General features: G+C 42.7%; 1 protein-coding gene and 1 long non-coding RNA gene across 4 annotated transcripts; one reads left to right on the forward strand and one right to left on the reverse strand.

Annotated features, from left to right (window-relative positions):
- Positions 1-796: 796 nt before the first annotated feature.
- Positions 797-23,445, reverse strand: KBTBD8 (kelch repeat and BTB domain containing 8). 3 transcript variants are annotated; one of them, XM_033141258.1, is made up of 4 exons: positions 23,404-23,445; positions 16,109-16,319; positions 11,268-12,382; positions 797-5,441 (listed from the first exon to the last, which is right to left on the reverse strand). In XM_033141258.1, exons 1-4 carry the CDS (start codon positions 23,417-23,419, stop codon positions 4,978-4,980), a joined length of 1,806 nt encoding a protein of 601 aa, XP_032997149.1. In that variant the 5' UTR covers positions 23,420-23,445; the 3' UTR covers positions 797-4,977. The 3 variants fall into 3 exon arrangements, with proteins under 3 accessions (XP_032997149.1, XP_032997151.1, XP_032997150.1); XM_033141260.1 differs by lacking the exon at positions 23,404-23,445 and adding an exon at positions 23,245-23,304; XM_033141259.1 differs by lacking the exon at positions 23,404-23,445 and adding an exon at positions 22,457-22,548.
- A 484-nt stretch (positions 23,446-23,929) lies between these two features.
- On the forward strand, positions 23,930-33,874 carry LOC117041926. Its single transcript, XR_004426036.1, has 3 exons — positions 23,930-23,969; positions 28,368-28,460; positions 33,788-33,874. It is a non-coding gene; the product is annotated as an uncharacterized LOC117041926 (long non-coding RNA).
- Positions 33,875-65,510: the final 31,636 nt, after the last annotated feature.

A 65,510-nucleotide genomic window follows, 5' to 3' on the forward strand; every position in this document is an offset into this window, starting at 1 on the left:
CGCTGTGGACTAAACCACAGAGCCTAGGCCTAGGGCTTGCCGATCAGAGGGTCAGCGGTTCAAATCCCCGTGACGGGGGTGAGCTTCCGTTGCTCGGTCCCAGCTCTTGCCCATCTAGCAGTTCGAAAGCACGTCAAGTGCAAGTAAATAGGTACCGCTCCGGTGAGAAGGTAAACAGCGATTCCGTGCGCTGCTCTGGTTTGCCAGAAGCAGCTTAGTCATGCTGGCCACATGACCCGGAAGCTGTACGCTGGTTCCCTCGGCCAGTAAAGCAAGATGAATGCCACAACCCCAGAGCCGTCCACTACTGGACCTAACGGTCAGGGTCCCTTTACCTTTTTACCTGGCTGCAAAATGGAATTACCTCTCCTTGTCCTCCACCCTTGGGCTCCAGTGTGTTGGGGAACCCCCAGAACAAATTTAGGGGGCACAGGGAATCTGTGTTGCACAGCCATTGTGCTAACACAGGGGTGCCCAAACTTGTTTCAAAGAGGGCCAGATTTGATGAAGTGAACATGTTTGAGCGGTGACCAAACTGAGTTGTTTTTTTTTTTTTTTAGGATTTTACCCCAGGACATATACAGCCACAGGGGGCAGATTAAATCTACCGGCGGGCTGGATTACGCCTCCGAAACAGACTTTGGACGTACCTGTGCTAACAGAACTACTTTGTTGGGTACCACCCACATGTGAATGCTCAGTTTTAATACCAGACCACAGCCTTCCAGAAATGTGCTATGAACTTAAGACAATATTCATGCAAAACAATAAAAACAAAACAAAACACCGGAACCGATCATATTTGAACAGGTTTATTATAAGAAAAATTAACATGACATTAAGTAAAAATGCAAAAATTGTGCAATTATGGCAAAATGTTTAAAAAATCCACACATTTGCCCTCAGAGGACTACAGTACTTCTTACTAACATACCTGAGCACTGAACTTCTGATGCCAATTCTAAACAGGATTTGGAACACAAGGAGTTTTGATATTATGCAAACTACATGCACTGCACACACAACAAAGCCAGCTGTAGTTGGGTAGGGGAGCAGCCCATCAGGCACTACCACCACACAGCACCGCTTTTATTTCTGTGAGGCAAAGCAGTGGAGAATGCACTTGGTGGAGTGTTTCTTCAAATCAAAAAGTTTTGGAATAAAACTTGGATCGTTTTTTTCCAGCCTGTTTCCAAAATAAAAAAACATTTTAAATGGAAAAGTAATGTCTCAAGAAGTTAAGCTAGAAGAACATAAAAAGGGCAGATAGATCAAACATAGTCCTGCAGAGTTCAGCACAATTACAGTTTTGCCGTCTGTTCTCATGCTGTGCAGGGTTCATTTTAAAATCAGATTTTTAAAAAGAAAGTTTTATACTGGCAATTTTTACTAGATAATTTAGAAGCATGTAAACAACTAAAATGTCTTGGTTAATATTAACTGCTTAAATTATTCATGCATAAGACTCAGTGTATTTCACCCCCATGGCAAAAAAATTCAAGAGTTAGCTTTCAAGCACGCTACGACCAACCCCCCACCCCAGTGTGAATGGTTAGACAAAAAAAGATCTTTGTATTTAGTGCAGATAAAAATGAAAATTAAGAACAAACCTACTGTAGAATTAACCAGAGCATATTCTACACATCACATGACAGGGTCATTTGCTAACTTAATTTTTTTAAAAAAAAAATTTCAAGTCAGATTGACGTTTCTACTAAATAAATACAGGAGATTGTCAAAAAGCAGCAACAAGTCTTGTAAAGATTTTCAACAGAACTTTTTTTTTTGAAAGACACATAACACCTTCTTTGTAAAAAATAAAATACTAACAACTTTTATGGGAGGGTGCTTCAGAAAGTTTGCAGCTAAGAGGCTTACAACAACGCAAATATAGCCAACTAAGAATTAAGAAAAGTTAAATATATGAAAGCAACAGGATATGTTGTGAACAGTATCGCCACCATTAACTTATTTCAGAATTTAGTCACAGCAACTATGCTTAAGACATCGAAGCCTTAGCCTTTTAGAGAAGGACTTGAACTCGCATCTAAGGCGTTACAGATGGACTGCACCTTACCATATGAAGCACTGGGTTCATCTTAAACTATCAAGGGAACATTTCACTGTCCTTCATTCTTTTTCCATCGCTATTTCTTAACAGCATGGGCACACCTTGTCGTGTTGAATGGAAACTGCTGAGCCATTCAGACACACTGCAGCACCAATTCACATCTCCAGTTGGCTACACAGAGGCTAAGGTGCAGATTAGATGCTGTAGGCTTACAGACTATTTTGCATGTGCAATTCTGCAGCACTGCTACTCCACAGATTAAGCATCATTGTGGCAATGTAGAGTTATGGACTTTTGCGAAGAAAAGTGAAGAAAAGCATTAGTTTTGTAGTTACCCAGCCTATATTGTTTACTAGCCTGACATCTCAATGCTGTTAAGAGAGACAACAATGAGGAAAAATATATAAAGATATCATGACAGATGCACACATTTTGTCTCTTATGTTCAGGTCACTGTACCTCGAGCACGGTACATAAAGAAACCCAAAGACAAAAGGCTTCTTGCTGAATCTCTGGAAGATGAGGTATGTAACAGAACGAGGCTTTATTGTCCTTTCAGTTTCACAGTTGTGTTCAATATATTGTGCAAGATTTAAAACATACAAACTCAAGTGGGATCATGTAAGCACAAACGTGCTGGGGATTACAAGTTGATATTTACTGAATATTCTAAATGTAATCTCTTTAAACCACAGTTTCACTGACATGAGTATCTAAAGTCAGAAGTAGTTATCATCCTTGGGTGTAAGGCCGGTCACCATCTTTCAAAGTGGAACTTAAATTGAATCAAGATGAAAGCAGGGCATGTTTCATTCTTGAGCAACCATGCTCCTCAACCTGTTCTCCCTGGCAAGGTATCACCAGTAAGAGACCTACTATTAATGCTTAGATCCTAAAGAGATGTTAACAAATCCTTAGTCACTCCAAATGAAAAGCTAGAAAGTCTTCTTACACCTGGTCTGTACTTGACATTAAACCAGTAAAAGAAAAATATCAACCATGGCTTAACATAAATGAGCAGCATGCCTGTACATGGAGCTAATGCAGTGCTTTTTTAATTCTTCCCCCATTTCTACGGTGCTGCTGGTAAGCAACCTAGAGTTATTATAACAACTGAACACAGGCTTGTTTTCTTTCTTCCAAAATAAAGCAGGAGTAGCAAGCCAGTAACAAAATGCTGGCTTCCAATTATTGTTTGTTTAGAGAGCAACAGACCACCAGCCCAGGTTTAGACATGACAAACTTGCCTCTCAGCAGCACTGCAGGAGCTCACCAAGTGAAACGGCACAGTGCTCGTTCGCGTTAAGCCAGAGTTTATTTTTAACTGTGGTTTAAAACACCAGGGCTTTTTCAGAATGTACTGGATTCTTACTCTGTTCCAAAAGCTTTTATGTCTGGACTTCCTAAAGTGGCTACCCTTGGAGCACAAAGAAAGCTCAGTAGTGCAAACTTTCACATTATTCCACAAGTAAGTGGAGTGCTTAAAATCAGGCAACAGTTAGAAGGATCCAATGGTACTGGCAAAAGCCAGAACTGCTTCTACATTAAGCTGACTGGGGGAAACCATTGTTTCATGAGAATTTGTCAGCTGCAAAGAGAAGCACATGCCAAAACGGCAACAGAAGGAAACATTAAGGTGATGAGTTAATATGCCGTATTTTTGAAGGATGACTCAGTATTATTTTCCCAACAGCCAGCTCTCACACAATACAATCTTACGCATGTTTACGTGGAATTAAGTTATTCCATGTTCAATGGAGTTTACTCCCAGGAAAGTGGGAAAATAAGTACAGCCTAACTCAACTTCTTATGGTTGACAAGGAGTGTCACAAACTACACTGTTAAAATTTTTATTGGAGGATAGACAAAAAAGTGCATTCAGCGCATAACCTTCTAAAAGCTGGAACAACTCTCCCCAAACTAACATACATTAATACTTTGCCTATCCTTATTCTATGCAAGAACAAATTTCACAAGAAAAAGTCAAAATAAAATAAGAGGCTCATATAGAAAGCACTAAGATACATGCTTAAGACTAGAGACATTAATACTAATGGAGTGCTTTCAATTAGCAGTCCCATTTGACCCATTTCAAACTTACAAGTATTTAAAATGTGCTAGCACCATTGGGTTTAAGCCCTTTATGGAGTGACCAACATGTTCAACTGCTTTTGAAGCTATACATTTAATTGGCAGAAAATGGTTCTTCTGATGCCACTGGAAGTTCAAGAGTAGACAATCACAGACACTAAAACTCACAGAAAAGGAGTGATGCAGTCACCTAAAGCAGGCGTTTTTCAAGGTGGTAGCTCATGTTCTGCTGCAAATTTTGATATTTCTGCAGTAGCTACCATAATTTATAAACATAAATATTTCAGTACCTTTATACATATGGAAGAGGTAAAAGGACCAGGAACTTGTCTATTTAGTGTCACTGAATCTAAAACAGCAAACTAGTGATATTGCCTCGGATTTTACCCGTATTTTAAATAAGTCACTTCAAACTTGCTCTCTTCACTTCAGCTATTCATGTTAGATTTTGCTCTCTGCGTTACCCCAATCCACCTACTCTTGCTTTTAGTCAAACTGTCACTCTGAAACATGATCAAATGACTCTAGCAAAGAAAATGCTGATAATTGCACTTCGTAACCCACACCTTTCACTGCAGGAAAACATCCATTAGGAAACTAAACTACTAATTCCCTTCTCCCCACTGCAACCTTTAAAGAGCACCCATCCCCATGTAAAAAACCAAAAAACAAACCACCAACCATTTCAGCTCACATTAAATACTGACAGAATTGAATTGGTTTTTTTCTTTAAAAACAGATTTTTCTGCTACCATTAAATACCAAAGTACTAAGGCCTTTTACCAATGAAAGGAGGAGTGGTGTGGGGACAGAAGTCAAATAACTTTCTGAAGACACTGTGGATACAATTTAGCAACAGCACATTCAAAATGACGTCCAAGATCCCACAGCTTATCTGGGGTCTCATACACCTTCTGCCACTGATCAGTAACTTCATCGTACTGATAAAGAGAATTCTTCCTGCTGGTTCTGAAGACGTGTTCTTCAACAGTGACTTGAGTAGCTCGGACAAACAAATGAAGTTTATTTTTGAGGATGACGAGTTTAATGTATGGATTGATGGACTGGTCACACGGGAAATCCCTCTTTCGAGTCCACTTGTTCAACTCAATGTCATAGGCCTCTACGGTAAACATACGCTGATGGTTTCCACAGGTTCCAGCAATATAGTAGATGGAGTTGTTGTAGACAGCTGCCAAACCCTGGATCCTAGGCACAGTCATGGGAGTTAAGAAACCCCAGTAATCTTTTCGAGGATCATAACAGAGAAAAAATTCTCCTAGGGAGAGAAAGGAAGAGAGACAAAAGCATAAGAACTTACAGTTTGCTCTAAGATGACAGTGGGCAAAGTCCAGAATAAGAGATTTCCCTTTCTGGCTTTCCAAAGGACATCTCATCACAATGTTACCCTAACTTAAGAGTCTCAAACTTTTAATGCATTTTAAAAATACAATTATTATAGGACTTGTGTATGGTTACTCCGCAAGAAATGCTGCTTTTATGTTAGATATCCAAATATATACCTAATGCAACCCAACAACAGAGGGCCACAACCTTCAACATCCCCAACTATCAGCCATGCTGCCAAGGCCTGATGAGAGTTTGGACTCTAACCACATTAGGAGGGCTACAGGTTCCACAGTATTGCTTCATACAGTGATTAAAAAAAACCCCATCCAATTTCCTAGACTATCTAGGACAGGCTTCCTCAACCTCGGCCCTCCAGGTGTTTTGAGACTACAATTCCCATCATCCCTGACCACTGGTCCTGCTAGCTAGTGATCATTGGTGTTGTAGGCAAAAAACATCTGGAGGGCCGAGGTTGGGGAAGCCTGATCTAGGAAGTTGGACAAAACTGAAGTTAAATCACTAAAATAGTAATTGTTATGCTTTCCTTTAATATGGTGAAAACTCATTTATCCCAATTTAAGAGGTAAGTTGCCTTAACTTAGGTGACAATCTTAAATGGGCTACCTAAATACCACTGAATTCCATGAACACTGCTGTTCATTAAAACCAGTTAGCAGCTTTGTCCACTACAGAGAGCTGTCCATAGCAAACCTATCTGAGTGGTGTGTACTGCCATACTTCACCATGAAGAACTTTATTAGGTAGAAAGCAGTTAAGATTTCCTACATCAATTCATTTTCAGACATGTGACTCCTGGAACAGCCATACATTTTGCTGAAACTCGCAGGAATATCATCATCATCATTTGGGATAGCTTAGTCGGTAGAGCATGAGACTCTTAATCTCAGGGTCATGGGCTTGAGTCCCATGTTGGGCAAAAGATTCCTGCATTGCAGGGGGTTGGACTAGATGACTCTCGTGGTCCCTTCCAACTCTACAGTTCTATGATTCTATGATCATCATAATCATACCTTTTATCTTAAAGTCCCAGGACAGATTGCAACGAGTACAGTATTAAAAACAGTTTAAAACAATTTCAATCACAGAAATAATACCAGTGCAATACCAGTTTGGGTACTGACAAGATAAACTATGGTTTCTAGAGACATTCACATCAACCTTTTGCACTCACATCAACCTTTTTACTTTTTATTCTGTTCTACATCTACTTTTGAGCATCAGTGTTGAAATAAGTATCTTTGTGCTGTTTTACTGCAGACTTAACGGAGACTGATAATAGCTACTTTCCTACTTGCCTAGGAAAGTTCAAAATACTCCAGGTTAACAGGTGCTGACACAGAATCTCTAATTTGGAGCACCTCTACAGCAAGGTCTAACCTCTTTATATAAAAATTAGACAAATTAGCTTTCAGTACACATGTAGATTATCTAGCTCAGGCATAGGCAAACTCCGGCCCTCCAGATGTTTGGGACTACAATTCCCACCATCCCTAGCTAACAGGACCAGTGGTCAGGGATGATGGGAATTTTAGTACCAAACATCTGGAGGGCCAGAGTTTGCCTATGCCTGATCTAGCTGTACTTTTCTTTGTCAGAAACTTTCCAATTTGTTTTGCAAACCACATTTCCAAGTGTTTCCTACCATTGGTAGATGTCCTTTGAATGTTTCCCTATTGAAGTGAGCCCTTTATCTCATTTAATTTCTTGACTCCTGCTAACCTGAGGTTCCCCTATTGGCAAAGCCCAGCTACTAATGGGGATAAGTTGTGTGGCATTTAAGTAGAGCACAGGCAGAGAGAAAAGACTGAATAGTATTATTTCGCTTGTAGGTTTTCAAGAGTCTGATTAGAGGTTTTCTTTTCTGCACCTTTTTTGCATGAGTGTGAATATTCAGCAGGAAAGGTACTTTTCTTAGGCTCAGAGGCCCTCTAGAGTCTAAACCATTACTTGACATGTTCTTAGGCAGAGCTGCAGCAATAAAACATTTAGTATTTTGAACAGGAAGGACATTTAAATGCAGCACCCTCCTATAAACAGTTCCTTTCTTGAAAATAGTTCCCATTAAGTTTTAAAATGGTTTAAGTTTAAAAACAGTTTGAGGGTCCTAGCAATGCTAGTCTTCTGGTATAAACTCTCTTGACTCTTTTTTGCAGTAGGGAGGGGAAGTTTGAAGTGAAATTTGCTCAAGATAGGAAAAAATGCCCAAGTATTATTTCCTTGTGCACAGCAGCCAAATTAGGCTCATTTGGAAAGTGGGAAACAGTGGGATTATATAAACTCAAAATCTTCTACATTTATCAAAAGCCCTCCACAGCTCCAGAAATAAATTTTATATTGGGATATATACCAGGTGGCTGGTTGGAGATATACATTATAAATCATCCAAATATAAGGATTCAAGCATTACACAGCTTAAATAGTTTTTAGCAACTACAACTCAACCCTCTGGGAAAGGGAATCAACTTCCAACTACCTGTATATAAAATTGACTACCCCTCTTCTCACTTCATGAAAACTAAAATGGGGAAGAGATTTTTGAGACTTAGAGCAGGGGTAGGCAACCTAAGGTCCGTGTGCCAGATGCAACCCAATCACCTTCTAAATCCGGCCCACGGACGGTCTGGGAATCATCGTGTTTTTACATGAGTAGAATGGGTACTTTTATTTAAAATGCATCTCTGGGTAATTTGTGGGGCCTGCCTGGTGTTTTTACATGAGTAGAATGTGTGCTTTTATTTAAAATGCATCTCTGGGTTATTTCTGGTGCATAGGAATTCATTCATATATATTTTTCAAAATATAGTCCGGCCCACTACATGGTCTGAGGGATGGTGGACCGGCCCACGGCTGAAAAAGGTTGCTGACCCCTGACTTATGAGAAACAACTCTGGGAACAAATTTGGAATAAGCTACCATTTGGATCCATCTTGAGAAAAGCACGTCGCTGGTACATGTGCCCAGACAGATTATATGGGCTTAATCTTAACTCCAATACTTTGGCCACCTCATGAGAAGAGAAAACTCCCTGGAAAAGACCCTGGTGTTGGGAAGGAATGAGGGCACAAGGAGAAGGGGACGAGAGGATGAGATAGTTGGACAGTGTTCAACTGTGTTGACGAAACTGCGGGAGGCAGTGAAAGACAGGAGTGCCTGGCGTGCTCTGGTCCATGGGGTCACAAAGAGTCGGACATGACTAAACGACTAAACAACAACAAAATCTTAACACATCCAACCTTTGCTGGCAAGAATGCAATTTACCTTGCTCTCTAGTACATATGGTGGTTTTGCCCCCCAAATTATTCCCTTTTGGGAAAAAGTTCTTCAAACAATCAGATGTTGGGACAAACACTGCAACCAAACCCAAAATTAGCCCTACTTTCTTATTTTACCCCCTAGATTAAGAACATAACCAATAAAGACCTCATCCTCCAATTATTAACTACAGCTAGATTACTTGATTTCGCAAGTATGGGGTATCATGCTTATGGATAAATTAACCATTTCACAAAAGGAATATTGATCTGGGACTCACACCTTCCACACAACATGGTATCCTTTTATTAACTTTGTTAAGACAATTGAACTTGGTTTTCACCCTCCATCTACTCATGGAACCTTTCATATTATTGCCTTTCTTGGAATGTCTAAAACTGCAACCATCAGCTGCTATTTTTTCTTTCTTTTCTGTACAACCGCTAAGCTCTGTTTTCCTTGTACGGGTATGTTTTATTATTTGAAATTAAAAACCAATTTATAAAAATGAAAGATGGGAAACCTTCAGCCTTCTGGAGGTTGTCTGCACTCCTAACTTTCATCATGGCGCATGGACAGATATGATGGGAGTGCTAATCCAACATCCAGAGGGCCACTGGTGCCCCACCCCTGACCAAGTATGAAGGCAACCTTGTTTAGGGATGTTTATAATATTTGATGTTTTATTCTGTTTTTAATTTGTTGGGAGCCACCCTGGGAAACCCAGCCAGATGGGTGGGGTATAAATAAATTATGATGATGATGATGATGCAGGGCAAGGAAGAATGAGAAGTATTAGTCTAAATGTATTTTGCCTAGTCCCAGGCAGCAGCCCCATTGTAATAGGAAAACAATTTCCCGGGAATTCTGCTTCTTTTTCAACCCTTTCCACCTCACTACAGACACTTTGCATAATGTTAAGAGTACAGAAGAGGTGGGACTGAACCAGATTTTAACAGTAATAGGGACTTCAAATGTTATGTGTTATGAATGCTCCAAGACAGAAAGGAAGCTACAATACATCTACCTGACCTTTTTCGCCTGCCCTGCTATTGTCTCTCTTTGAAGCAGCACAATAAAGCTAGGAAAAAAGGGAGAAACTGCTGGTGCCAAGTGTGGATCCATTTAGAAAGGAGCATCAAATCCAATAAAAATGTCAGATGCATGTTATTCTACTATTAATTTCAGCCATTTTCACCATCCAATTTCCACACACACTCTTATCTTGTTATATTATAGGTCTCCATGTATCTCCAGAACACTCCTACCAAATCCAGGGATTTCCTTGATTAACTAGGTTTGCTTCAATATCAATCACAAGGCTACTCTAAAAGCCATTTCTATAGAGGCAGTGATTTGAAACAGAGCAATTCTACTTAAGCCAAGGGTTTGGTGACTTGAGGAAGGCTGCTCTGTTGGTAGGGGCAGCACTGGGGTATATATGCATAAGAAGGATCGGATGAATGGATGGAAGATAGGCAAGCAAAGAGGATGACTGGTTTCTTCCTTCCCGTCCATAACTAATTATTGCTGGCTCCCCTTATTTATGAATGTGCATATGAACTTAGAAAAATGTGGCACAGATTAGAAAAAATACTTGGGGGGAGTGGGAGCAGAAATCACAGAATCATATTCAGAGGCATGTGCTGCATAGAAGATCCAGAATTTCCTTATACCCAGTGATGCAAGGTTTCTGAAAAAAATAAATCTCAATGCAAATTAGGCTAAATTGCATAAGATGACATGCACAGATAATTTTCTGAGGCCCTGAGAGTGACCTAATTTAGTGTGTTTTACTTGCATTTAACGAAGAAAACCACACTTGTATAATACAGTTCCACACTTGTATAATACAGTTGTACCTCGGAAGTCGAACAGAATCTGTTCCGGAAGTCTGTTCAACTTCCAAAGCACGGCTTCCAACTGGCTGCAGGAAGCTCCTGCAGCCAATTGGAAGCCCCATTGGAGGTTCGGCTTCCGAAAGAACATCCAAAAACCAGAACACTCACTTCCGGTTTTCGATCATTTGGGAGCTGGAATGTTCAACTCCCAAGGTGTTCGGCAGCCGAGGTACAACTGTATTGTATTTGCACCTGGCATCTGATCACTGTTACTAATGAACTTATGAAATGAACTATTTTCCAAGGAAAAATTAAGCACAAGAGAATTCTGACAAATTGTCCATTTTGGAAAATGTTCCACCCCACGTCACCGCTTATACCTAACCAGACTAGTCTTTTCCAGGTCTTCACAAAGTGACAGGTCTTTGCCAGCCTTGCTACCCGAACTCCTTTTCACTAAATCTAGGACCTTCCACATGCAAGCCATGTTTAGGTGGACGTAAGCAGAAACTTTCCTTTATACAAGCTATAACCCTCAATAAAGTTATTCAGAAGTCAAGGCCTGAATGAGAATTTTTCTGTGAAACGTTCCACTTATAGATGCTCCCACACATATACCACAGGGACACAAAGCATCTTACCCTGTAAAACATAGATATTGTCTTTATATTCCACAGCATTATGAAACTCCATTGCTACAGGCATTGGACAGACAGCTGTCCAGCAGTTCTCTCGGCCATCATAACACTCCACAGATTTCAGGGAGTTGCGCCCATCTCCTTCATACACCCGACCACCTATTGCATACAATTTACCACAGCAATGAACCAGTTTGCAGCCTATTCTGGCACGAAGCATTGGTGTCTTAGGGATCCATCTATTGCCTGAATGATCATACATCCAGAAGTCACTTTCTGCTCTGTGGTCTATGGAGACCTCACTGCTGCTTGGTCTGTACCCTCCAGCAATGTAAATGTCATTGTCGGGAGACACAAGAATCCCCACTTCACGCAAATCATTGGGTGGTTTGCATAGTTTGAACACTCTCCCTGTGACGGAATCTAAACAAGGCACTGTTTGCTTCTTTCCTGAGTGTTTGTGGGCAGCATCAAAGCAGATGATCATTTCTGAAGCAGTCATTCCAAGCCGTTGGGTATAGCCATTGGCACTACTTTCTCCTTTCTGTACACAGTTTTGGGCTATAGCCTGTGCAAACATGGGAGGAATTTTCTCTACGAATGCTTCATCCAACAGGGGCATGCGGATGCATTTGGCAAAAATTTCCGGCAAGTGGACTTCTCTTTTGTTGGGTTCATGTTCAAACCAACTTATAATGCTTTCATAGACATGCTCTTCCTTGTCAACGTTTAAATCATTGCTGTCCAGTATGCTTATGAGTTGGTCTTTCCTCAGCTGGAGAAACTCTTGTTCTTTGGTGACACTCAGGAACTTTTTACGAATGTAATATTGTGAGCTGACTTTCAGTTCCTGATGCCCATAGTGATCAGCAAAGATAAACACTCCAATGGAGTTCTGAGGATCCAAATGACTGATCATGTATTTAGCACACTGGTCCTGGATAGAAGGGATCTGGAAGATACTAGCTGCTGTGAACAAAGCTTGGACATTGGCCTCTGTCAGTGTTACTCTGGAGGTATATGCATAGTTCAGTACTAAATGCATGGACTCTGCTTCAACACCAACAATCCGAACTTCCTTCTGGGTACTCTCAGTAAGGCCACTAGTGAACATTGATCTACAAAACAAAATGTGCAGAGTTATTTATAAGGAACTACTGTTAATATGCCAACAGTAAGCTAAGCTTTGTATTAACAATTACATAATCAGTTTGGGGTTTTTTTGTAGAACACAAGACACATTTCTAATCTTAGATTGCTGGCTCAAACAATTTACTCAGACATATGAACAGACTTCTGACTTTTATTGAGCCACCATCCACATATATGCATGCTATTGCTCAGGGCAGGGATTGCAACACAAGGCAAGCAAGGTTTCTTTTGCAACCACTGCAGTGAATAGCTATATATTATATGCCACCTACATGTCTGTTCCCAGCAGTTCATGCTAAATAGTCAGACTCCTGTGGTAATGAATCAAATGTTCTGCTATAGTTGCATTTTGCAGCGATGCAACTTTGTGAAGCAGCATTAGCAGACTGCAACTACCGTACATACATGACCAGAGTAACTGCCTATCATAGACAGGCAGCCATACCCACACTGCCAAGCCTAGGTTCTGCACAGTGAATGACCCAACAGAAAAAGAGCCTCCCACCCCTGATTTAAACAATTAAGTTAATAAAGTTCTTAAGTGTAGAAGCAGTTTCTACTGTTCCAAGTTGGATTAGTTTTGATGCAATATAAAATGCTCATGGGGCATGAAAGCAACCAGTTTTGCCATTTTTCTTCCACTGAAGATACCCACAACTTCCTTGAGCTAGGAAGTGTAAGGAGGTAAAAATGGACCGAACTGATTTTCTGTGTAACAAACATTCTTGTAGAAGGAGCTAACAGGCATAATTCAGCTTTGTCAAAATTGCCTAAATAGAGATGTAGAATTTCCGGAAATTTTGAAGCTCAGAAAAAATGGAAATTTTTGGAAAAATTGAAAAAAAATACTACATTAGCACTTCTTTTTCCTTTTCCAGATTGAAAGTCATTATGTTACTTTAGAAACAAAAAATATAACTATGGACAATTTTAATGGGCATAAAATTATCACAACTAGCATATTAAAAATATCGTGTATCCAAACAATTACCTGGTATTACAAACAGAATTTACTTTTAAAATAATATTTATTTGTATTTGTAACAAATGGAGCAACAATCTCCTGACCTGTTTACTAGTTTATGTGGAACAAAAAAACCAAAACTCCACAAAACAATTTTAAAAAATCCAGAAGTAACAATTATTCATATTAAAAAAAACATTTTCATAAAAAGAACTGAAGAAGGAAGTGGGACTAAGTTTCAATGAATGGGCATGAAATTTAATCAGAATCATTTTCTGAGCTGTAATTAAGTATATACTTTCAGGCCCTTTTTGTTGCTCTATATTTTGTTGCAGTGCTTTGAGGCCTAGTGAAGAGGAACAGAACCAATGCATACCACACACATGCAAAAACAAAACTGAAACCTTTTTCTTTTCTTGTGACAACAGCACCACCTAAAGGAAGAAATGTATCTTGTTCTTGCATTGGAGAGTTCAGTTTGTAACCTAGGACTTGCTTGTCCTCACAGAAATTAGAATAATCTGATACCATACATATTTTTTAGAAATGATTTATAAAATATTTGAACCTCTTATCTTAAAATATTTTATTCATCAGGTTAAAATAAAACATTCCATAATCTATTTTTTATTTTTCCAATTATTCGGAAAAAACAAAAAAGGCTTCAGGAAGAAAACGGGGAAAAACGTTGGTTTTTTTGGATTTTTCCGGGGGTTTTCCGGGCCTTCACATCTCTATGCCTAAAGTCATCTTATTTTGAAACTGTTCACTTTAGTCTGTTTCAACATAATGGGCAAAAGGGGGAAGAAACAGAAAAGAGGCTTCCAGCTACATACCTCTTTATTATGGATCAAAAAGAAGAAGGGGGGAAAGGGAAGCTCTCAAAATAAAATTGGTACAGTAAACCTGACACACTTTCCCAGGCACAAAGAGCCAATGGTGCATATACCAAGTAGGAACTAGGGTGCAGTGGAAACAAAATAGAAAATTCTTTCCAGTAGCACCTTAGAGACCAACTGAGTTTGTTCTTGGTATGAACTTTCGTGTGCATGCACACTTCAGATACACTGAAACAGAAGTCACCAGATCCTTAAATATAGTGAGGGAGTGGGGAAGGGTATTACTCAGAAGGGTGGTGGGAATGGGTCATACCAAGAACAAACTCAGTTGGTTTCTAAGGTGCTACTGGAAAGAATTTTCTATTTTGTTTCGACTATGGCAGACCAACACGGCTACCCACCTGTAATAGGGTGCAGTGGGAGAGTTCTATTGTTTGTACTTTACTGACATGTCCCCATTTACTCAGTTGCCTCATTTCATCTCCTTTCCTTCATCAGCAATTTCAGACTGGACAGCAATAATGCATTCCTGTTTGTCTGCAGTTTCACACAGTGACAAACCCATGAAGGGATAGAGAGAAATGAGGTAGCACTGGTGCAGAACCTGAAACTGGCTAGAGATCTTAGGTCTGGTTTTTTTTTACACCGATAAAATAGGTACCGCTCCGGCAGGAAGGCAAACGGCGTTTCCGTGTGCTGCTCTGGTTCGCCAGAGGCGGCTCAGTCATGCTGGCCATATGACCCAGAAGCTGTCTGCGGACAAACGCCGGCTCCCTCAGCCAGTAAAGTGAGATGAGCGCCGCAACCCGAGTCGTCCATGACTGGGTCCCTTTACCCTTTATGCCTTCTCCAGACTTTTAGTGGTAGAACAGCTTGGTGGACAAAGGAGGAGGTCCTATTTTCCCTAGTGGAAAGCAGCCCTTGGCATACTTTGCTTGGTTTAAGTTTGTTGCTGTTCAGTCAGAAGCCTTGTTTTTTCATGTGCTATGCCTAACAAATTAGCACCATAAACAAAGCCTAGGCATGATTTCTGTCAACCAGGCAACTGTCTTTCCATTCTTCAGCATAACACAGCGGCATGCAAAGTTTGCTGGAATGCAAGCAAAGTATAGTTCCATTCTTCTAAGCATGTGCAATTTTTTTTTAAAAAAAATAGTGTATTTGTTCACCTTTGGGAAGAAGGGCAAGATATAAAATGAAAATAAATAAATAATAAGGTTATGTTCTGTTGCAACCTATCTGAAATCACATTACACCAGCAACCAATTATAATTGCCTGAGATTGAGAAACTCATTACTTTTAAGCAAAAACTGTCCATGATTTTTTTCTCTTTTCAATGTATTCATTACATAGTCAACACTAAATAACCCAACACAAGTACTGAATACCACCTCTTTTTTGCCAATTCCACACCTGTCAGATTCAACATTTAAGTTGTGATCACTATACATTTTCCTAGTGGCAAAACTAGACCTCTGGATATAGGGCAGTATATAAATTCAATTAATAATAATAACATTAATATTAATAGGGGCCTCACTCTGAGCATAATACAAGGCCGAATGTCCAAGGCTGTAAAGCACTCCTGCAAATTAGCAATACTTCATACATTTATAATACCACAGTCTACCTCATTTATTCAACTAGTTAGCAGAACATCTGCCTGGAGAGTAAGTTTGGTGAAAATGAATAAATCACATTTCATATTGATATGGAAACATGATTAATCAATCCAGAAGTTAGTAATGCACAAACCTCTACTGCCATTTTCCCTAAACCTAAACGAATGCCTGCACATTAATATTGAATGCAACAGCTAAAGGAACATGCATGGAACATCAACTATTACACACAATGCATTGCTCTCAAAATATTAGTCAATATGTACCTGAAGTAAGGACTGATTGCAGCAAGAACATTCCGATGACAAGAAAAAGTTTTCCCATGATCTACTTCCACCACAATATCTGTCAGCTGTCTTTCATCATACATTGCTTTGAGCTGCTGAAGAATGCTACAAGCATGGGAGGGATCCATCCCAACGCTGGCTGTGCTTGAAACAGGAGTTCCATTCAATATTTGTGAGAACTTGCTCGGTTCTGGTAAAACATTGAAATAAATAAAACTTAGCACAGAGTAAAAAGAGAAGACTCACAATCTTCTTGCATGTTTTCATGGATCAAGAAACAAGTCATATTTTATATGTTCTGAACACTAGTTCTTACACCTTGATGGAGACAAGGACAGATTATTAAGATGCCTTCCCAAGACTTCACACAAGCTACAACACATATTAGGCCTTACAGATTTCTTTTTTCATCAGTCACCTTGTGGTAGAATTCTATACATCTCTCAGGCAAGAGATTCAGTACACATTAAACCATGGTTTAACATCACATGGATGAGCATGAACAAGCCCAAGCAAAGCATCAGCCTTGCACACTCCCACCCACTCACATCCCTGATACAACAAGAACTGCAACTTTTGGAAGAGTTTCACTTTTCAGTGATCCCAGCTTAGTGCCACATTCGAACCACAGATTTTGTATTAAAGCAAACTCTGGTAAATTTAATAACATGCCAGCTTCTTAACCCATCAGCACTTCACTGATTTAGCAGCAATTCAAAGGTTGGCATACGGTTTCTTCAAAGTACTATTCTGTGAATTTTCTAAAATTAAATTCCTGTACTGAAAGAACTGAAACCATTGTGGACTTTCATTTCTTCTTAAATGTGGGCACCCCTTTCTTAATTTTTTTAAATCGCATTTGCATGATAGCAGTGCTACTTTTGCAACCCAACAGTTGGTCCTGATGAACTTAAGAAGGCTCAACTATTTTTGTACTTATCCCAGTGTATCTAAAACTGAAACACTCACAGACTTCCAATAACCACACCAACTGGAATTGAAAGCTGTTTTATATATTGAACATAGTGACACTTTCTCAAGAGAAGAAAGGGCTAGATGAATTTTCTACGACTTTTTAAGGACATGCCAGAGTTGCCTCACTGCATCTAACAATAGGATTGAGAGGGCTAAGCTTCCATTATTACAGAACGACCACAAAATAGGCGTTAAGAACATACTATGCCATGCAAAAAAATTAAAAGTGCTCTATAATAATGAAATTTCATTTTTGTTTTGAAAGCTACAATTTTAACCATCCACAAAAATTTCAGAGAGGAACGCTTCAAACATTTTCTTGATCCTGTCCCCACAGAACACCAGAGTTCTTAGGGTTCAGATTTAGACTGAATGAAACCAGGGTCCATTCTTCCCATATACAGTGGTACCTCTGGTTACGTACTTAATTCGTTCCGGAGGTCCGTTCTTAACCTGAAACTGTTCCTAACCTGAAGCACCACTTTAGCTAATGGGACCTCCCACTGCCGCTGCGCCGCCAGAGCACGATTTCTGTTCTTATCCTGAAGCAAAGTTCTTAACCTGAAGCGTTATTTCTGGGTTAGCGAAGTATGTAACCTGAAGCATATGTAACCTGAAGCGTATGTAACCCGAGGTACCACTGTATTCAGATACTATGAACCAGTAATCTTCAGCTGGTGAACAGGGCTATGCAATAAATCACAATACAGTATGTTGAATTGTATTGAAATAACATTGTGATAAGTGTTTCAACAAGGCAATATGCCATTGAACAGAAGCTGAAGAGTTAACAGCTTCCTGGGGGTAGCTCAGCTGAACCATACTTTGCAGATAATTTGCAGGCACTGTCTCCAGCATTTTTTCTTCTCTCCCTCCTAACCAATAAGAATGACAATAAGCCCTCACACAAACCAGCAAACTCTTTCAGCTTCACCAGTATCTTTCCACTTAGAGCTCAGCTAATCATGCAGAGCCTGCTAACAATTCCACAGCTAGACAATCAAAGAGGCAAAATAACCAAAGAACTGGAAAGCACTTCTTTCTTCCCTCACCAGTGAAAGAGAGAAGAAGAGTTTTTGTTTTTATTTTCTGGAGGTGTTTATGTTATTGGTTCCCCCTAAATAGCTTTCCTCCATTTTTAAGAAGGGTGCTTTTCTGAATGTAAAGGAGACTATCTTTTTGCTTGCTTGCCCTCCCTCCCTTTGATAAAAAGGGAGAATTGGTGGGATGGGGGCTTTTTGGGGAGCCTTCTTAGGGGGGGGGAGATGGAGGGAAGAAGATTTAACTGGCTGCCTTATGATGAAATGGGAGGTTGGGCACTGTGTGAGAATGATGAAGGTATATTTCAGTAAGCAGTGAAAGCAAATGTGTGTCTACTCACATGCAAGCCCTATTGAATTCAATGGGGCTTACTGCCAGGAAAGTAAAACTAAGTTTAGCTGAACTCAGTGAGACATGCATGCAGATTCCAATTAGACCTCTGAGTGAGGAAACAGATGCAACTTGACTAGTAAATCACTTAAACTACTCATAAATTAGTTGAAAATTTATTAAGTATAATATATAGAAGTTTATTTAATATTTTTATTAAATCTACTACTTCCTTACTAAGGCCTTTCACCGTCCCAGGGAGCCTCGTGAAGGCCCTCGGCTGCTGCAGGGAAGCGCGGTGCACACTCTGCGAGGAGGTACAGCGGGACCCTCTGCCACTGCGGGGAGGCACAGCAAAGCCCACTGCTGCTGCAGGTAAGCAGGGGGGACCCTCTGCCGCTGCAGGGAGGTATGGTGAGACCCTCTGCCGCCACATGGAGGCGTGGCAAGACCCCCCCCCACCACCACATGTATCGTGATATAGGCAAAAAGGTAAAGGAACCCTGGATGGTTAAGTCCAGTCAAAGGCAACTATGGGGTGTGGTGTTTGTCTCACTTCCAGGCCGAGGGAGCTGGCGTTTGTCCACAGACATCTTTCCAGGTCATGTGACCAGCATAACTAAACTGCTTCTTGCGCAACGGGAAACAGTGATGGAAACCAGAGTGCACGGAAACGCCGTTTACCTTCCCGCCACAGCGGTTCCTATTTATCTACTTGCACTGGCGTGCTTTCGAACTGCTAGGTTGGCAGGAGATACCATGAAATTTAGCTGGTGATATATTGTGATGTTGAAAACAAGCTATCACCCAGCCCTACTGGTGAAACAGGAACCAGTAACAAGTCACCTGACCTAAGATGGGTGCAAAAGTAGAGCTACCACAGCACAAATTTTATATAGAAAAGGTCCCCAAATGCATGTTTAGAATAAAGGTGGGTCCCAGGTCTGAAAAGGTTGAGAACTACAGTCCTAAACAATTTTTTTTTAAAAAAAAAAAACCCACTCCATAATTATTCTCAATCACTTTACACAAAGCAGTCAAACAAGAATCTCAACCCCTCTCATGCCTTCAGCTAAAATGAAGCTTGTACAATATATACTTGGGAATGAGAACATTATAAGACTCCACAACCATGTAGATCTACTGGATGTTTTCACTTCACTACGATTGCATTATTTTTCTGTGCCCATTTGCTGTTTACAATGCCAAAGTCATGAATATGTTTTCCTGTTTTCGTTTTTTAAAAAAAGAACTCCTTTTCTTCATAAACTGAAGAACGTAGAAGTTGTAACTAACAAAACTCCAGAAGATCTGCAGAATTAAACACCTGACAATGATAAACACAGAGAAGGTGCCTTATACAAAGTCAAAACAATGGTCTACCTAGCGTAGTATTGTCTACTGATTGGCAGCAGCTGGAACTCAGCTGATGCTTAAGGGCCTGTTCTCGCAAATAATCAATTTTGATGGAGGATGCGGCCAATTGCTTAATCTCCAAAAACCTTGCACTCTGTTGTACTCATACTCTGTCCTTGGACTTCCCAGTACAGTAGTATCTGAACAGCCACTGTTAAAAGTAGAATGCTGAAAAAAGAACCTTGGCCTTGACTTTTCTTACACTGTACTTAAAAGAATTACTAATTACTAGAAGTGCGCCGGAAATGATACTTGCGCATGAGCACAAGCTATTTCCGGCGCTCCGCTGACCTGGAGATGGGCAGCCGCACCGGTAAGAGTGGGTGACGGCGAGGGCCAGATAATTGGCTCGCTCGGGCTGTATCCGGCCTGTGGGCCTTAGTTTGGGGACCCCTGATCATGGCAAACTATGCATTTCTGTCAAAGCCAAAGACCACCACCCAATTGCCCCACCTGCAAATGCTAGCAAATTTCAAATTACACTCACCATGTTCCTTGCTCCTGCACTATTTTTTTTAAAAGGGGGGTTGTGGACAGGGATAAGATGTTAGTACAGAGCCAACTAATACTGAGGCAAGGGGATTGATGTAATGGTATCAGTCTATAATCCCCAAAATCAGGAATTTGTATTAAATGCAGCAGAAGGAATACATTTTTTAAACCCCAACAGGCCATAGTAAGACCTCCCCAGGCATTATGTTTGCTTGTCTTCCTCATACATTTATTGAAAACAGATAGCTCTCTCAGTGTATTGGCAGAGTTTCCAAATGCTTAGATATAAGTATCCAACCCATTAAGAGTACCGTGGTACCTCGGGTTACAAACACTTCGGGTTACAAACTCCGCTAACCTAGAAGTAGTACCTTGGATTACAAACTCTGCCCCAGGATGAGAACAGAAACTGCGCGGTGGCAGCAGCGGGAGGCCCCATTAGCGAGAGCGCACCTCTGGTTAAGAATGGTTTCAGGTTAAGAATGGACCTCCGGAACAAATTAAGGTCGTAACCCAAGGTACCACTGTAATAAGTGATTTGCAGTTTTGGTTCATAATTAAAGCTTTTATCATATGCCACTTCTGTACTATGAGAAACAATTCAGTATTGGGGAAGTAAACCTGCTTATGATTTATCACCACTCAATGCTGGCTAGAACAAAACTTCATATTGATTGGAAAATAGTTTGTACTTATATTTGAAGCTATTGTTCCTAGCAATAGGCTAATGTTTGTAACCAACTGACAAAAATAAAATAAAAGCCCTGAAAGACCTATTATGCATTTTACCTCTGTGGTAAGATATTAAAAAACCTGAAATAAATTGCATTTAATCTAATTATCTTTAACCTCTATGCCACAACCATTAATACATAATGAAAAAAAGATGACCAAGCATAAAAATCTTGCAAGGAGTGCCAAGAAAAGTAACAATTAAGCAACCTTTTGTTAAAGCAACAAAGCAAGCAGAATTCCCAGAGGGGAAGATTGGGTATTTAAACATATTACATATTACAAATCCCATTCTGCTATCAAAACACTCTTAATCTGGATACTTTTGCTTCCACTGTAAGGTCTGAGAATTCTTACATGATACTTCACCTATCTCTTGCACAGTAACTGACTTATCCTGCCCAAGTTTTATGTCTGCTGAGACAACCACTCACACAAAATTTCAGTCTTTGAAGTTTTGCCCTATCCACCCCTACAAGGCGCCTCTGAAGAATTTATTCCTGATCTCTTCAAGCATTTGTGGGTCAGGGCTGGTTTTTGGGAAGATCTCTCTGCCTTGCAGATTTTTCATTCAAAATTTTAAGGATATGGCTGGTGTCAATTTGTATGCTATACTGCAGGCATGTCCAACAGGTAGATTGTGATCTACCAGTAGATCACTGGACATCTGCAGTAGATCACTGGTAGATCATTGGCTCCCTCCAAAGAAGCTGAACAACTGTGGCTCCCCTAAGAAAAAGCTCAACATTTTACCTCCTCCCTGAAAAAACTCAACAATTGGCCTGCCTGAACCCCCAAAAAAGAAAGTAGATCACTGCCAGTTTTTAACTCTGTGAGTAGATCGCAGTCTCTTGGGAGTTGGCCACCCCTGCTATACTGTATTGCTTGAATACCACATGTGGCTGAGGAAACTCAGCCAGATGGGCGTGGTACAAATAATAACGTTGTTGTTAACATTTTGGGAGCCTTTTTCTTCAAAAAGTGGGACAGAACTTTAACATGAGTCCACAATTGCCTGTTCTTGGAAAGCCATCCTACAATGAAGACAGTTTGGAAGGTGTTCTACGTGCCCAGAAAGTGCAGCTTGAAATCACAGCCAATCTTCATGATATAGTTGCAACTGCATTTTGTAGATTCTTGACAATAATTGAACAATGCCTTTTTTACACACAGATATGGCTAAGATATGCCTTTAAGAACTAACTCACAAAGATTTCTCATGTTTAGCAGCATTTATTTTATTTTTTTAAGAAATGTATCTGGGAATTCTGCATTTGATAGTGAATTCATCTATTGCCTCAGAGAAGCATCTAGTCATTTAATGATATCTAATGCACTCACCAATTGCCTCATCCAGGACCTCCCCGTTTCCACATACCCCAGGACCCTACAGGGGAAACATATCTTCAAGCCACTTAACTCAATTTACACATATATTCATGACACATTGACAAAGTCCTATGCAGTTCAGCTATACAACCTCCAGATCCAGACCCTGTTGCTTACAGACACTGGCATGTGTGTGCAAGAGATAAGAGATGTTTGGAGAGGCTCCTTCTAATTATTATCATTTTACCTCACACCAGCACCCCTAATCCTCCTTCCTACACAACGGGAAGCAATGCCTCTTCCAAGATGGCACCTGTGGTGAGTCAGACCCCACCCACCCCAACCCCCAAACACAAGGGCCACATATCCCAATTCAAAACTGCCGCCGTCCTACACAGAAACACAAATGCTTAAATGAATTAAAAACCTGCCTAACTAACTGGGGCTGCTAACCTACACACACAAACCCCAACACTTACCTGACACAAAGCCCTAGTGAGCACAGTGGGGCCTATTTCTGACGTGCGTAAGGCTTCTTGGCTGACACCTCCCACACTTGTCTATACCCAGCTAATAACACACACAGCACAAGGAAGTGCCATGGGCCTTAATTAAGTTGACAACCCTTCCCAGCACATTTGGACTTGGCAAGTAATAATAATAAAATAGTAATAAAATTAATAATACAGTACCCCACAACACCAATCCCACAGAGACGCCCCCCCCCACATATAATCAGCAACGCACGCGCCCCCAGCATTCACTTTGGTGCATCCACCCCCCACCTCACCCCGCAAGACCCTTGCAATGGAACTGCTTCCCGGCCCCTCCCAGCAGCCAGGCCTCGAAAGCCCCTCGCGGACTACCTCGCGCGCCCACCTACCCTCCCTCGCGCACCTCACCGGAGCCCCGCCCCCGCGACGCCAACCGCCTTCAGGCCCCGGCCCAGCTGTGCCCACCTCCCACGGCAGCCATACTGCGGGGTGGGCGAGGGGAAGGATGAGTGGGTGGGCCCACCACGAGGCTGGGGGGGGGGAAGGGGGAGGAAGAAGGGGGGCGCAGATTGCTTCTCTCTCACACACACACACCTTATTGCCTTCCTCGGCTACCCTCCCGTCGACAGCAGATCACGCCGCCGCCAGCGCGGCCTCCAGTCGGCTCCGCCAAAGGACGGGCTCCCCACCCCCCGCCCAATTTCACATACACGCCGCACGCTCGCGAGCGCGGATTGGCCGGCGAGCCCTTGGTCGCCGATGGGAGTTGTAGTTTTAATATGTGTGCGCGCGCGTGCGTGTCGTCTGTGTTCTGCGGTGTGTGTGTCTGTTTTTTCCCTTCCCACCCGCTTTCCGCCCCAGTCGCAGCGGCGGGACTCCCGCGAAGTGCACCTCGGGAATCGTAGTTCTGAAGCGAGCCAAGTGGGTGGCTCGCTGTTCTGAGGAGATAATCCGCAGACGTCGCCGTAGGTGACTTGAAAGTGGTCCGATATATATATGCTTCGGCCAGGGCTGGTGCTTTGGATCAAAGGGTGCGGTGGTTTATTATTGCTGTCGTTCGTATTTATTTTCTTTTATTGGTTAAATTTGTATACACCGCCCTTCATCCCAGGATCTCAGGGCAATTCGCAACATTATAAATTTATATATACATACATACATACATATGTAATGTATGTTTGAATACACACACACACACACACACACACTATATATATATGTGTGTGTGTGTGTGTGTGTGTGTGTGTGTGTCAAATCCACAAGTTTACCTATTTTTAATAAGATAATACATTTTTCTGCATGTGGAAACATAAGTAAAATGTAAGTCGGAGGCTTTCGCTATTCCTAATGAAGGTTTTCTCCACCCCCATCGCTCAGCCCGGACACTGAGGTTCAGCTCCAAGGGCCTTCTGGCAGTTCCCTCACTGCAAGAAGCAAAGTTACAGGGAACCAGGCAGAGCACCTTCTCGGTAGTGGTGCCTGCCCTGTGGAATGCCCTCCCGTTGTTGTTCAGTCGTGTCCGACTCTCCATGACCCCATGGACCAGAATACGCCAGGCACTCCTGTCTTCCACTGCCTCCCACAGTTTGGTCAGACTCACGTTGGTAGCTTGGAGAACACTGTCCAACCATCTCGTCCTCTGTTGTCCCCTACTCCTTGTGCCCTCAATCTTTACCAACATCAGGGTCTTTTCCAGGGAGTCTTCTCATGAGGTGGCCAAAGTATTGGTGCCTCAGCTTCAGGAACTGTCCTTCCAGTTCATAGTCCTCAACAGGTTTCCCACACCTATCAGCTGATCACCCATTCCCACCACCCTTCTGAGTAATACCCCTCCCCACTCCCTCACTATATTTAAGGATCTGGTGACTTCTGTTTCAGTGTATCTGAAGAAGTGTGCATGCACACGAAAGCTCATACCAAGAACAAACTCAGTTGGTCTTTAAGGTGCTACTGGAAAGAATTTTCTATTTTGTTCTGTTTGACATCAGGCAGGCACCTTCGCTGCACGCTTTCCAGCACCTCAGTCAGTTAGAGCGTAGTGCTGGTAACACCAAGGTTGCAAGTTTGATCCCCCATGGGACAGTGGCACATTCCTGCATCAGGCAAGGCCTCTTTCCATCTGTTTTGCCCCACCCTCCAGCCCTGGGACTCCTCATAAGGAAGCTGTGCCTGGAGGAAGGAACTGTGAGGGGGGAGACTCCATCAGGCAAGGCCTCCTTCCACCTGCCTTGCTCCACCCTCTAGTGTCTCTGTTTCTCAATTTGTATTGTATTATTTTATGTACTGTGGCTTGCCGTTGTTTTATTGATTATAGTTTAGAAATTATTTATTGTAACTGTTGAGTGGATTTTTGTTTAACTTTTATGTCGATATTATTTTATACTAATATAATAATTGTTGAATGTTACTTTTTGATGTAGGTTGCTTATTTTAAAGTTTTGTTTTATTATCACATTTTCGTATTGCATTAGATTGTTATACAGTAAGATGTACATTTTTTTGTTTCTTCAGCTTGTAAACCGTCTTGAGTATTGTAAGATAGCAAGACAGTATACAAATAAAAAAATGAAATGAAATGAAATTGCAGAGGGTTGGACTGGATGAGCCTCAGGGTACCTTCCAACTCTACAATTCTATGATCCTAAAAACACTTTGGTTTAGGCAAGCCAATCCAGACATATGTGGTGTTGACTTGTGTTTTAAACTGGTTTTTAGCTTATCCGTTGATTTTAATTAATTTTGTGTGTGTTTAAATAGCTGTTTTAACTGGTTAAAAAGAAAAGATGTTCTTTTTGTAAACGGTTTTGAGGCTTTCTTTAAAAAAAAAAACAACCCAGTCAAGTTAAATAGACATTTTGTAAAATATGTAAAAATAAAGCTGGGTCCAAAAGGCTCCCTTTTCTAGATCTTTGAAAATCATGAAAATTATCAGGACTGACCTGCATACTTACCTGAGAATAAGCCCTATTCAACACAGTAGAATTTTCTCCCAGGTAAACATGCATAGGATTCCGCTGCATGTGGCCTTGAGTTAGCCACTGTATTTCAGTTTTAACCAGATCAGGGATGCTGTGTGGAACGACTGTGCTTTGAAACCAGTGTGGCAACAGAAAGCAAACTAAAAATGCTTTTGCAGTTGATCAAAACTATCCAGCAATATCAAGTTATAGGAAAACTGGTGCTATTAACAGTAGTCCTTCTGGTTGGTTAATTGGTTTGGCAACTTCCAGGCACATGATGTGTGATGCTAATTATTTCCCCCAAGAGTTAAATGATAACTGATACAGAGGCAACTACCGGAGAGCTATGAGATTCAGGTGAGGGTCAGATGACTTGTCAATCCCAGCAGGTATATAAGAGGACGACGCGGCCTGCAATAAGGGAGTTTCCCGCAAAAAAAAGGGAGACTTGACAGCTATGCATGAGGGTAGTTTTTAATACTGCTTGGGTCTGCAAAAGCTTTGGGATCATTTCATTTCCAATTGGTGCATGTCCTGTAACTTCCTGATGAAATCCTATAGCTTTTCATACCACAAATGTTTGAGAGCTTGTTTGTTTCTTTTCATCCTGCTTTGTTGTGCTGTAGTATAGCAGCTGTAAATAAGTTTAGTTATTTTAAAGCATTTATAAACAACTTAATGTTTCCAAAATCTCTAAGTTGAGTACAGTCTAAAAAACAAACAATAGGCCCTATATCATCACAGTATTAAAAGAACAAAAACACAACCAAAACCCATTAAAATACCCATATAATAACACATATAAGCAAATAATTTCATATAAAACACAGAATCATACACATAAAGCAGGGTCCAGTCTTATGGGTTAGGAAAAGTGGGCAAAAAGGTATGTCTTCACAAGACATCTGAAGTGACTGGTGGTGGCTGCTTCACATGTGGCATAGGTAGGTACAGAGACAACAGTAGAAGATGCCTCTTTTTGAGGCAGCACCCTACTGTGTTAATATTGGGTCGACATCTTAGAACAGGGGTCAGCAAACATTTTCAGCAGGGGGCCAGTCCACTGTCCCTCAGACCTTGTGGGGGCCAGACTATATTTTGAAGAAAAAAATGAACGAATTCCTATGCCCCACAGAGATGCATTGTAAATAAAAACACACATTCTACTCATGTAAAAACACCAGGCAGGCCCCACAGATAACCCAGAGATGCATTTTATATAAAAGGACACATTCTACTCATGTAAAAACACGCTGATTCCTGGACCGTCCATGGGCCAGATTTAGAAGGCAATTGGGCTGGATCCGGCCCCGAGGCCTTAGTTTGCCATGTCTTAGAACAACTAATGAAGTATGGATAATATAGTATAAATAAGAACATGAAAAGAGCCTCCTGAATCAGGCCAGTGGCCCATCTAGTCCTGCATCCTGTTCCCAGAGTCACCAACCAGATGCCTGTGAGAAACATTTACAAACAGGGTATGAGCGCAACAGCACTCTCCCCACCTGCAACTGGTTTTATTTCATCAAGCACATGCTACATAATACATCCTCAATAAAACAGCAGTCTTTGGTGGCGGTGGGGGGTGGGGGGCAGTGCTAGAATAACTCATCTGGTATTCTGTACTTTGACTGGGGCAGGTGGGGGGATATTTGCTGACCCCGCAAGGAGGATTGGTTGCTAGCCGGCAACATGGGGGCGGGAGAGATGTCTGGCGCATTCATGTTCTTGATGATGGGCTTCCCAGAAGCATTTGGTGAGAAAGCAGCATGCTGTGCCTTTCTATGCTCATTTAGCTATATTTTTGTTTCTCTCTTGTTTTATGTATTCAAAACTATTTCTTTAAACTTGATGTTGATTGTACATTGCCTTCAGTTCCTGTCCAGCAGAAATCCTGCTAACACAATAAATAAAAAAATACTTAAATCTAGCACATGAAAGAATGCCAAAGATGGGATGCCCTTGCGGATCTGTAGAGCGCCTTGCCCTAGTTCTTGGGTAACTCCATTATTAGCACACCTCCATTTTTAGCAGGAGAGGCTTCCTGGTGCGTGCCAGTATCAGACAGGCTCCTGATGTGAGAACCTTAAGCACTGACCCTTCCAATGTATTATTGACAACCTAAAGAAACATTCAGAACCAGCACCTTTGGGGAGTGTGGCAATGTGGTTCCATTTCTACTTTAAGAGGACGGCTTCAGCCTCTCTTAGCAATTATCAGCAATGCCCAGGCTTCTTTTCGATAATAATACCACATAACACGGGAATGATAGCAACTCTGATGAGAGAGCTGTAAAAGAAAATAGAACCTCACTTCTGCAAATCGATTCTGCTGGTTTCCAATTTCCCCATTCAGCATTGCTATGGGCTGTGAAATTGACCAGAGCTGTATAAAAATGAAAGTGGGGGAAGAATGCCTACAACTCCTACCTTGTAGCAAATGACATTCTTGTATATTTGTCCTTCTCAGCCGGCGGGTCCTGCTTCCCTGAAGCCCTCACTGTTTCCTATCTCCTGCTGCAGAGGCTGGCTGGATTAGTGTGCAAAATGAAGCAATGAAATGGTGAGTGTTGTCTAATACAGATATGGATAATTTAATCTTGTCTTTCAGAAAGGAAACTTTTCTTCTCACAGTAGATTTCCTTTGTAACGCTTCTGACTTGGATGCAAGGGGACGGGGCGGGGAATTATAACCACCAACTAGATTTTCATCTCTACCTCACTCTGCAGGGCCATCTATCATCAATGGCTAGCGTGGCCTCTTTACAGGGCTGCAAAATAAAAGTGGACAAAAAAGGGCAGAGGCTTGCATTGAAAATGCATGTGCTAATTTATAGATGAAGGATGCAAATTAAGAAATAAATACTATAAACATAATTAAAATGCAGCTTATCATAGTGGGGAAGACTGGCCAGATGACCTGTGTCATCTGTCCTGATGCAAATTGTTGATAAGCATTTTCAAAGGCTTGACACTCCTTTCTTAACTTCCTTATCCTTAAACTGGACTTGGATCAGAATGTCCCTAAAATAGAAGCAGTAGAGGGCAGTGGGGCAGTGCAAGTGGGGCTCTGTTGACCTCTCGGCTTCCCAACACTGTGGTTGCTGCTGCCTTCTGAGATGGGGAGAGGGAGGCTCAGGGTAGCCAATGGCAGCAGGAGTGCAAGATTGCCTCTGCCACCATGCTTCCTATGACATCATGGTCCCCCCCCCCAATGAATTGGCATTTTACTAATACTTTGTATAAATCAGCAAGATAAGTATATATTTGACACAACAACAACAACAACAACAACAACAACAACAACAACAAACTTTATTTGCATAGCCTACAGGCCATTGCATCAAAAAGACACACATTACAGATACTGATAAAAAAAACCCTATATAAGCCAATAAAATGAGCTGAATCGGGATTAAGCCCAAGAGTGATTCCAGTATCAGGAACCACTGCATAAGTATATATTTTAGGACTGACCTTGTTCTCTTAATTGTAATCTGTTTTTAATAATGTGTTTTAAAATTACTGTAACCCGCCCAGGGACCACATGATGGAGGGCGAGTAAGGAATCAAATAATAAACAAACATGTACAAAATAAAAAATGTTGACAGGATGGCAGCTAGTTTATAAGTCTGGGAGGTGCTTCACCCTAATATTGCCTACACAATTTAAATAATGGCATCCGTTTGGTTCACTTTGCAATTAACAGTTCCCTTAGACTATGGTTACCAGATGTCCCCGTTTCCCAGGGACAGTCCCCGGATTTACAAATCTGTACCCGGACAAAATCTGTCCCCGGAATGTCCCTGGATTTCATTTAATGTCCCCGGATTTATATTTTAAGTGTTGTAGATTTATTAGTAGGGAATGAATGTTGCGTGATTGGTTCAATGGCACAAGACACATCATATGGGGACTTCCGGCGAGGCAGAATGGCAGGTGCCACAGCAGCGAGCAGCTCCTGAAGCCAGCCAGAGCCAACTGTGCTACCAGGCTGGCTCTGGGCTGCTGAGACTGCCACTGCTGCCGCCACTGCCGAGGTGGAACTGGGGACGCCCGGTGCGTCAACTGGGGGAACCGCTGACACCCCCCGGCGACCCAAATCGAGTTGGGAGCGAGAGCACCCAGCCACCCAGCCGACTGCCCAGTGATGCTCCGGGGCCAGGAAAACCCTGGAGCCGACGCAGGGAGAAGGAGGAGAGGAGAAGGAGAAGCAAGAGAGAGAAAGAGGAAGGAGAAAAAAGAGGGGAGCCCCAACCTTGCTGCACCACTGCCACCTCTGAGGAGTAGAGGTAGGAGAGCACCGGGAGGGCAAGGACAGGTAGCCAAACTCAGGCCCGACCCTAGCCTACTCCACAGCGGATAGAGCTCCAAGAGAGCAGGCTGGGGCCCAGAGGAAGGCCAAGCGACAGAGGAGATCACAGAAGACAAGATGTTATTTCTTTTTGTTTCTTTTTTTTTAAATAACTTTTTAAAATAACTTTTTGTCTCTCTTTAAAAAAATGTCCCTAGATTCTTTGGGGAAAAATCTGGTAACCTTACCTTAGACAAGTGTCTAATTTCATCTCTATCCTAGGAGGAGGTGGGATCTTTATTAGATGGTCAAACAAAACTAACCTTGGCACTGCTTTGATAATACTTACTGTTACAGTCTCAAGCCAACAATCATGATGATATGGTCAAATGCTTTGTTTGTTGGTTTGCTGAGACTTGGGATATCTTTACTGCTGGCAGAAGCGGAGAACTATTTCTGCCAAGGAGGTTCTTTCAGTGGTCCTCAGCTGTTGCCTCAGGAAACATAGCCATGATGTGCTAAATGCTAATACTTACTAGCACCTTACCTTTCTGGCACTGTAAGGATCGAGGACAAGCTAAAATTGAATTGGAATCTTTCCAAGATCACGCCCTGAGGCCAGTCAAGGGAAGTCAGCACAAAGCACATAATTCAATGAGTTCTCATTCATTGAGCTTCTGAGATATCAACAAGTGGAAGAACTTGGTTTCAAGAAGTTTATTTCATTACATTGTGAAGAAACTGAAAGGGAAATAAATTATTATTCCTGTTGTTACTTAGGCTTTGTCAGGGATTGCCCGGCTCCTCGCGAGGAGAGGGAGAGGGGAGGCCCTACTTGGGAGGAGAGCCGGGGCAAGGGTATTTCTTGGGAGGAGCAAGGGGAGAGAGGTCCTCTCGTGGGAGAGAGGGACAGGAGGACTACTCAAGAGGAGGACTGGGAGAGTAGCTCTTCGCAAGAGGAGAGGGAGCTACGAAGGCTTGGAGACTCTGGGCAAAGACCCAGCACCACCAGCCAGAGAGGCTCTGAGGAAGAACTGCTGCTTCCTGCGGCAGCACAGCATTGGGGGGTCAGGGGGCACCACAGACGTCGTTTTAGGGTGCCGAGACTTTGGTGTTGGGCGGCAAACAGGAGAGGGGCACTTCCGGATTCTGCAAGTGACTGAGCGGTCATGTTTTGAACTACCTATACACTGTAAATAGTAATGCTTCTTAGCTACTGAAGGCTCTGTCGTTACTCATGAGCAACACTTGGGAAGATCCTGACAGGCTTGTTAGTTGCTTGTTCCATATAGGTCTCCAAGTGACTTGCAGCATATTTAAAAACATAAGCATAAATAAAATACATTATAAGTGACAATATACATTTTACAGAGAACGGCTCCAGTCCTGCTCTAGTGCACAGAATGGTGGCCTCAACAGAAGTGTACATCAAATATTATTTATTTTCAAGATCCACATCTATTTGTGGATCTTTAAGGCAGACTGCCATAACTGGCTCACCAGCTCTGCAGGGTCTAATCATCACAGTGACAGCTGCTTTCACCAGGAGCTGTTCTGTGACATGAGAGTCCTCACAACATCACCTCCATGCAGAACACCACCCTCCCAGCCAGTATAAGACACAACATCACTGCTCATTCTAATAGTGAATGGGGCTGAACTGCAACCTCAGTAGCAATTTTTGACAGATCTCAGCCAGCCTCGAAGCCTGATATACCTCACCCTTTACGCTGTCGAGAAGAACAGCAGAAGCCTTGAATAATTTGCCGTTGTTCAATCTTTCAAAAGCAGATGAAGTGTGTCATTTACTGCAGCAATGCTGTCTTTAGGAGACGTGTCCATTAAGTAGCACTACAGTAATTAAATACACTGATACATAGATTTAATTAGCCAGCTTCATATTTAAGGACTCGCTCTGTACAACACTTTGGTGAGGGTGTTTTGTGTGTGTGTTTCTTGAAGAATCCTTGAGTTGATGCTGTTCATTATTGGCGATTAACTTGATCAGGGAAAAGCAAAGAAGAGAGATCACTGGGGGGCAGTTGCCCTTGAAAGCAGATTAATCTTTTCACACTGAGTGCAAAGCATGTCACATCAGAATCGACCAAAGAATGGCAGGGGGTAATTAATGGGGCAGATAGCCAAGTTGCCATTTCTCATTACCACATGCTGCCCACTGGATTTGATCTCACTGAGGCAAGCTGTTGGAAACAAGAACCCCTGATGGGCAGCAGTGCTGCTAATGTCAAGGAAAAGAAGCCCTGTCCTTAACAGGAGGGACATTTTTTATTGGAACCATTTGTTGTTTTGGGAAGACAGCCCACCCCCAACCTCACGTTCCAGCTCACACTCACACACATGCACATGACCTCAAGATGTTTAAATTTTGTTCTCTAAGACCACACCACCACATCTGCACATCTAATACCATTTATGGTCAAGAGAGCTGGGTACAGGTATGTTTAGCCTGGAAAGAGGAAACTGAGAGGAGATATGATAGCCATCTTCAAATATCCAAAGGGCTGTCACATGGAAGATGGAACAAGCTTGTTTTCTCCTGCTCTCGAGGGTAGGATTCAAACCACTTGCTTCAGTTACAAGAAAGGAGGTTCTGACTAAACATCAGGAAGAACTTTCAGACAGTAAAGAGCTGTTCAACAGTGGAATGGACTCCCTTGGAAGGTAGTAGACTCTCCATTGAAGGTTTTATCAGAGTTTCCATGGCCATCTGTCATGGATGCCTTCATTTCCTGCATTGCAGGGGTTGGACTAGATGACCCTCGGGGTCCCTCCCAACTCTACAATTCTATGATTCTTCTGTGAAAGAATAATTTGGTGGTTATTTTCACATATTCCTGCGGAGCAGGGTTGTTTTTCAACCCTTCAGTGCCATTCCACCCCCACCAAAATAAAAATAAAAAGCAGCGTTTTGTGAACCCAGACACATAATGTTTCAAATACTGTGCCTTTATCCAGAGCCGCAGTCCTCCACATAGATGTATGGATGGTAATTAGCAATTTGAAAAATCAACTCACTTCGTATGATTCCCCTCTTATCAAAATCCTGGCACATCCCTTTACCTTAAACCCTGTGAGTAGTTCTTTATACCAAGGCTCTTGAACTCCTCTTTGGGCAGAATTCTTTCAAATCCTTTTGGGTGGAATCCTTTCATATCCTCTAAGCTCAGGCGTTTTATGGAAATGAGCAGTGGGATTTAGCCCTACTTGCTTTTGTTCCTAGTCAAATAAAGTTTTCCAAATCTAAAATGGCAGGATAAAATGGCCATAAGCCAGTGACATCTGGATCATATTTTGCATGTACTTTTTAAATATTAAGAGGCCAGTGTCACTTTTTTAAAAAAAAAGAAAAACATGATCCAAATTTTATATACATACTCCTGTTTTCAGCACAGATGCAGGGGGGAAACATTCAGAAAATACCATCAAACAGAAAGACAAGCTTCTTAATGATAATAAACCTTGGTGACATTAATCTTTGTGGCTGGAATCTCCTGCTTTGGCAAGTTCACATTCTCACTGAATTCCAAACAGGTTAAAATATGCCATTTGGCCTTCCGTTATATCCTCCTTGCAGACTTCCCATGAGCATCCATAAGAACAGGGTGCAAAAATGCTTGGAGCCTTTGGTCTGATACAGTAGGAATCCTCTTATGTTCTTATACACTGGTACCTCAGGTTAAGAACTTAATTCGTTCTGGAGGTCTGTTCTTAACCTGAAACTGTTCTTAACCTGAGGTACCACTTTAGCTAATGGGGACTCCCGCTGCCGCCGCGCCGCCACGATGCGATTTCTGTTTTCATCCTGAAGCAAAGTTCTTAACCCGAGGTACTATTTCTGGCCTGGGTTAGCGGAGTCTGTAACCTGAAGTGTCTGTAACCTGAAGCGTCTGTAACCCAAGGTACCACTGCAATGGAATTCTAGACTCATGGTTGGATTGAATTAGGTGAGACATACTATTTGTCTAAATGTAATGTAATATACAGTACTGCAATGTGTAATGTAATGTAATGTAACGTAATGAATTGATTTGGCCACATCCCTGCCCCACAAGTGATTGGCCACGCCCACACCATACATTTAAGGCAGTAGACAGTCATGGCTTCCCCCAAAGGATCCTGGGAAGTATAGTTTCTTAGGGGTGCTGAGAGTTGTTTAGAGTCCCCTATTCTTCTCACGGAGCTACAGTTCCCAGAGTTCCTTAGGAAGAGAGAGTGATTGTTAAACCTCATGGGTGGGCTAGCCCTGTGTAGTTCTGTGCAGGGAATAGGGATCACCTAACAAATCTCAGCATCCTTAACACACTACAGCTCCCAGATTTCTTTGGAGGAAGCGGTGGCTGTTTAAAGTGGTATAGTTCTGCTGGCGTGGATGTGGCCGTGGTTTGCTTTTTACAGCTTTCCTCATTTCCCATAGAAGCAGCCTGACTTGGAAATATATTTGGATTTGGCTGTGTATATGACAGCTTTTCTGTCCCCCTGTCTTCAAAGCTGCTTGCAGCCATAAAAAGTAACTTAATAAAAGCCGTAAGTGCATCAAATAGATGGACTTTTAAAAAATGACATAACATTCATAATAAGCTGGCTACACCTAAGAACCATCAACCAGCCCGCACAGAGAATCAATTAAACATCAAACGCTTGTTGTTGTTTTTTTAAAAAAAAAGTTTCCAAATGTTTAGCCATATTAGTCTGTTGCAGCAAAAACAAATATTCTTGTGGCACCCTCAAGACAAGCAGATTTATTACGGCATAAGCTTTTATGAACCGCAGTCCATTTTATCCGACGCATGAACTAATCCAGAATGTGCAAGAAAACACACATGGTGTTCTGGTGGGTGGGAACACAGAGGACCAAGTTCACAAGGAAATGAAGTGCAAAAAGAACAGACAGTGATGCTAAATAATTACAGTGATCAATTAGCAAGGGCCACAGCATTGGTGGTGACAAATCCTGGGACTGATCAGTTAATTAACGTGCTATTTTTATTTTGTTAAAAATGTAATCTCTATTCAACCTGCAGGTGACATTACTTAATTGCCCTATAAATGATAATTCGTCCATTTCCTGCTGGAGTTTCTCCTTGAGTTTCAATTTATCAGACAATTGAGGCTTAAATTAAAATTATCACTTTTAATCATATTCACATTACATGTGTCAGCTTGCCAATGCCAAGATGCTTGTGCTACCTACCACCAACCCTGCCTTGTTGCATCGATCACTCTTAACTATTTTGGTTTCAGGTGATCATCATTGTCTGGTTGACACTGATTAAAAGGCAGGGAAGGAATCACAGAGGGAAGGGGACAGCACTGTGCAGCGCAGATCCATCCATCCATCCATCCCACCAAGGGCTGCCCACTAGTGGATGGGAAGCAGTGAAATGGATTTTGGAGGTGTAGAATGAAAAGCGCTTTTACATGGAGAAAAGCGCACACAGAAAAAATTGAATCTATGGGACCACATGCGCATTGATGCTGCATTATGGACACATCTTAGCTAGGTATGACTGATAAGAAAGTGAAGGGCACAACAGCACTCCTGCCTTGCTGGCTTCACATGAAAAGGTCTGCCCAAGAGATCAGAGACTCACCATCTCCACTGATACAATTTTTTTTAAAAAAGAGGGCAAATGGACAAGTCTGACATATAAGCTCACAGCCAATGACCCAGCAAGGTGGATCTGACAAGTGTGAAGAAGTGCAAATCTCATGTTTGGCAATCTTCCTTTTAAGAAGAATCTCCAAGGAGTGCATTGATGAATTTTTAAAGTGGCACGTTGGTGCTAAGAGGTCAGATGCTGAATCAAGGAATTTCATTTCAATTTTCTGATGCACTTTGCTGTCAGGGTGGGTGGTGGCTGATCAAGCATGGTTAGAAATTCTCAGTAGTTGCGTTGTGCCGGAATCAAAAATTCATTTATTATTTGGCAGATATCCTTCCCACCACACGCCTCTAACAAGACGACCATACATTCCACTACCACAACCCCTCATCACCCATCATAGGTTGCTATAGTAATTGTAGCCTTTAGTTGAGTGGCCTGGCCTGCTCTCTTCTCTGCCACCCCCCCCCCCCCCCCCCGTTCCCTTGGATCAAAGGAGAAGATAAACAGCTTTCATTGTATCACCACCTCTTTCTGATGCTTCACACAACTGAGCATCTTCACAAATCTGCCACTTGAGACGTAAATGCAAAATGAAGTCGCTGATTCAAAAGCAGAAGTTTTTGAGACACATGAGTGGAAGACCATTCAGAACACAGGGGAAAGGAAGGAAATGAACAGTGCATACTTAACACTGAACAACAGTGGGCCTTACTTCCAAGTGAATGTGCCCAAGATTGCATTGTAATTCTCACTGATTTATCTGCAGGAGTTGTTGTTGTTGTTTAGTCGTTTAGCCGTGTCTGACTCTTCATGACCCCATGGACCAGAGCACACCAGGCACTCTCCTCTTCCACTGCCTCCCACAGTTTGGTCAGACTTATGTTGGTAGCTTCGAGAACACTGTCCAGCCATCTCATCCTCTGTCGTCCCCTTCTCCTTGTGCCCTCAATCTTTCCCAACATCAGGGTCTTTTCCAGGGAGTCTTCTCTTCTCATGAGGTGGCCAAAGTATTGGTGCCTCAGCTTCAGGATCTGTCCTTCCAGTGAGCACTCAGGCCTGATTTCCTTCAGAATGGATAGGTTTGATCTTCTTGCAGTCCATGGGACTCTCAAGAGTCTCCTCCAGCACCATAATTCAAAAGCATCAATTCTTCGGCAATCAGCCTTCTTTATGGTCCAGCAGGAATTGTTAGAATTCAGCAAAATTGTTTTTGCCATCATTTTCTCACACACATTTGTTTTTGTTTGCTTTTTTTTTTGCAGACCAGTAAAATGACAAAAACCAACCCATGCCAACACATCCTAGGGAAAATTGAAGCATCTGGAAATAAGTCAGCTTTACAGAGAGATGTTTCCAGGTTTTGTTGAATTGCATCAGAGGTGGATATTCTCTGGTGCAGATCTGTGGTCCACACTGAACCTGTGAAAAAATGACTTTCCAATTCTAGAAAATTAGGCGTGTTTCCAGACTGCCACTATTTTCAGGGGGGTATTCAAGGGCATGCTGGAAATTTAGCATTGCACAATTAAAGTGGATTAAAGCGCTCTGTCATCCTAGAACATATCCACTTTTTAAAAGGACTTTTTGCAGTTAGGAAAGGTACTGAAGAGTGTGGGGTGAATGAATATTTTATGGGAAGATGCATAAACACCCTGCAAGCAGATCAAGATCAAAGCTCATGGCTATATAACTGTCCCACAAACAAATCAAAATGAACGCTCAATAAAAAACTGGATATAATCTAACATCCGCATAAGCTGTGTGCAAATCAGGATGAATGCTCAATAAACAGGTCATTTGGACAAGCCCTAGGATCCAGTGGCATGCTGGGGCAAGCTGATATGAAATAACCAATTACACCAGTCACTACTAGCCATAAGTCAAGCCAAGCAACATTTTCTAAACATAGCAGCACCATAGACTGTAGTACAGACCGACAAGGTATTTGTTCTGCATTTGCAGTGGGGAATCCACAGAGGGAAGAAATGAGTGCCTTGGTTGTGGCTTAAATACAGTTCGCCTGAGCTGGAAAGCCAAAGCAATTAAATTACTTTATTTCCTCATTCCATTTTATCCCAGTGCCTCTAGCCAAATCCATGTCTGGCTCAACTCCTAGAGTTTCCCACAGGGGTTGAATTTGGATCAGTAGGGCATCAAAAAGCCAGCTGATGAAGTTATTGAAAAAGCTTTTGCCAAGACATTTTATGTGATTATTGATTATGTCATAGGGATTGCATTCAGCAGGCAGTTTTTTTAACATGGTGCCCATAGCCTTCAGATGATGCTGTGGTGATGAAGAAGAGCCATTGTTTATTTTATAGGGTCTACATTTCCTTTACGTGCACAGTCGACTTTCATTGGTTTTATGCATTTCCACCACTCGTTTAAAGAAGGAGCCATCCAAATGAGCAAATGCGACCCCTGAAATCGTGCTATTTCAGCACTGAGAATAAAACCCAGGTTTTGTACAATCTGGAAAGGATTATCTTCAAAATGGATTTCAGACTTGATTTGAAAGGAGACTAAATAAGGGTGTGCTCTCTTCTGTAGAAACCCTCCTTGACTTGTGCGTGCGGTCAGACTGGTTCTGCTGCTTCAAAGGCACTGCAAATTGTACAATGATAAAACAATTGTATATTTATCTTTAATTAGGGGGAGCGGGCAGGAATGCTACAAGCGCAGGTTCTCTAAAAACTGCATATCTTTTAAGGATTAAGGTGGGGGAGGGGTTTCTCCCACTGAAGCTATGGGGAATAGAAACTCAGGGCATTATCAAAACAATGCATCCTGTCAGTGCAAGGATTTATGCTTGCATAATGGAACTTTCCACAGGGCACTCCTGGACAGGGAAAAAGTAGCACAGCTCTCATGTGTCCTCCAAAGACACCAGCACCTTGATGTTTGAAGAACTTTATCTTGGCGAATTCCAACTGATCTGATCTGCACCTCCCAGATTAATGCATAATTTTCCATGACTGTCCCACTTCCCAGATGTTCAGGTGGATTTCTCAGCCCACCACAAAAAAATACAGTGTGTTAAAAAAATAAAAACGAGAGACTGAAAACACTTGGAAAAGCATGTTTTAATTTTGTATTAAATATGGAGTATTGTGTGCAATTTTCGTGCAGATGAATGGGGAAACAGGAAAAAAAGGATTTATGGGTAAGGAAGATGAAAGAGATATGGAATGGGAATAGATGGGAGGGACCCCTGGACTGACACGCTGTAAGGTAGCTTCCTGTGTTCCTTCTGATGTGACCTGCTTTTTTTGACTCATGTTTTGGTCCACCATATTGATTCCAAATGGCGCCCAGCATCCAAACATCAACATCTGCTGCTGCAACCTTGGGAAGTGTTTTGCCAAGCTAGATGACAATATCTCAAGGGGTGGACAAACCAATGGAGAACAGACTGACAAACAGACAAACCTATTTCCAAAATATATAGCAGCTACAGAGGGAAAGGTTCCTAACATTTAGAAGGGGCACTGAACTGAACATAGGACATTTGTGGCACAGTCCCAATCACCAACCCCGTTAGCTAAGCTGGTTGCAGATAGGTAAAGTGTGTGTGGTTAGAACTGTGCTGCATCTTTGCTTTGCAAAGCCTTCAACGTTCACCTGATACTGGGCTTATTTCCCTTTGTTCTCTATCTGAAGCTGAATTGCTGGATTAGTTCCACTCTGTAAGTTCAATGCATAACTAAGCATACCTAGCATGGCTTGAGGATATCCACTCAGTGGGGAAGTTTGAAACCTAATAGTGGAACGGGGGCGGGGGGGGGGGGAGGAACTCCCCTGTGACTACGGTGCACCCATGTGTGAAATCCTGAGCTGTCATTTCATCAACCTGTCAGTGTGTGAGCAGCAGATTGTCATTGGGCGAGCTGGGAAGGCAGAATGAGCTGCAGTTCTAACAGAAGAGTTTTGAACAATGCTGTAGCTGGCTAGAATTGCCAGTCAGTAATTCCCCCACCCTGCTGGGTAAGCTGCCTTATTTATGCTCAGTGCCTATTGAGACTGGTAGGGCAGAAGGCGAGGCCAACAGTAGGTGGAGAGTCAAAGGCAGAGCTTCTTACTGACGGGGCAGGTGGATGGGGGCTGGCTGAGGGCAGACAGAGGGTCGTGGGGCAGCACCCACTGCACCCTCAAGAACCAGCCTCCACTGGCCCATCTAGCTCAGCATTGTCTGCCTTGACTGGCAGCAGCTGTCCAGCATTTCAGGCTAGAGTCTTTCCCAGTACTACCTATGGAGTTGAACCAGGCATCTTCTGTGTGCTCCAGCACTGAGCTATGGTCCTTCCAATGTTGTTTGCTTCTGTCTGTCTCGAGAGACAATGAAGTCAGCCTCTGGGAGCAAAGTCAAATCGCTGCCTTAGCAGCACCGAAGTGACCTCCCTGGGGCGTAAACCTGGGCAGTGTGTGTGGAGGTCCTGGGCTTCCCAGACAGCAAGACCCCTCTTGGCCTCAGTGATGTGGTCCAAAGGACAGCAGAACAATATGTTTGGCGTCAGCTTGGTTGCAGGGGTTGCCAGTGGGAGGCCTTACAAGGCACCATCCAACTCTCTTTGAGACTCCACTCTGGATTTGTGTGAGGTTTACTCCTTAGCCCTTTCTTCTCCCGAAGATATCCCTCAAGGCAGCAGAGGTTTGGATCAGAGTTTTCCTTCTCCTAGTTGGACTACCGTCCCAGGCTGACAAGCCCAATCTGCCCCTCACTTCCCTCTACAGCACATGCAGAAACCACCTTCTTGACCATTGGGCGCACTGTTGGTCTCGTCTGCTCCGTCTGCCAGAGCCTGTCTTCTCATGCAGGGGAAATCCCTAATGCAACAAGGTTGGGTTGGTCCTTCCGAATGAGGTCAGTAGAATTTGACTCCATTGAGATAATGGAAGATCACAGGCTAGTCATCCTTGATAAGAATGCTTGTTTCAGCAAGGACAAAATTCAGGCCCGCTTAACTGCAAACTTCTCACAGCTGGGCTTTCATCTTTTGGAGGAAGAGCCAAAGGGGAAGGTTTTACCGCAGCCTTAGCAGAGAGATGGAGCAGGACAGAGGGGTGCACTGCCCGACACACCGCCCTTTCCGCCTGGCCTTTATTTTATAGCCTAAAGAGATAAAGAAATAATAGCTGAGTTGGATGTGACACAAAGGGGTGGGGGACAAATTCAGCTCAGTTTGCATCTAAAGACAAACCTACCTAATTTGTAATTTCTGAAACAGTGCATTCTGGGCAATTCAAATTTCCCTGAATTTTGCAATGCAGCTCTCCAGCCAAGTAATGTGTACAAAAATGCATATGCTAGATCAGTGTGTGCATATATTCATGAGAATAATGTTTTAAAATGCATTGTATTACGGGAAATTGCTTTGTAAAAATGTGTGTATTGGGAGAAATTCATGCAAAAATGCTGATGAACTTTCATGAGGACTTTAAAAATAAATAAAGCATAAAATGGGATGCGTAAAACTGAACTTCAGATTAGGAAAACGCAAAACTGAGAGAAACCAAAATCAATATAGCAACATAGGAAGCTGCTTTATACTGAGTCAGACCTCTGGTCCATCTAGCTCAGTATTGTCTACTCTGACTGGCAGCAGCTCTGCAGGATTTCAGGAAGGAGTTTCTCCCACTCTACTGGAGATGCTGGGGATTAAACCTGGGAACCTGGGACCTTCTGCTTGCAAGGCAGATGCTCTACCACTGAGCTATGGCCCTGGCCCTTCCCCCTCCCTGATGTCAGGGTTGAGCCAGATGAGGAGGAGTGGTGGCAAGCCCCCCCCCCTAGCGAGGCTGCACCCACGGAAGAACCTGGGGAAATGGAGGAGTTCGTACCTGGAGAAGACTGGTGGCGGCACTCCTCGGAAGAGGAAGAGTCAGATGGAGAGGGGGGAAACCAGAACAGGAGGAGGAGGAAGTCGAGCCAGAATCAGGCCCTTGTGAGGAGAGAAACAGGCAGGGCCCCTCCCCTCCTCCCTTCTCAGCTGTAGCGCGTAGAGCTGAGAGACGCAGGGAACAATTAGAGGCAGCTGCAACTTGTAAGAGACGTGGTTACAGGCCAGCTACTTAAGAAAGACTGGCTGCTCCCTTCACTAGCACCTGCAACTGCTATGCTGAGTGTGTGGTTGCTCTTGCTCGTTCTGTTCCTGACTCCTGGCTTGTTCCTGACCCTTGGCTTGTTCCTGACTGACTTGGCTGGTTCCTGACTTGGACTGTTTCCGACTTTGGCTTCTCCTGACCCCGTACTGATACCTGACTTCAGCTGGCTTCTGATCCGGACTGTTTGACCTCGGCTTAACTGACTGACTGCTGCACTTCAGCACGCCAACTTGTTGGCGCCCTAACACCTAATGACAGATTCCCCCATCCTTAGTGTGATGCTGTCATGTTGTTCATGGCACTGGTGTTGGTACTCTGCTATCGTCAGCAACCCTTGCTTGCTATATAGGATTATATTGACAGGCATGCTGTACTTTCATTTTCAATCAAATCCTCTTTCTGTGGGAAGAGAACAAAGCAGGTGTGTTACATCTGGCCTTTTCTCCATTCTTGAAATTACTGAAAAGGGTCCTCTGTGTAGGTCGTGATCTTTTGTGGTAAATAGTGTTTCAGGGTAGTGTGAAGGCAATCATGCTAGTCACTGAGAGTAGATATCAGGGGTGGGGAACCTGTAGCCCTCCCATCATTCCCAGGCCAGACGGACAGTGATCAGGAATAATGGAAGTTCTCCAGCAACATGTGGAGAGCTCCAGGCTCTGTAGCCCTGGAAGAAACAGCTTGAGTTTGATTGTGAGGACTGACAAAATGTAATTTCTTTTCAAATAATTTTTATTGTTTTTCAAATGAGTCGACAGAGAATTTAAAAGAGGAACAGAAAACTCCCGAAATAGAATGTAGTAAAGCAAGAAGGGAGGATTAAAGCATGTTAAATGTATTTTTCAGTGTCGTCATAAAGCTTTCAGTGTATCTGAAGAAGTGTGCATGCACACGAAAGCTCATACCAAGAACAAACTTAGTTGGCCTCTAAGGTGCTACTGGAAGGATTTTTTTATTTTTTATTTTGTCATAAAGGCACATAGTTGTAGAATGAATCATTAGCATTACGTAGAAGGGATGTTCCCAGTACAGTGGGACCTTGGGTTAAGAACTTAATTCGTCCTGGAGGTCCGTTCTTAACCTGAAACTGTTCTTAACCTGAAGCACCACTTTAGCTAATGGGGCCTCCTGCTGCCACTGCACCGCCAGAGCACGATTTCTGTTCTTATCCTGAAGCAAAGTTCTTAAGCGTTATTTCTGGGTTAGCGGAGTCTGTAACCTGAAGTGTCTGTAACCTGAGGTACCACTGTAATCCTAAAACAACTGTAATTGGAGGGGGGGATTTGTTGTGCCAGAGCAACAGAGCATATTAATTCATTTTAATCGTATGCAACTGAATCCCTCCCACTAAATGTTGACAGCCAACAGGCAGCTCCTCTGTGTTTTCCCTTTTTAGAAAGGAGAACCAAAAATCTTGAACAACTTAAAAAAAATTTTTTTAAGGATTGTTCACCTTGTAATTTTTCAGCTATTAAGATTTTAATGCTGAGAAGCATGTTTCTCACAAAGTAAACCCCAGTTGAAAACAGTGGGACTTGCTTCAAAGTTTCTAGCATAGGGTTGTATTGCTTAAAAAAATAAAAATCTGTCTGTAATCTCCCGGCTCAGTTGTCATCATGGCCTTGGTGCAGCAGTGGCTCAGACTTGGTTGACCAAACACCTCAGCTCACTGTACACCACATGCCACAGAAGACGAAACCTCTGTCTGGATCATACCCTGAGCTAGAAAGCTCTTTGGCTGTGTCTGATGTTTTGGCCTAAAGAAACTATTGGACTGGGGGGGGGGCATTCTTCCGCAACCCCATAGTTGCCTTTGACTGGACTTAACCATCCAGGGGTCCTTTACCTTTTACTTAGATAAAATGTTCTATAACATTTACTGCAGTTTCCCTTTGCCAGTAGCTCGCTGCTTTGCAGTGCCCTCTAGTGTCACATTTTAACAACACATTTTTAACGTTATAAACCATGAGTGTAGATCTGCCTTTGGATGGGTTTGAAAGAGGATCAGACTTATTCACGGAGGATAAGGCTATCTATGGCTACTAGCCATGATGGCTATTCTCTGCTGCCACAGTTGGAGGCAGCAATGCTTCTGGATAGCAGCTGCTGGAACACACAGGAGGCGGGGAGGCTCTCTTCTGCTCAGATCCTGCTTGTGCGCTTCCCATAGGCATCAGTGAGAAGCGGATGCTGTCCTAGATGGGCCACTTGCTTGATCCAGTAACCACTTCTTATGATCTACTCAGAAGTAGGCCCTGCTGAGTTCATTGAAACGTACTCCGAAATAAGTGTGCCTTGGATTTCAGCCTAAATCCTATAATGGAAACTCTTTCACATAGTTTAAAAGGGCTCTTTACAAATGGGGAAATATCTTCCTGGGTGGCTGTTTTCTGTGTGTGTTTTTAAGCACTCACCATTTAGCAGAAAGCTCTTGAACTTTGTGGGCTTCAGAACAAGCGATGAGGCTTTTTCCAAAGGCCAAATCAAACCACAAAGGGGGAGGAAAAAAAGAGACGAAAACAGAATCCAGAGTCAAAATAGTGGAAATACATCTTAGAAGCACTGGGAATTGTTTTTTTTTTAAAAAAAACCCTTTGATTAGGAAAGCAACAAAAATGCTAATCTGCGATTTAAGAGGGAAGCTTTTAAAGTGTCTCACAAATAGCATGAATTATTCAAGGGCAGGTTATTGTTTCTTTTCGGTTATTTTGCATATGATTGAAGCTTCAAACCTGGCGCAAATACACAGATTCCAGTTAGAGCTGAAGTGGGAAGAGAGACATACAAGCGTCCCCTAACATGGATTTTCAATTCTCTTTACTCCTGAAAACCTAGGATAGCTTGGCCTCCTACAAGCAGCTCCAATCCTGCTCTAATTGGCACTTGCTTTGATTTGTACAGTTGTAGCACAAGTTCAGCACTGAAGATGCTCTTTGTGTTTCAGATGAAGAAAGCGAGGAGTGGTAAAAGTTGGTAATGGGGGACAGAACCAAATGCCAAGTTCAAGACTCTTTATCCCCACCACGCTCAGTTATAAGGTTGCATAAGGCACCAAGGAGCAGAGCCTCCCAGCCTGGTCCTTAGCACAGAGGTGCCTAACCTGTGGCGTTCCAGATGTTGTGGGACTCTAACTCCCATCAGCACCAGCCAGCATGGCCACTGGTCAGGGATGATGGGAGCTTCAGTCTTGCAACATATGAACAGCAGCACATTAACCATACTGCTGGCACCACCAGCGCTTGGATCCCCACAGCAAGCCAGGCAGTTCAGGATCTCTGGAACAAGTATACCCTCTAGGCTACCGTTCTTCTGGAATGAATGCAGTCAGCTGACACCATAGCTTGCTCACCGTCAGCTGACCTCACAGGCCAACCGGGGCACACCAAGCCTTATAAAAGCCCTCACAGCCAAATCAGCTTCTTGGTCTGAGCAGGACAAAAATCTCCATTTCTGCAATTAAAGCAGGTTGTTCTCACACACAGAAAAGCGGTTAACAGAATATGATTGTCTCGTGACAAGCACCCCAGCAGGGCACAAATTTCTGCTCATTGTATCGGTAGCATGGCTATATAAACAACCTGTGCTGCCCGTCTGCATTTTGCCTGTCAATTCTGGGATGATATTTGGGCACTAAAAACCCTCTGCTGTCGCTCTAGATTATGATCTGCTGGAAACCACTAAGTGAGTTAAGCCTTTGGACTGTCCACATCTTACTTCCCTGCCTTTAAATTGGAGGGAAAGCCAGCTTATCGGCAGGACACCAAGTGAGGATTTGCTTCTTTTGAACAGGGCTCATTCTTGAAAAAGGGAATGAGCGTGTGCGTGTGTGTGTGCATGTGTGCGTGCGTGTGGCGATAAGGGGGAGCTCTGTGGCAAAGGATCCCTTGGTAAAGCTTCTGATTAAACACACAACAGTCAAGCCAAAACTATAGGTGACAATTACTGTAACTCAATTAGGAGCAACAGCAACTGCACTTTCCCTAAATCACTTTTCCGAGTCTCCTAGGAGGCCCCATAGATGTAGCTTATGAGGTTCATTTAATCTCTAATGTCCTAATTATCGCTACCGACTAAAGAAAACTGTGACAAAGCAAGGAAATAAATTTAACACTTGAGATTTTAATGAAAATTTTATAGATAACCCAGTCGGCTAAGACGTGTTTAATCAGTCTCATTGGTTTTTCGAATGGCTTTGCTGGGCTGTTTGCAGCATGTGACTTGGTGGCAAAATGCCATCCCACCACTACCACCACTGGGAACTGTGGCAAATGCCACAATTATGTGAGTCGTGCACGGAGGCATATGTGCTTTGCAGCACCTGTGTCTAGGCTTGTATCGTTTCTCTCAGCAGTTGGGATTGGCTTCCAGGCACTTGTAGCATGTGTCCATCTGTACATTACTAATAACATGTTAACTCTGTTGGATCAATCCATCAACCTCTGATGGATGATGTAAAAGGATTGGGTCCTGCATCACTTTTGCTGCACGTGTGTCCTAGTATCCATACTCAGCAGAGTTACATCTCAACGCAGCACCTTCCTTGGAAGCTTCTTCAGGGTTGAAGGTACACATAACCCCATGTATAAGGCAAGAAACACTCATGGAAGCTGTAAAGATTCAGTCAAGTGTAGAGGTTTACTTGACAGGCATGAAAGCATATTGCTAGAAAATATATACAGACATTCACCACTGCCATTGTAAAGGCATGCTTAGAGTCCAACAAACAAGACTCCAAGACTCACTCCCTCTCTCTCTCTCTCTCTCTCTTTCTCCTCTCATCGCAAGGCGGAAGCAAGAGACTCACAACAAGTTACACAGAACTATTGTTATCAGTACTTCATGTCACACTGTGCACGTCCAAAGAACAGTTCCCACAGAAAATGTCCTTGCATAGACAAAACAATCTCAGCCTTCTGCTGCTTCTCGAAACTTCTCTGTTTCTGGAACAGATGATTCTCACACGCCCAGAGAATATCCAATGAACTCATATGTAAGGATTGGTATCATCAACAGAATTGTCATGTGAGAAGCAGACCTGTGTTTCTGCATAAGCGAGAGGGCAGTTTTGCTGGCCAGTGAGATCAAATAGAGAGAGATGGTAGCTAATGTCCTCAAGTGAATTTCCTATGTGAATATTGCTTCCATGCAGGAGATGGTGTGTACAGTTTCACATATGGGAAGAGTACTCATTTTTATGTCCAAATGGCTTGAAACTCTCAGTATTTTAGTTGTACTTACTAATGCTGTGCTCTGAATTTTCTCTGCTCACAGAGGCCATCTAGCAAGAAACCCCAACTGGCACTGCAAATTTGCAGTAGAATGGATGTGTGGCTGATGGTTGCATGTGAAAGTGACCACATTCAGAGCCCAGAAGTGATCTGCCCATAGGAAATGTGTGGCATGTGGACTAGTCCTAGATGTGCACCAGAATGGGCTATTCTCTCCACCCATCTTGTTATGGACAGGGTGTACTGGGTAAGTCCACTCAGCTCTTCACAAGTCACACAGACTACCTGTGCAACGCAATAGTGCCTCTGATGCCACATGCAGTAGAGGTAGGTCATCAGAACCTGTGCCCTGGATATGTGAGAGAAAGGAGAGTTGATGGTTCCCAGCAAGCATACAGACAGATTGTATCATGCCATTCTTCGTTTTCCACAGGTTGTGAAATCAAGGGCCTTTCAGTGAGAGCTGTTCGGCAGTGGAATTTGCTACCAAGGAGTGTGGTGGAGTCTCCTTCTTTGGAGGTCTTTAAGCAGAGGCTTGACAGCCATCTGTCAGGAATGCTTTGATGGTGTTTCCTTTGATGGCAGGGGGTTGGACTGGATGGCCCTTGTGGTCTCTTCCAACTCTATGATTTTGTGATTCTATTATGACACCTGCTATGTATTGAAAGGACCTGCTGGGTCTGCTCCCCTAGGTTGCACAGCTTCATTCAGAGCCGTCTTAAGCTTATCTGGTGCTGTAGTGCAAGGATCCCTCCGGCGCCCCCACCCCCACGTTTCCCTCCAGGTGGGCAGCAGCTGGAGGACGGCTCCTCCTGCAGGACGGAGGCTCTGGGCACAGCGCAGCATGGCGGAGGCGGACGGCGGCGGCGAGCTGATGCCAGAAGGCACCGCATCCAGCTTCTGCCTCTTCCCTGGCGCCCTCCAGAACCTGGCACTAGCCTCTATGGCTAAGACGCCCCTGGCTTCATTGTCCTGTCTTCCAATGCCTCTGCATGGAGCGTGTAAGCATATACATACATCTGTGCCCCTCTTCTTCTTCTTCTTCTTCTTCTTCTTCTTCTGTAAATTTGTATACCACCCTTCATCCAGAGATCACAGGGTGGTTCACCAAAAAATCCCAAAATGAGTACACAAAATACAAAAACAAAAACAAACCAATAACCCACCTCCCACAAACACAAGGTGTGGTCCCCATCACACAGGCTTCCAGCTCCTGCAGGAGCCTACTCTTAAACACACACACACACACCCCTATTTATTTAAAGTGCAGAATTACCCATTTGGTGCTCTTTAATCAGTTGCATCTTTAAGTGTTAGAGTTAGGCTGTCTTAGCAATCTGCCATGAGAATCTTTATTGCATTTTGCTCATGCCTCCTATGCTAATGGTTTTTGAGCTGACCCAGTAAGTAACAGGTAAAATTGACTGACTGCTATAATCAGTGTGAAAGCTAATAAATATTTAGGGAGTGTCATAAACACAATGAAAAGCAGTATCAAAATGGTAATAGAAGCCAGTCAATGAACTGCTGACAAGAGACTGAAGGTAAGTTTCTCCTGCTGATTTGGTTTGAAAGGAATACAATGGAGCAATATTTTATCCACCAGCACATAACATACCGGCCTGCCAATCTTTCATAACATTGCCAGCCAAATTAAATAACTTTTATGGGAATTCCCTGGATTGGATTTTATCTTTAAATTGTTTCCCCTTGAGACCATCCTTGCTGGAACAATAAGACAATAGATTTTACCACTGCCACTATTGTTTCCCCCCTCCCAATAGCATTGTTTGCTACTAACAGTATGTAAGGTGTCGGACAGGCCAGAGACATATAAGGTGATAGCCAACTTAAGTCATATTCGGAGTAGACCTATTGAAATGAATGGGTAACTCACTGGAGTCCATTAACATCAGTGGATCTCTTTTGAGTATGGCAAGATTACCTCTAGTCTTAGAGGTGACCAGCCTTAAAATACGATTGGGGTGACTGACACAGAAAATATGGTCTAAACCTTGGGAGGGTAGGGGAGGATGTAACATTTTGCAAAGCCCAAAGCCTTGCTGCTTGACTATATATTTAAATATGTGTTGTGGGAAAGCATATTGTAAGAGCATTTGTTTGTTGTGATCATTTTTCTTCTTCCTACACCTTACTACAGCAATGTTATCAGCACAGGAAGACAGGCACCAGAAAGCAAAGGAATGTGCATTCACCTGGGCCAATTTACCTGTCCATAGTGTTATTGTAAGTTACTTTCACTTCTGCTGTATCCATAGCTGTTCAGGCCCATTTCACATGTTACACAGCAGCAAACCTGAACATAGAGCTTGGTCAGTTTGGGATGCCTGACAAGCTCATCATCCCTGTAGAATTCATATGTTCTCATGAGTTTTTCACATTTACACATCTCATGAGTTTTTCACATTTTTTCACATTTACATGTTAAGATTTCTAGCTGTTTAGGTGTACACCTTAAAAAAAGTTATATGAAAAGTGGCCCTCTACTTGTAGAACCAATGATCTAACTAGTGATAGATGTACTCCTGATGAAATAACTGTGGTCTGAAATGCAGGAGAGGGGGGTGCCCCTTCCTCTCTCAGAACGGCACCCATGCTTGAAAGAAGATAGCTATAGAAGGCAACTCTAAAACATATTGTCTCTTCTGTAGAAACATAGGAAGCTGCCTAATACTGAGCTGGAACATTGGTCCATTAATTCAGTGTTATCTACACTATTAACTGTTGGGGAAACGCTCTCTCAGAGACGGCGAACTCCAAGACCCCTGAGCGCCTCCCAGGAGGCCCTCTCTGGAATGGCATGTCCCTTCACTCCAGAGTGCCTATCTGCGACACTTCTCTTATGAAAAGTGCACACAAGTCTTCTAGCATCACGCAGCAGAGACACATCCGTAGATCTAAACTACGTTTTATTTACAGTCTGTACAGAGAATCCAGAATCCATGTCTGTTCTCCAAGCTCTGGCAGAACAAGCAATGCACACAGCAGAAGTGAAAGTAACTTACAATAACACTCTCAGGCGGAAGAGATAAGACAGTCTTCTGTTCTCACACTCTCTCAGACAACTCATGTGATTTATACTAATCACACTAGCCAAGCTGACGCAGCAGAGGCTACACAAAATCCTAACATTAACTACATCGCGTGAGGATCCTTTGGCCTTCCAGATGTTGCTGAACTACAACTCCCGTCATCCCTGGCCATTGGCCATGCTTGTTGGAGCTGATGGGAGTTGTTATTCAGCAACACCTGGAGTTCTAATGGATCCCCACCCCTGATGCCCTGGACAAGTGCGTTGCAAATTTCAGAGAGGTGTGAATGTCAAAGGATGAATGCGTTTCAGTTCTCTCATTGTTTTGAAAAGTGCAGATTAGGAAGGTGTTCCTTTAAATGCAAACTGAATTAGATATCTCCCACATCTCTAGGTCAGTTCTACAGTGAGAGATCTTGAATCCTCAGCCAAGAAGCTCAAGTTTCTGGACTTGAAATAAATTAGGCAAATCGATTAAAAATGATGGAAGTTTGTTTATTTTGCTTAAATGTCAGTAAGAGGCATAATTCAAGATTTAAGGTTTGTTTCTTTCACACTTGTTTGTTTCTTTGTTGTATTTATATTTTATTTCTCTGGGCAATTTGCAAAAGAAAAAATAGCAGCATTTTATTTTTTTTTAGATGCCACAATGACTTTGCATAATTAGATTTTTAAAGTGAGAAATCAGAAATGTGTTGGAAGTTGTTTGGGAAAACCTTGATGGTTTTATAAGGAAAACATTCCAGCATTTGTAATATCCTCTTCTGTATGCATCAAGGTGAGTTTGAATGAAAAGTGCTCTGCTGCCATCTTCTGGGAGCTTGTGTTCAAAAGAGCCCAAAGTGTTGCAGTTGGATGAGAAAGTGTTTCTCAATCTTCTCCTCCAGCTTCAAAACAGAGGCACTCTCAAGCACAGAATGAATGAAAACCGGCATGCATCACTTACAGTTTTTTTCCTCACCAGATGAAAGCATGTTCCTGATGTGTTTTCCCCACAGGTTAGCTTTAGAACTGCCATGTGTTGGCTACTGCAAGCTGTTATTTCCTTCCCATCTTTTTTTAATGTAAATCTTAACAAATGCTACAATCCCACCTGCCTACATGTGAATTTAATCCCAGCTGATAGATAGATGAGCAAACATCAAAAAGCATGCAGGCTCTTTGATGCTGCAGGCACAAATATTCTTCTATCCTTTTCTTCCCAGACGAGCTTTTCTGTCACACTTGGAAGGTCAGTTTTGTAGAAATCATCCATGAAGCTGATCACAGGCCAGTGGTCATGTATGAGGGCCCACCAGAAGCTCAGTATACTTAGTTACCGTAATGCAGAGGTGGGGAACCTTTAGCCCATGAGAATATTTATGCCTACCAGGCCTCTTGATTTGACCTAGTAGGTCATTTTGGCCAAGCTGCCTTACACCTGATGTACCGTATAACATGAGGCCACCCCGGCCGCCTCCAGCAGCAGAAGCCCATGACGTCGCACCTACCTTTCCTCTTCTGCCCACCCTGCTGCCAGCAGAGAAGCGACACAGGTGTTCCAGTGAGCTCTCAGATCTCACAAAAATCTTGTGAGAACTCAGGGAGCACATGAAATCTCACGAGACTTTGGTGAGATCTCACAAGGAAAGAGAGGTGTGGTGCTAGTGGTGTGGCGGCAGCTGCGGGTGGCAGATTGTTCCCATTTCATCTCAAGTGGCGAAACAGGACACGCCACCCCTTGCATCAGGTGTGGGGCAGATGAAAACATGGCGCATTCTGTAGGCCTGTCCTAGCCACACCAAACATTTGTTTTCCCTATTAATATCATTAAAGGTTGGGATAAAAGCATAGATAAATGGCAACAGCAAGAATGGCCTAGCACCTCACCCACAGCTACCCAAGAGGACAAAAGGAGAGCTCTTTGCATACATGGAAGCCCCTCCCCTCCCCACCATCAAGAAGGCTCCCCTTCATTTTCAACACAAATGTCCTGTGACTCTATACACACAGGACCTCGTTGTACTTATGTTGCTTCTTCCCTCTGGCAATAACCTGAATAGGGCTAGTATGTATCACTCAAAATGAAAAGTGTCCTCACAGGTTGTCAAACATAACACCCCACAATTTAATGTCGGAGTGTAGCAGGGGCGTAGCAAGGGAAGGTCAGGTGGTACCCAGTGCGGAAAATTTCTTGTCAGCCCCCCATTGATTCCCCCCCTGCAAAAATGGTTTTACGTTATTTCATATTTTCTTACAAAGGAATAATAACAAGTAATAATAATAATAATAAACTTTTATTTATATCCCACCCTCCCCGGCCGAAGTCGGGCTCAGGGTGGCTAACATCAGGTACATAACATTGGTATAAAATCAAACAATAATTAAATTACCTCCTAAAAACATCTCAAAATCAAATTAAAGTCTAATTAGATGGCTTTCCACAGGGTTAGGGTTGGGAACAGTAAGTGCTCCACTGAACTGAAATTTCAGCCTTCACGACACAGGAGAACAGCCAAGTAAACAGCTATTTTGGTGGAGGAGGGTCAAGATATTAACCGATATGCATGAAATTTCATATATAGCTATATAATCCCTAGTATAGTAAGATAAGACCTTCGGAGCAGGCATTTAAAAAAAAAAATTGTCCCTTGATAATTTGTCACCCCCTCCATTATGGAACCCGGGGCGGACCGGACCGGCCCCGCCCCCCTTGCTATGCCCCTGGAGTGTAGGCCTTGGGTTCTCCAGAGGTGGTGGTGGTTGTTATTTTTAATTGAATTTATATACCGTCCTATACCCGGAGATACAACTCCCATCATCCCCTGCAGGGGCCAAAAGCCCTCCATTCCTGCTTTTAATGTTTCATCTCTCCCCTTTGTGCAAGAGGAAGTTTCCATTGTGGAAGAAAAAATCCTGGCATTGACAGAACCCTCACTTAGCAGCGCATTGTATTCCGACCTCCCCCCTGCACGCCCCCATCCTGTTTTGCTGAATATCCTGTCCCTCTGGCCCTTTCACATCCCGCAAGCTGCCTGAGAGTTAAGAATGAAATGAAGCCACAAATAAAATAATGATAATTATTTTATCAGTTCCCAGGGTATCGTCTCGTAGTAAACCGAGCTTCAGTTAATAAGCAGGCAATCTTCAGAAGCACTGAGCTGCTGCACTTTCAAAGCTAATTTAACTACTCCATTAAAAATGAAAACACATTGAAATTAAAACACCCATAAGATATGAAAAGAGGGAAGGCAGGGAGAGGGGAGAGGATGAGTAGAAACACACACACACACACACACACACACACCTTCCTGGAGAAGACATGAAGCACATCAGTAATTCCCCATCAAAATGCAGTTCCTCTAACTGACCATGGCGTTTAAAAAATGAAATAGAAATGTCAGTATCAAATAGTAACACAAAAGAGAGGATGACCTTTGATCAGATGTCTGCCTGTACCTTTGACAGGGAGATTTGCATCCAGAGAGCAGTTTATGCCGGACAATGACAAGGAAAGTTAAAGGAAGGATGAGGTTGGCTCTTTTTAAATAGCCTGGCAGATGAAAGCCATGTTCCTGAGGCTCATTTTCAAGCTGTTGAGATTTCTTTGGGGAAGGGCTTTTCCCATGCCCTGGAACTGTTGTCCAGTCACCTGTTTTGCCCGACCATCTCCAAGCCAAAGCTTACACAGAAGAGATTTGGGCTGAGTAGGGGGTAGCGGTGGGGTTGGAACAGAAATGTTGCCCTCACCAATGCACCAAATTATCTGGGCTGCAATCTACAGAAAACCACCACAACCACAGGGCCCTTTTCAAAACATCTTGAGATACTGTTGATTTGTTGTTGTTCAGTCGTTCAGTCTTGTCCGACTCTTTGTGACCCCATGGACCAGAGCACGCCTATCTTTCACTGCCTCCCGCAGTTTGGCCAAACTCATGCCAGTCGCTTCGAGAACACTGTCCAACCATCTCATCCTCTGTCGTCCCCTTCTCCTTGTGCCCTCCATACTGTTGATACTAGGGCACAAATAGATGAGTACAAAATCCATGCACCTAATGCCAGTTGTGAAGGGGGCAAACCTGCTTAGGTTGCTGGTTTCCTTGCCAAAATGCAAGAAAGTTGTGAAATGGAGCCTTGTCAGACCCAAGAAGGGCACATTACATATTTCATGATGTCAGAGCAGCTCAACCAATAGCTTGAGGGGGACAATCTTGGTAACAGGAAAAGTTTGCTGTTAAGATATGTTACTGAAATTGTGCCTTTGCAAGGTACAAGCCAACTCAATCAGATGTACTCGAGGACAAAGCTGAAACATATTGCGTTGCTACAGTCCCTGACCAATGAATGCTTAACACACAAGTATCTTAATCCCCAGAAGCCTAGCAACTCGGGTTTTAAGGCTTGTGGTTTTACTAGAGGCGGTACACAAACCAGTCATTCACTATTGTTTGCTAAGTCCTATGACCATAAGAATTTGGCCTTTTTAAAAAATAAAAAAGCTAAAATACCAGGAGCAGGAAATTGGGTGGCATAAAAACTGCTTGGATTTATTTCAGGTTCCTTTCAAACAATGACATGCATGCAATCAAAACGAAGTGATTCGGAACGTGACATCAAGCAAAATGTAGGGCAAACGGCAAGCATTTTGTCTCTGTAGATAAATGGAGTTCTAGGGAGCAGGTTTCAGCCTGGCGAGCGTTAGAGGACACCATCTGCAGCCTTCAATGTCAGAAGCATTAGGGGTTAGTGGCAATTGTGTCAAGCATAAACATTTTACCAAAGCTCCAGAACTGAATATATTATGCAGGTGTTAATAGTAGAATAGACTGCCTGCCAATCTCGTAAATATCCAGATGTTCACATAACTTGGCCACATGTGCAGTAGCTTAAGCCCACGGCACTGGAAATTCAAGCATGATCTAATGCAAAATCCACGTCAGTAATATTTGGTTCAAAACGGGAAGCAATATTCCTTAAACCATGAGCTCGTGTTTGGGTTTTCGATGATAGAAAGATAGCAAAGGTGAGAGGGTGCCCTCTTGTGCTCCAAATATGGCAGAAAAGCTGGTCAGGGAGGAAATATCTATTCCCGAGAAGAACAATGCAGGAAATGGGGTTGGGTTTTCTCATACTTGGAGGAAAAGCTCTAAGGTGAACGGTGATTGCAGGATCCAGCCAAGACAAGCATTTTTATGTCCTGATAATACTGCAGTGCCCTCAAGCAGATCTATGGCATAGCTGTCATTCCCCCCCCCCTTTTAAAGGGAAATTCCCTTATTCCGAATAGGATTCCTCACAAGAAAGGGGAAAAGTTGACAGCTATGATCTATAGTGCAGCCATACTTGCAGTACTGTGTATATTTCTGGCGGATGCCTCTCAAAAAGGATATTGTAGAACTAGAAACTATGGAGAGAAAGGCAAATAAAATGATCAAGGTGCTGGAGCAACTCCCATATGAGGAAAAGATTTAGGTTAAGACTGTACTCCATAGCATTGCTGTGTGGATGAATGAGTAAACTATTGTAAGGACAGCTGTATAAGTTAAGTAAAAAAAGAATATGGCTAGCAGATACCTAGATCATGCGATTTACCAGACCTAATCCCACCATGTCCAACAGATCCTTCCAGAAAGCCAGTCTGGTATAGTGAACAGTGAATCAAAGAGGGATCAAATCCCTGCTCTGCATGAAGCTCACTAGCTGACCTTGAGCCAGGCCCCACATCTCAACTTTAAGCTACAAGGCAGGATAGTCATAAAAATGGGATGGAGCAATCCTATGTACGCCATCCCGAGATCCCCACAGGAATGATGAAATGCAAATTTTGTACGTAATTATTATTATTGTTGTTGTTCCTTCCAACAGGGATGGAAAGTGGACGGGTGTAGTAAATTGAAATTATGTCAGAAGTAGTCAGGGATAGATCTAAGCGTGTCCCCTAGAAAACAACAGTGGCTTCTCTATTAAATAAATCACATATGGTTAATCCTCTTGCGGCCACTATTTAATCACAGGCTGTGCTGCTTTTTGACAGCGATGTTGCATCGCACTTCTACCAATCAAGCCAACACGTCCTCGCCAGTCAATAGATGCGTTGGCTTGCTCTTTTCTCGTGCTAATTCCTTGGAGCGAAAGCAGCCTCCAACATTACCCTTCCCGAGATAGGTCATTGCGGAGGGTGCATTGCGATGGTGATGCAGAGCCTCATCATCAGAAAAAAGATGCTTAATTTCATCTGGCATCTTATACCCCAAGCCAGCTTGGCTGGAAATTAGAAACCTGGCGCAGCAGCTGTCAGTACCAATGTTTATTGCAGAAATACCCTACACCTGGCGAATGCCGAGCTGCAGTCTCAAACAAGAAGGAATTATCGCTTTGACAAAAGGGGAGAGGATGAAGTGCGACAACAGGAAGCCCATGTGACTTTTCCGCTGACAAATGGCTCCCGTCAAGCTCCTGGGAGATGGCAAATGTATTTATAGCACATTGAGTAGGCTTCTCTCGGGCCTGGGTCTCTCTTAAAGCTGTTGGGCTGCTCTGCTCCAGCTGTTCACATTGACCAGATCTGGAGGGGTCAGACCAATGTCTCCGTGATCCTGTCCAATCCTGTATTTTGTCAGTGAAAGTGGCCTGTGCCAGATGCTAGTTTAGAGAAAGTATGGGGGTAATTACGGCACTGTCTGCTCTGAACGTATGCCGGGGAGGGCTCCTGTGACATCCTGACAAACGACAATGCCGGCACTTACCATCTTGCTAATGCTGAAGGGGTAGCCATGTTGGTCTGTCACAGGAAAAAGCAACCAAGAATCTTGCAGCAGCTTTAAACATTTAAACGCACAGGGCTGTGTCAGTGTTTCCAATGAACATGTTGATCTGCCAGAGGACTGGGGGAAATTAAGAGTCGACCACATGTTTAGAAAGGCGTTCTTTGTATGTTTGCTAGCGAAGAGCTGTCTGTAGTAGTTTCACTGTGCAAAGCGGGGTGCTTGAAGTGGGTGATATTCACATGAACCCCTGCCAGCCAAATTATTTGGGAAACATTTGCCACAATGAAAGCAGCAAATAATTCTGTCAGACAGCTCGCCTTTGAGGATTTAAATTGATCTTGCATCTTTAATAAATCCATGGCTATTACATTTTGTTGCTGACTTCCCACACTGATTGGGTTTAAATAAATTTGGCCCGAAAAGTCACACTGCCATTTAATCACTACGGCATGTTTTGGATCTACTCAAAAGACAACTATTGTGGCTTCTCATTTTGGATGCGATTCATATTTCTTGGAGCATCATCATAAAATAACATTCCCAACCCACACCCAGTTTCTTATTGGGTGTGTGCATATCAACCTTTAGAAGCATCTATTGTTGTGTATTCAAAATCCATCTGCTGATTAAGGCATTGCCTCTTTGATTCGTTGTTTATCACAGGACATCTTATGCTGGGAGTACAAAATAATGTTCCTGGCGTCAGTTGAGAATGGTGCCCTTGTGTTCACGTGCTTCCATTAGAGAAATACACAAAAGTGGGGAATTGAGCAGTAAGCACTGCTTGTTCTCTCTGTGGGTTCTTCACAACACATTCATGGCCCATTGGAAATGGATGTAATATAAAGGGAAGATTGTCTCTAAGGTGCCACTGGAGAAAGGAGATTTACTTACTTACCTGCCCACTTCCTTTATTTGATACCTTGCCCTTCCAAAGGAGGGCAGAGCAGCAAAAAAAAAGTGATAAAGCAATAAAAAAAACATCTTTAAAACATCAAAATGACATCTGAACAACAATTCCAGTACTGGTGCAAATTGGGAAAGATGGTAACTTTAAAGTCTTGTTGGAAAAGGAAGGTTTTTGGTACGTGCCAAAAAGACAATGGAGGTGGCACCTGTCTAAATATTCAAGGGAAAGGAATTCCAAAGCGCAGGTGCCGCAATTCTTACGTTGTGTGGAAAGGACATTCTGATAAGATGGCTTCCACAGGAGGCCCTCACCTATAGAGCACAGTGGTTGACTAGCTATATAAGGGGTGATAGGATATTTCACGTATCCTAATGCCAAGCACAGGGCCTTTATACACCAAAGCCAGCACCTTGAACTTAGTCTGGCAGCTCCTTGGCAGACAAAAGTGAAGTCTCACATTTGCTGTAGCAACAGCGCGAGTCATAATATCTGAGGAAGCTACTTACGTCACAATTTGTAACTACTTAAGTGTTACCCAATGGTATAGTCAGTCTTTTATCTCCTTCAGCCAGTACAAAATGCCTCCTGTGAACAGTGGATTGAGCTCATATTGGAATCCTATTCATGGGACCACAGGCCTTCTCACATGTTTTCCACATAGCAATTCCAAAGCACATATTCAGGTGTCGCGGGCCCTTCGCCCTGTACAGCCCACCCCCGGACGTTTTACGGTCTATGAGTGCTGCACCAACGACAAACAGTCCCCAGCTGCAGCCCTTCAGACTACTAGCTGGATCCTGCTTACTTCATTCACCACAGACGAGGATATTGTGAACTAAAAAGATGTTTATTGCGTACAAAGCTTGTGGTTGCTGATAAAATAAAGGTTGTTCAATAAGCTTATAACAGTTGTCCTATACCGGCCTAATACCTCTAAATGTTACCGGCCTAATACCTCTAATAGTTAACTAAATATCAATAACAACGCGTTTCACAATCTCTTTATCCTCTCTGCTAACATCCACCTAAGACTCTAAACTCCCAGCTCTATCTCTTGACTCACACTTCAACTCCAACTCTAACTCCCCGCACTTAACTGCCTCACTGCCCACTGGGAGGGGTGTTTTATACCCAGGCTAAGCCCGCCCCTGAGGGTTCTAACTGTCAGAAAAAATTAACCCCTACCTGGCATAGGGCTAGTTCTCCACATACCTCCCTCCTTTTTAGGTTTGTATCAGAGGAGTTACTAGCCAAAGTATCCCTCTGATACAAACAACATTTTTAAACATTAACATAAACAATACATTTTATAACTCTTACCTATATTACCTAACTATAGCATAAACAGTTACATCTTCAGTAAAAGTACATATGGTTGTGAACATTATATACATGCAATATTACATAGTACCAGTGACATGCAATATCGTTGTGGTGATGGCTTGTCTTCGGATCAGCCGTGGCTCCCTGGTTTTCGAGACAACGCATCAGCCACAATGTTCAGGGTTCCTTTTACTGATTTGATGGTGAAATCAAAGTCCTGCAAGATTAATGCCCACCTCATTAACTTGCTGTTGGTCTTCATGGATCGTAGCCAGATCAGCGGTGAGTGATCCGTACAAAGTTCAAATGCTCGTCCCCACAGATACGGCTTTAAACGTTGCAGAGCCCAGATGATGGCCAAACACTCTTTCTCGATCGTCGACAGATGTTTCTCCCGAGGCAACAACTTTTTGCTGAGGTAGACGACCGGATGTAGTTCATTCTCAGCTCCCGGCTGGCATAACACAGCGCCAAGTCCATCATTAGACGCGTCAGTGTAGACCGTAAATGGCTTGCCAAAATCAGGTGTAGCTAGTATTGGTTGGGATATCAGTGCGTTCTTCAGCTTGTCAAAAGCAGTTTGACAGGCTGCTGTCCACGTGATGGGGTCTGTTATTTTTTTCCCTGTCAGACTAGACAAAGGAGCAGCTATTTCACTAAATTTGGGGATGAATTTACGATAATACCCCACCAGTCCCAAGAATGCTCTCACTTTCTTCTTGGTTGTGGGTTTCGGCCAGGTCGCGATGGCTTCTACTTTTGCAGATAAGGGTTTAATCTGCCCATCCCCAATCATATGACCCAAATATTTGATAGAACTGCCCCCAATGTGACATTTTGCCGCCTTGATGGTTAGGCCTGCCTCTTGGATTCTTTGTAACACTATTTTTAAGTGCCCTTTATGCTCCTCCCAAGTTTTACTAAATATGGCGATATCGTCAAGATACGCAATTGTAAAGTCATATAACCCATTTAAAACTTTATCCATGAGGCGTTGGAAAGTGGCTGGTGCGTTTTTTAGACCGAACGCCATGACTGTAAATTCATATAAACCGATAGGACTTCTGAAAGCGGTCTTTTCCCTATCTTTTGGGTCCATTGGAATCTGATAGTATCCTTTTGTTAAGTCCAAACTAGATATGTATTTACAGCTTCCAATTTTCTCGATTAAATTGTCGAGCCTAGGCATAGGATAGGCATCTGATTTTGTCACATGGTTAAGACGACGAAAATCCAGACAAAATCTTATAGTTCCATCGGGCTTATCTAATAAAAGGACAGGGGCTGCCCATGCACTACTCGAAGGAACAATAATGCCAGCTTTTAACATCTCCTGAACTTCCTCGGTTACAGTCTTTATATAATGGCCTGTAATCCTGTACGGAGCCAATGCAATGGGTTTGGCATTGCCCGTATCAATCTGATGCATTACCCCTTTAGCAATACCTGGTTTATTGCTGAACGTGGGTGCATAGTGTTTCAAAATTTGTTTTACATCTTCTTGTTGGGACTGCGATAGTTGGGGGTCCAACTTAATGTCAGTTATTGGACAGGGTTTCTCCTCCCTTTCCCAACAAGGTATTGGCATGTCTTGGGGATCTTCTTTAATAGCAAATAATGACCACCCTTCTGCTTTATAATAAGGCTTTATCATATTCACATGCACGACCCGCCTGCCTTCACCGTATTGAATTATATAGTTTACATCATTCATTTTTGAAATGATTTTAAAAGGACCTTCCCATGTCAGTTGTAACTTATTCCCTTTTACTGGTCTGATTAATAAAATATCCTGTCCTGGCTCAAAAGATCTCACACGTGCCTTTTTGTCATACCAAACTTTCTGTTTGTGCTGAGCAACCTTGCAATGTTCTCCTGCCAGTTCCAGTGATCGTTTGAGAGTGTTTTGCAATTTAAAAAGGTAATCAACTACATTCTCAGAATCCCCAACCGGCCGTCCTTCCCAATTAAATCTTAATAAATCTAGGGGACCCTTGACTTTTCTCCCAAACAATAATTCAAAGGGACTAAAACCCGTGCTTTCCTGGGGTATGGATCTATAAGCATATAATAAGGCTTGTATATTGTCATCCCAATCGTGAGGATGTTCCGTTACATATGCCCTCAGCATTCTTATCAGGCTTCCATTAAAACGTTCTACCAATCCGTTCGTCTGAGGGTGATAAGCGGTACTGGTGATATGTTTTATCCCACACCTCTCCCACAAACGCTGCATCAGTTTAGAGGTAAATGAGGCTCCAAGGTCTGTCACGATCTGTTCTGCAAACCCTAGCCGACACATATAACTTATTAGAGCTGAAGCCACTGTTTCAGTCTCTATGTTTCGTAACGGAATCGCTTCCGGATATTTAGTCGCAAAATCCACAATAGTCAATAAATAATGATGTCCCCTGCGACTGGCTTTTGGCAGTCGTCCAATAATATCTATTGCTAAACGTTGGAAGGGTTGGGAAATTATAGGCAAGGGGCATAATTGTGCTTTCGTTTTATCTTGCCCATGTCCTTGTAATTGGCAAGTATGGCACGTTCGACAAAATAACTTTATTTGCTTGCCCATCCCAGGCCAAAAGAAATTTTGGGACACCCTTTGTTTGGTTCTGGTGATTCCCAAGTGACCTCCAAAGATACTGCCATGTGCATGTTGTATTATCTTGGTTCTAAATTCAGTAGGTACTATCAGTTGCCTGTGGATTTCATTACCCCCTCTATTAGGCTTTAAAAGAATCTCTCTGTATAGCAACCCATTGTTGACTATAAACCGCTCCGGGCTTTCCGGGGTTAATACTGTATTCAAGGCTGTGGCTTGAAAATATTTCTGTAAATCTGTATCTAGTTTCTGCTTGGCTGCAAAACTAGCTGCTTGACTATTTGTAACTGGCACTAAACTTGTATCTTGTGTCAGTTCAACAATTGTATCAGGCCTTTCCTCCTGAGGTAACTGTCGCAGTTTTTGTGCCCTAGTAATCACAAATGCACTCTGTACATGGTCAAGTAGATCCCACCCAATTAACATTGGAGCTGGGATTTCGGGTGAAACTGCTACTTGCCATTTTCCAGACCATTGTTTATATGTCAGATTAACTAATGCGACTGGCAAGGTTTCTGGCTGTTTTGATATTCCTTTTAAACTGATTGTTTTGCCTTTAATAAAGTCTTCTGGCTTTAATAAATCAGGATGTACAATACTAATCTGAGACCCTGTGTCTTTTAAGCCTTTATATTGTTTACCATTCACCCAAATTTCTTCTCCTGTTTTGTGTAATAGCATGTCATCTTGTTGAATTATATAGCACCTCACAACTTGGGCCACTGGTAACTCATCAGCCTGTTCTCTAGACTGGGCCTCGGTTGCCGTGGCAACCATGTTGGCAGTTGGCTCTGTCTCCACAGTTTGGACACAATATGTCTGCTTCTGAGGGATAGTATTTGCACTCCTAGTTCTGAGTTCAGTTCTACAGTCCACCTGTCGATGGCCTTTTCTCCCACATTGCCAACAGATTAATTCAGGCCTTTTACCCTCACTATATTTATTTACTTTTCCCTCAGTCACCCCCGTTGTCATTGGCGTGTTATGGGGAGCATTTGCATTGGCGGGAAAAATTTGCTTGGCAGTTTCTGTGGTAAATTTTGTGGGCTGTTGCGTTTTCTTAAACTTATTTGTTTCCCAATGTTTGTCCTTATATTTTGGGGCATCATAAGCGTGTTCTCGGATTTCATTTATTTCATCTGCCAGATTAGCAGCTTCCAGGATGGTTTTAGGGCGTCTTTCTTTAATTAAATACTTCAGATGACTATTAATCGTGTCATAAAATTGTTCTAATGCGATCACCTCTTTTATTTTCGCCACAGAATCGGCACCCTCCTGTTCTAGCCACTTGTTTAAATAATTTGTTGTTTTAGCTCCTAGTTGAGCAAATGTTTCCTCTCGCACTTTTTTTATTGTTCTAAACTTTTGTCTCAGTTGCTCTGCAGTAATTCCGAACCTGACATAAACCAACTGTTTAAATGCTTCAAAATCTTTGGATTGATCAGATGGCATTTGAGAATAAATCTCTGTTAATGTTCCACTAATACGCGCTCTCAGTATTTGCATTTTCTCCTCATCTTTTACTTCAAAATCTTCGCAAGCCCTCTCAAAAGAAATGATAAACGCTTCAGGATCGTCTTTATCTCTGAAGTCAGGGAATCTTTTTAAATCCACCCTGCTAGGATTTTGTGTGGAACTATTGTTGTTGTTTCTATTATCTACAGCTGATAATTCAAGTCTTTTCATTTCTAATAAATATTCTCTTTCCTCCCTTTCTCTTTCTCTCTCAATAGCTAAGGTCATTTCTTTCTCTTTTAACTCTCTCTCTTTTGCCTCAGCTTGGAACTTTAATTCTCTCTCTTTCAGTGCTATTGCCTCTCTTTCTCTCTCTCTCTCAATATTTAATTCTCTCTCTTTTGCTTCAGCTTGTAATTTTTTCTCTCTTTCCTCAGCTTGCAATCTCATTTCTAATTCCTTCAGTTTATATTCTTGTTCTAGTTTCCATTTCTCAAATTCCTCTGAGGCTTTAAAACTAGTCCCCTCAGCAGGATTTTTGTTAACTGTTTCAGTACTGGTTTCCTCAATCTGGGAAACCCCATTTTCTTCTTCAGAGCTTTCTACTTGTGAGTCCCTAAGAGCTGTTTTAGTCTTTCTAGGTGGCATTTTCTATTTATTTGGTGGTATTATTTCTGTACTTAAATCAAGGATGTTTCAGTTAAACTATTTCTTCAGGCTCAGTTTCCACAGTTTAGGTCCAAAGTCACGCCTAAAGTTACCTCAGTGCACTTTGTCCAGCGTACTTTTCCGACCTCTCACTATAAACCTTTCTGCCTGAAATAGTTTCCAACGCAAAGTATCTTTGTAACTCTCTCACAATCTCACAGTCTTAGGCGCTATCACACCACACCCTAGGGCCAGGTAATTCCTCTCTGAATTCCCCTTCTCCCTTTCCAGGTGTATGCGATCCCCTTCCTGACTAGATTGTAGAGTCTCACAGAAGTTTGCTTAAATCCTCTTTAAGCCTCACACTTCACACAATGCGTCACCCTTAAATCCTTCTTGTACCTTGGCACTTCTTGCCAACACTTTAGATCTCTGATCTCAATGTGACCACCACTTTATGACAATCTTTCGTCCCGACGCTGCCACCACTTTAATGTCGCGGGCCCTTCGCCCTGTACAGCCCACCCCCGGACGTTTTACGGTCTATGAGTGCTGCACCAACGACAAACAGTCCCCAGCTGCAGCCCTTCAGACTACTAGCTGGATCCTGCTTACTTCATTCACCACAGACGAGGATATTGTGAACTAAAAAGATGTTTATTGCGTACAAAGCTTGTGGTTGCTGATAAAATAAAGGTTGTTCAATAAGCTTATAACAGTTGTCCTATACCGGCCTAATACCTCTAAATGTTACCGGCCTAATACCTCTAATAGTTAACTAAATATCAATAACAACGCGTTTCACAATCTCTTTATCCTCTCTGCTAACATCCACCTAAGACTCTAAACTCCCAGCTCTATCTCTTGATTCACACTTCAACTCCAACTCTAACTCCCCGCACTTAACTGCCTCACTGCCCACTGGGAGGGGTGTTTTATACCCAGGCTAAGCCCGCCCCTGAGGGTTCTAACTGTCAGAAAAAATTAACCCCTACCTGGCATAGGGCTAGTTCTCCACATCAGGAATCTGCAATATGCCCACCTGTTTCTTTAATGAGGTAAACAATAATCCAGGACTACCATGAATGAGCCAAATGGACTGAGCCGATCCATCAGAACTACACAGTCAACCTTGCCTTCCCTTGTTTTCCAGATCTCATTAGATGTCCAAAAAAATTGCACATACCTCTTATGTACCAGTCTGTCTGTCAATCTATCTGTCTAATCTATCTAATCTATCTAGAGCCAGGGTGGTGTAGTGGTTAAGAGCAGTAGACTTGTAATCTGGGGAACCGGGTTCGCGTCTCCACTCCTCCACATGCAGCTGCTGGGTGACCTTGGGCTAGTCACACTTCTCTGAAGTCTCTCAGCCCCACTCACCTCACAGAGTGTTTGTTGTGGGGGAGGAAGGGAAAGGAGAATGTTAGCCGCTTTGAGACTCCTTCGGGTAGTAATAAAGCGGGATATCAAATCCAAACTACTCCTCTTCCTCCTCCTCCTCCTCCTCCTCCTCCTCCTTCTTCTTCTTCTTATCTATCTATCTGTCATCCGTGACTGGACCTAACGGCCAGGGGTCCCTTTACCTTTTGTCTGTCTATCTATCTATCTATCTATCTAGGCAC

This window comes from Lacerta agilis, chromosome 2 (assembly GCF_009819535.1).
Source record: "Lacerta agilis isolate rLacAgi1 chromosome 2, rLacAgi1.pri, whole genome shotgun sequence".
In the NCBI taxonomy this organism is placed as follows: domain Eukaryota; kingdom Metazoa; phylum Chordata; class Lepidosauria; order Squamata; family Lacertidae; genus Lacerta; species Lacerta agilis.

Coding starts and splice junctions, on each gene's coding strand:
- KBTBD8 (XM_033141258.1), bottom strand. Junction 12,383..16,108: donor GCAATCAGTCCTTACTTCAG/GTACATATTGAC, acceptor TTTGTTTTGTAG/ATCAATGTTCACTAGTGGCC. Junction 5,442..11,267: donor CAATATCTATGTTTTACAGG/GTAAGATGCTTT, acceptor TTCTCTCCCTAG/GAGAATTTTTTCTCTGTTAT.